This window comes from Strongylocentrotus purpuratus, unplaced genomic scaffold (assembly GCF_000002235.5).
Source record: "Strongylocentrotus purpuratus isolate Spur 01 unplaced genomic scaffold, Spur_5.0 spur5_scaffold_5, whole genome shotgun sequence".
NCBI classification, from domain to species: Eukaryota; Metazoa; Echinodermata; class Echinoidea; order Camarodonta; family Strongylocentrotidae; genus Strongylocentrotus; species Strongylocentrotus purpuratus.
In genome coordinates, this window is record NW_022145611.1 from 30,992,959 (window position 1) to 31,065,047 (window position 72,089).

Sequence of the window (72,089 nt, forward strand, 5' to 3'; positions counted from 1 at the left end):
CATTGAAAGAAATCAAAGTGCAAATCATATAATTATAGTTTATTCTATAAAATGATAATATCTGGTAAATCATTTAGTGACCCCCCCCCCCCCCCCAAAAAAAAAAAAAAAAAAAAAAAAAAAAAAAAGTAATACAAACTCTGTAACTTCTCATGTTTAGTTTAATCTTCCCACACTTTATAAACTTAAATGAATAGAATCTGATATTCTTGATTTTAAAAATCAAAAGTGCCAATTATATTTTAATAATATTTGTCGTACTGTAAAATCCATTCATTCGCATAATACCCCCAAAAATAAACACCTCCGTCGTCCATACTTTAAAAAAAAAAGGTATGCTATCTTCAAGTTCAATCATAGCCGTTGAACAATACACGATCCTACTTGAAGAATTCATCTTCTCTGAACATTGTGACAAAAGTTACAATCATTATTTGCAAGTTCACGATCTTGTAATGCTTGGATTTCAGGATATATGTACATGTATGTGCAGGCGCGTACACAGGGGGGTTTAACCTCCCCCTTTGGAATTTGTTTGTGTGTAAACCCCCCCCCTAACCCCCCCCTTTGGATTCCCCCCCCCAAAGCTGACCTTAAAAAGCTGACCTTACCCCCCCCCCCCCCCAACGGAGCAAAATGTCAAATTTTCAAATTTCGAGACCAAAAAAAAAAAAAAGTGTCCTCTTACCCCCCCCCCTCCCCCCCTCCCCCCCCCCCCCCCATCCCACTCGCTTATTCAGTGGTCGGCTGAGTCGTTGCGATTTTTTTTGGGACCAAAAAAAAAAAAAAAAAAAAGTGACCTCTTACCCCCCCCCCCCCCCCCCCCCCGCTTATTCAGCGGCTGGCTGAGTCGTTGCGAAATTTTCGGACGGATTTATAAATGTTAACCCCCCCCCCCCCCCCCTTGAAAAAATCCTGCGTACGCGCCTGTGTATGTGTCCGTGTTGGGTTCGTTTGGGTATTTTAAAGAAAATGCTTTGAAATTAACTCTTGCTTGTTATCTTGAAGCCAACGTCTTTTCTTTTATCTCCTTTGTCTTAGTTTCTCTCATTATTTATTTTGATCTACACTCCTCTCCCTTTTTTCTTCTCTTTCTCTCTCTTTTTTCTTTACTTATTCAACTGACTTTTCCTGTTTTCTTACCTTATAAATGTTCCACTTTTTCTTTTTTCTGTATGTTAATGTTCCAACCTTAATTGTTTTCTTTTTTATTTACCATCATCTATTTTCTACATAGGCTACCTTGCCGACATGCATGTCTCTAGGCCTTTTTAGGTGTGCCTCGTAAACCATTTCTAATGTAAAACAATATTTCATTTACCCCCAATATCTATTTTACCAATATTTGTAGGTATTACTTTATTTTTTAGAGCATTCTCCCCCCCCCCCCCCCCTCCCCCGGGGTTCTCGTCTAATACGGTTTTCAGATCTTGGCCTTGAACTACCCCCCAGAAAATTATTCCCACCTCCCGAGGACAATAACCCACTAGGAAAATTACCCTACATGGACCATTACCCCCCCCCCCCCCCCCGTTCATTAAAGGGGAATTCCACCATGATAATAAGTTGGTTTTAATAAAAGCAATTTTTGGGGGGGTCGTAATTTGTCCTAGGGGGTAATTTTCTGGGGTTAATTGTCTTTGGGGGCTATTGTCTTAGAACCCTCTCAATTTATCTCCACCCATCTTCCTCTAACCGATTTTTCTCACCTCTCTACACCCAGCTTTCTCCCAAGATATATTCATCTCTCCATCTTCACCCCTCTCTCTCTCTCAGACATTATGTTTTATTCTATACTTTCAATTTAGATCCCCCTTTCTCCATGTACACAATAACAATCAATGTGTCTTAAAATAAATCAAAATATGTCTGAAATTAATATACATGTATCCTTAAACTCCAATTATCTCTCAGTGGAAGTCTGCTTCCTCTATCAATCTCACATGTATCTCTCTTTGGTCATCAATCATGTGTTCATTAATCATTGATCAGAAAAGTTGTATATTGTAAGAGATTAATCAAAAGACAGGAGAATGAAAGATGGATGGGGACAAGAGCAGATGAGAACGAGAGAGGGACAAAAAGTGAGAGAAAGATTCATTTACATTAATACCACACAATCGCATGTTTCTATCTTCTAGGCATTAGTTTTCTATTTTTCAACAGAAGGAAATTTTTGAAGAGAAGAGACTATGCCTGATCCCTAAGACACATTAAGACACAGTCACATTAACATGATGTAAACAATGACTTTAATACAAAATTACATATTTACAATGGTCATACACCCATGTGTTATCCTGCTAGACATGATACATGTATCTGACATACAAATGAAAATTTGTTATGCTTAAAGCATAGTGGAAAAACTGGAAATGGTCATTAATGCCACAATTCAATAAACTAATATTAGCAGAAATTTAAATATTCTGAAAATTGATAAATTGTAAAGTTCAGGAAAAAAACATGATCAGTTCCTACACCATGAAATAAAACAAACCTGGGCCTGTCTTACGGAGAGTGATGATCGATCCGAGTACATCGCAACTCTGTACTTATAGATACGAGTTAGACAAATTAATTTTTACAATTGATGGAAGGACTTGTGATACATTTCGATCAATCACTGCTCTTTAAAGGATAGGGCCCAGTTAAACATTTACATCGAGCATTTGAATGATTTTCTCGCAAAAAATTGATAAATTGCTGCTTGACTAATACCCTTCTTGTATGGGCATCAAACTAGGTGCAAAAAATTCATAAGAATACAAGTTGTGTATCTAAATTATCAATTTGTTGCAGATGTACATGTACCTCTATAGCCTTAAGCAATGCAGTTATGCTGTTTTATTTAACCAGCAAAGAGCATACCGGTACCAGAATGTACCCCAACGATTTAATCAACTAGAATTTCTGCAATACAAAATCAATTTTGATCTAAAAGACATTGTACACTCAGGGAGTAAAAATCAAATTTTGCACAGCCCAGAAGACCAAATGACAACGAAAATGAAGGTCTACTGCACCAATAAATTTGGTTTTGTAAGTAATCCAACTATATAGGTACACCCATCACATGGCTTGCAAAACTGGAGCTTTTTTTATACTCCTGACCAGCAGGAAAAGAAAATTTGGCATTCTCGTAGAATAAGCCACTGCTCATTCACTTTGTGCAGAGACATATCAAATAACACTATCCCTGCTTTGTAGTTTGTACGTAGCGCTTCATTGCGTTTAATGGCTATGTGTACACACGTGATGACCAGAGGCTTATTTCACGAGAAGGCTGAAGATATAATTTCAAAGGCACAAAGTTCACTCTCAAGAGTCTTGAGTAAATTGTTTCGATTACATTTTATCTGAACATTGAAATCCAATGTTTGCCTAAATTGCAAAATATTTTTGACATGGCATTTTGCTGGATATATGGATGTCTGTAGAAATAAAAAAAATTGGAAGATCTACCAATCATTTTTTGCTCATCTGATTTGTATCGAGTTTTATTTTCCCTGTCCGAGTCAAATAATTCATGTATTAACCCAGCACCTTTAATTTTTGTAGAGATATTCTATATCACATTGTGTTAACAGTATTACTATCTTCAGAACTTACAAGCAATGTTGCCTGTCAGCCTCACGTCTGGAAACATGCCTGTTCACCTTTCCTTACCAGCGTGATCTGAGAATCTACAGACTGAAAGCCAGAAAGGACCCAGTATAAACAAAGAAGAGCCTAAATCCATGAAAACAGGATTTGTGTTATTAACACCAAAGATTCAGAGAAAGTTTAAGAGATATGTTTTCAGTGGCAGGGAAGTTTAATACATGAACATGCATTTTTCAAAGCATGAAGACAAAATCTTTCTGCTCTTAACTGATCTTAAAATTGACATTTTGTAAATGCTTTGGATGGAGTTGGGCCCTTCTTCCTCTCATATTTCCATTTGTATGACAAACAATGAGTGTAGGCCATGACTTCACACTTATTTACACACAATTTTCATTACATTAAGATCTCCTGTCCACTGGCTAGTCGACCTTCAGAGTTGGCTGCTGGGGCCGTTTTCTTAGTCTTGATATCTTTACTCATGATCTCATAGCAGTAATCCTCGTCATTCATCGGGTCATACATGCTAGGAGATGTCTCATCTATCTCGTATCTAGTAATGTAACGGGAGAGAAGATGATAGTGAGTTCATAATTATCATTTAAAATCAGTATCAGTATTATAATCAATGTATTATTTTACTTTATGGTATCATTTCTATATTATCTTTTGTTCTAGAGTGCTCTAAAATACACAAAATATGTGAAAAAGTGGTTTGCAGAGCACAACGGGCTTGCAAATGAGCAAATCTTAAATGAAGATAGCCTTCAAAATCTTATACTGGGAAACATGTAGGGTTGAAAAATCTCTTTCCATTGGGCAAACTTTTTGTTGCATAATGGGTATTGTATTTCTATATTGTGTAAACATGAATCATATTTTGTTATAAAAATGTAGAAGTGACATGAAAACTAGGAATTTAGAGGCAGACATTTGTGTCAAATTTAATGAAAATGCATACATTACTATAACATGTGAAACAAAAATTGTAGAAGTACAATCTAATCATTAAAATACACAACACAACCGTATGTCAAATATGCATGTTCCCTATCAGAATCTTCACCCTTCAAATTATATGGTATTCTATTAACCACTTGTCTGCATACCACTTTCATGTACGTGCTCTCGCTCTTGCATGCCTGTGCGTACCACGTACATGTACATGCTTAGGGCATTGCACTTTCAAGACTGTAGCACTGCATAATGCCTAGCCCTACTGTGTAATTAGCACTGCAATCACTTATACAGGTTATACAGGTCTTGAACAGTAGCTGGCGCTCTTTCAAAAAAAAATCCGGCCTTTTTTAAGACTATGTGTACAGTTATGTAAGCTGTATTTGTGTACTGAGCAAAAAAAACTTTCAAAATGGCGGCCGTTCACTTTGAAGTTCTAACATAATGGATGATACATTTGATGACAAAAGTAAAAGTGATTTCAGTGATTGTTCAAATATTTCAGAAAGACTTTAAGGATCTAGGGAGTGATTTTGATGATGAAACTGAAAGATCTGGGGATGAAAGTGATGTTGTAGTCCCAATAGATGTTGGTGCGAGTAGCACAGTAGCACAGGGGTATGAACGCGTATTAAGCCAATAGCAGTCAAGTGGTTAAGAATAAAGCTCATGTTGACTTGTTTTAAAAGTCAATTTATCATAAACTAACGACTTACTTTAGGACTTTCGTGAAGAAATTTGTAGCAACCAGATTGTTCTTGAAAACTGTAACCATCACCTTTTTCATCTCAGTCCTGAGAGAGAGAGAGAGAGAGAGAGAGAGAGAGAGAGAGGGAAAGAAAAGGGGGGGGGGGGAGAAAACATGAACAAAGTGAAGTTACACATTATCAGTCTCTCATTGAAAGATTATGCGCATGAAGAAAAGAATTCTGGTAGAATCAAATATTAATCATTATATGAGTTATCTGAATTTGGATAATACATTTCCAGTGTGAAAAACTGGCAGAGATAGGTATTATACATTAAAAATGGGCACTTCAGACATATTTCAATATTTGTTGGTTTTTATTGGTTTGTTTGTTTTACCTCACCGCTAAGAAAGCATGTGTATGCTTGATAGTAAGCGACCAGAAGACCGATGGCTTTAAGTCCCCTCCAAGGGACTTGGTAATAAAGATTATTGAAGGTTTTGAACCTGGAGGGTTACGAGACCACTGCTCTACCACCGAGCCATCACAGTATCTACATTTCTCAAAAGTACAAAATGCAAGAATTGCAAGGCCTACAGTATATTCTTATAAAAGAAAATAACTCTATAAAAGCACAGTTTTTAAAGGTTACCTGAAAGCTAGGAGCTCTAGAATCTGCATGAGAAATTTTCCAAGGCCCTTTCTCCTCACGTCAGGTGTGAGCTGAATCTCATAGCTGTATGGCAAAATCATAGTCAAGTAAAGATGAATCATTAATCAAGAGAAGATAATACTTGTATTGTATTTATAAAAGTGATTAAAAACTATAAAACAAAGCATAGACAGGGCTCAATCATCTTTTTGAAAAGGATCCTAGGTTAGGTTAAAAACAAAGAGATAATGCTAAACAATATGATAAATGAGCTAAAAATGAATTACCATGTCAGTATTAAATGAATAAGATGAATGAGACTGCATCTCTAATACGTATGTTCATTAATCAATGAACTAATAACCTTTAGCATCTAACCTCACAAATCCAAATTCTTCTGTTTTATGCTTATACATGTACATACTTGAGCCAACACTAGTTCAAATTTGTGAAGTTATGAAAGTAAAAGGATATTTTCTGGGACTTTCAACACTTTTTTTACCCTGTGATCTTTCACCTTTGACCTCGTACATGTACGGTACACCCAAAATCTATTCAGGTCATCCTTGTACGCTCATACACAAACCGTCCAATGTTTGATTTGCTTCATTACTTGAATGCAAGTTATCACAGCAATAAGCTAGTCAAAATATTTTCTGGTATGTTTAAAGGGCCACTCTAACCCAACTAGCATAGCTTTTCAAAACATGAATACACCTCTACTTATTAATATTCCAGTCTCTGAGTTTTCAAAAAAATCTCTAAATTAACCAAAAAATGATAATAACCATACATTTTTCACAGTTCTCATGCTTGCTGGGCTACCCCCCCCCCCTCGAAAAAAGGTATTACGGTCACGTGGCCTTGATGACGCATTTTACTTCATTGCGGGCATGTCCGATTTGATCCACAACTAAGGATCTTACATTAGGAATGACAGAATTGCCAGAAACGTACTGGTATTATCAGATGCATTTTTCGGATAAACCTCTTTTTCCCCCAACTAATATCATAGTTTGCCTTTTTTTAAAGACATTTTAATGCCTAAATCACCCTCCTTTTCACTGGAGAGGCGCCTGCAGTGACGTCATAAACAGTTGCGCAATACAACTCCGAAACTGGGCTTCTTTCTGAGCGTTCTGAGTAGTCATTTTTAAAGCTAGATTCCAGAATTATGGATGATTTCTAAGAAAAATAAATTGTCATGTTAGGAATCTCCGTCAAAAATTATTCTACATGTCTTTTTTTCGGTTTTTAGTCCGTTTTGGTTAGAGTGGCCTTTCCACCCAAAATACAATCAGTTCATCATTTCATCATGCTTATACATACTTGGATCTAAGGTTGGTTAGAATCTGCTCAATGGTTCTTGAGTTACATGTATGTCCAAACGGACAACACCAAAACATAAAGACTCCGGCACCATCTTCAGAGGTAGAGGCATGCAAATTTCCCAAGTATCATTCTTATGCATGTTCCTGACTCTAGTGTTAAATATTAAAGTAAACTGAACTGAAGGAACTCAGTTTGCTTGAAATCATTTGCAACTACAAAGACAAGCCCCAGTAGTAAAATATTAACCTGTATTAAATAATTAAAATCATTAGAGACATAAATATTTCTTTAAAACTAGGCAAATGTGGATGTGGAGTGTAGGAATAACACACAAGACTTTGAGAAAGCCTTGAAAACAAAAGAAAAGGCATACAATATCAATTGATAATTTAACTTACCAGTAGATGACTGCATCACCAAAGTCTACATCAAATCTAAAATGACAGAATCCAACCAGCTGACCATCTGCAGTCCTAGCGATCACAAAACAGGCTTGTTCATGCATCAACTCTTCTTTCTTCTCTCGTCCCTTCCATCCCCAGTCACTGGATTCATATCTGATAAAAAAAACAATAAGTAATTACAGTTTTTGTAAACAGTTGTACGGCACAAATGGTGGAAAATAAAGATTTAATGAAACATATGTATAAAACGTATCATCATGTATCTGGCTTCTGGTCCAAGGATATCACATTTTGCGGGGATTATTTCAAAGATTAAAAAAAAAAAATATATATATATATATATATGTATATATACTTTAATACCATACATCCATATTTTGAATAATGGTTAAAGTGTTGCCCCTGGCCCTTGTCATGGGGTCGGTGTTACAGTTTTAAGGTTACTGCTACCAAGTACTGTACAGAGAGAAGGAGTATAGGAGCAGGATAAGAAAGAGAAGAACAAAAAGAGGAGAAGAGGAGAGGAGGAGGGAGGGAGAGGGAGAGGGAGGGAGAGAGGGAGGGAGGGGAGAGAGAGAGAGAGAGAGAGAGAGAGAAGAACTCACAGACTGCAAAGGGAAATGGTGATTTCAAAGAGAACACAATAGATTAGATGAACTTTCAGCATGGTATCTCATACTCACAATGACTGCATGTTGGTCTTGACGAGGTTAAAGATCCAGTCGGTGACATCCTTCTCCAGCTCAGTCACCTTCTTGCATTCAACGGTGAGGGAGAGACTAGAAGAAAATAAAACAATGACACCATAACATTGCCATAACAATTACAGATCAGCATGCTTAAGCCTAGGTCACAAATGCCATTACGAACTGCTACGAGCGGCGTACAAACGATTTCCAGACAATGGAAAAACAGGGAGATTTGTACCAAATTATTGTTCGTACAAACCTTTGTGACCGCAGCTTTAACTACAATACTTGTTTCATATGAAATGTAATCAACGACTTCCCCATAGATAATAGACCAGTTTGTAATTAGCTCATGGTTCAAATGATTCTGGATATTCACAGATACCAGGTAATGTCCACATGGAGAAGTCCCTCTTTGTGCATTTTATAATAATCACTGCCAACTTGCCAAGAGGAGGATAGTCCTGAGAACAATTGTTCTGGGTGGGGTGTGGTAGCTGTCCAGGAAATATTAATGTTTGTGAGTAACGTGAAACCGTATTACAGTATTACTGTGACAAACTAGTCCAATAATATAAAAGGAAAGCTACTTTGTGCTAGCGCCCTGTTTGTAAACAACAAAACAGTAAAGAAATTTATCAAGTTTGCCTAAAAGTATGACGATACATGTATTTCGTAATAATAACTTACTCATTTCTTTCAAATTTCTTGAAGGCTGTCAAGTTCTGCATCGGATCATCAATTTTGTTCGCTGCATCTACTATGATCTTGGCAGCTGCTATTTTGGCTTGTTCCTGAATTGAAAATTATAATAAATCATGAAGATACATTTATCCAGAAAAAATGGAAATGACTGAAAGCTGTTGAAAAAAGAAAGAAACTCTAATGGAAAGTAGCTTGCATATTAAATGCACAAGTACTAAATAATATTCATGTGGTAGATTATTCAAATTGATGTATCAACTGGAAGAAGAAAAAAAATCCTATGCATATAATTTGTAGATCTATAGAAAACAATCAGTGATTTCACAAGTAAAATGCTGTGCTCATTACTACTGTACATGTACATACCAAAAATACCTTTTCATTGTTGTTTAACGTAATATTTCAAGGAACAGAATGATGACTAATACGGTATGTAAAGCTAAGCCATGGGAATAAGATAATTTAGAAGTCAACAGGTAAGATAAACTCCTTAATGACTCGATCTTGGAGTCTTACATTCCACTTACCTCTTTCCTTTTCATCTTCTTTTCCTTTCCTTTTGTACTCTTACGCTGTTGGAAAATAAGAAATAAAAATAGACATAAGTATGCAAATCTGAAATTCTCCATTCTAATACTGAGCAATTATGATGAATAGTCTTTATCTACATGTAGATCTAACAAGTAATGTTAGATATTTAAATCCGATCTGCAGAACTGACAAGATCTAGATGAGTATGATGCATTGACTGAAGCTTCCAAGTTCCAAGGCATCATTGCCAGGTCATGTAAACAGAAGACTACATGTAGATCTAGATCTAACGAGTAACGTTACAGCTAGATCTGGAGATCTACTGTCAGAGACTGTTGTCATGTGACTGTTTTGTCCCCTCTGCATCCGGTCACTGTTCCAGTATCAGTAACAGTAATACTAATACTAATAGATCAGCATTTGGTAATTCTACAGATTCAGGCCAGATTTTATTTATAGTAGACTATAGCACCTTACCATTGTAATTGTATATCAAGAAGGTATTTTTAATCATTTTTTGGTATCCTTTTTAGGCTTATGACTATTTAGAATGTTCTAAAAGTTTTTACTAATCTGGCCAGAATCTGCAGAATTATACCCAGCATTTTTTTTATTTTTTATTTTATAGTAAAGACTCAGTCAAGGCATCCTTTAAAAAGTAAATAAACACGTAACGACATATATTCTACAGGCACAACGGTTTCTAAATTTTGATTCTTTCTTTCTTCTCCATCATCTCACATGCACATGTGCATGTCTCACAAGACTCACAACATCAGGGACGTGATAGAGAACGACTGGAATCAAGCCGCTCTCCTTTGACCCCATGTTAGCCACCAAAAAGTTATGCGCTAATTGCAACTGTTGACCAGGTGGTGAGATAAAAAAGCAGATGAATTTCAGGATTTAGAATTCCTACATTTGAAAATGGTAATAATCATCTCTTCTCTTCTTCTCTTCTTAGTTTATCCCTCCACTGTTTTGGAGATTCCTGGAGTCCAAATAAAGTAAATGTTTATAATCCGACCGGTTAGGAGCTTTGGAGAGACTTAGAACGAGAAGCATCAATTTTGTGTAGGAAAAAGAGCGATAGTAGAAGTAGGTTATTATGAATTTCGGAAGGCAGGCATGGATGCAGGGGTAACAGAGTAGCAGGAGTAAATTGCTGTGGGTCATCATCATCATATAGGTTTAAACAGATAGGATAATCCACGAGGCATTCCTTGACTTTGCTGATGAAATCCTGACGGAGATGAGCCAGGTATGAGCAGACTCCAACAAAGTGCTCCACTGTCTCATCGTTGGTTTTACAAAGGGGGCATGTAGAGATAGGCAATTTCTTAAGCGTGAAAAGACGGCATTGTGTCAAGTAAGTGGATGTGAGTAATTGGGCTCTCACTATAAGAGCTCGTTCGATGTCCCTTTCGATAATTTCTCATCCATTGTTGAATGCATAAAGAGTAGAACAAGCAAACACAAACTTTCTCTCACTGTAGGTCTAGATCTAGTCTTACTTAGCTTTGTCTTACAAGTTAGAGCTAGGTTATAGTCTAGATCTAGACTGAGAGTGAGACACGAGACTGAGCTGAGGAGTGAGAATGAGAGAGTTGAGTGACATAGATCTAACTTGTTAGACCTTATTGTGAATGCGATCGTCTTTTTTTCTGACTCACCCCCATTATGTATGTTGTGATGTAGACTCTAGGCCTATTTTGCTTTCAAATCTTCCAGCGAGATGTGACGAAAACACAGGTCTCCCAGCTCTGAGCTGACCAAGGCAAGAAGTTGAAGCTTGAAATGGAATTGGATATCAAACTTTCTGCTTCCTCTTTCTTTGTAGGGGTCTATGTAACGAGGCGACGCGATGCGATGAACAAATTGTGCAATCTGACTGACTTGACGTTTGAGTACAAAAATCTCTGATTTATTCTGAATAACTTCTCACTGTTAAAGACAAGTATAAATCATAGAAATTCCACTCTCCATGTAATCTACTGCAGTCTGTAGTCTGTGAGTAAAATCATTGAAAAGGTCGCAATGTAAATTGGTGTAGGATTCTACAGCTGTTTTTGGTTAATGTCTTTCCGTTCAATTCCGGTTTCCCGCAACTCTTTCAATGTGGCGCGAAATAATTATAAAGCTTGCAGAGCAAGAGGGCGGCAAACAATCATTAAGCATAATTATTATGGCCTGAAGATGTCGACCGTTCTGATGTATTTTCAGAAGCACCAAGATAAATTGGCGCTAATTTGGTAGATCGGTATAGTCCATAGAGATATATACTTGTGTTAGTAGTTATATATCTCTATGGTATAGTCTCAGTAGGCCTGTATGACTTCACAGATATTTTTGAAATTTGAGAGCGAACTCTCACGGTGTAACAATGATTTATATAATCTTGTACATTATGGTCGAGTCCACTAAGGTACCTGAGGAGGGGTGCCCCGAGAGTGCCCCCCCCCCCCCTGACGGCACCCAGGGAATCGAAAAAAGACAAAGGGGGGAAAGGCCGGGGAAAAAGGGGGAAAGGAAAAAAAGGGGGGGAAAAAATAAAGGAAAGAAAGAGAAGAAAAAAAAGGAAAAGGAAAGAAAAAATGAAGAAGAAGAGAACAGGAAGAAAAAGAGAAAAGAAAAGGAAGGAATAAAAAAATGGAGAAATTAAAAAAAAAAGACAGGGGGGGGGGGAGCAGTTGACCCCAGATATTTTGAAAACTTATAGTTTTTTTTTCCTGAAAATGTTTAACAAAGCTCACAAGTAGTGTAGGCTTTATTATACCAAATCCTTCATGCAAAAGTACCCTCGCTCAAACTCCCTTCACTCCTTTCGCTTTTGAGTTTCTTCGAAAACTTTTTACGCATCTTTCCCCCTCCCCCATCAGAAAAAAATTCCGCATACGGCCCTGAAAAAGACAAATGAAAATAGGAAAATATAAGTGATATAACAAATTCGCAACTCTTCGCTGGCGCGAGCTGCTTGCTAGCCTATTTTGTATCTGTTTTCACTTGCTCGTCCCCCTGAAAAAAGAAAAGGATTAGCATTTCCTAAAATACAATTGTGCCTGATCCGACGGGCCCCGACCTGCAACCATGGCAACAATAACACCTAATTTATGTACCAAATGTTACTAAAAGAGACTTATTCATTTTTTCTCGCTCGCTACACTCGCTCGCGAATATGGAATAGACATTTTCTTTGAAAACAGTTGTGCCCATCCTTACGCAGGGGAGGGGGGGGGGGGTTTGGGGGTTGAACCCCCCTCAAACTTTTTTAAGTGTGTGTTTTGAAGAAACCCCCCCCCCCTCCTCAATTAAAAAAAATTGTGGTAATGGGTGACCCCAAAAAGCTGACCTTACGCCCCCCCCCCCCCCCCACGAAATGAAATATCGATCGGCCAAATTTTCAATTTTGGGGACACACAAAAAATATGCTCTACCCCATCCCTCCACCCCCCCACGCTTATTCGGCGGCTGGCTGAGTCGTTGCAAAATTGTCTTACCCCCCCCCCCTCCCCCCTTCCCCCTCCCCCCTTCCCTCCCCCCTTCCCCCTCCCCCCTTCCCGCTTATTCAGCGGCTTGCTGAGTCGTTGCGAAAGTTTCGACGTGATTTTCAAATTTTAAATGCGTACGCGCCTGATGCCCACCCCCGACTTGCAACAATACCAGTTTATATACCAAACGCTCGCTCGCCAGAAGTGAAAATTAGCAGCGCCTTTTTGTTTTAGTTTCGGTTGCTTGCCCCCCCCCCCCCTGACGGAGTACCCAAAAAAGTATTTTAGCAACAAACAAGTAGACGATCTAGTTGTTAATTAATGTCAACCATCACGGATTTTGAATAATTTGAATACGAAATTTATTTTGGTTAATAGCGTAATTTATTTTCTATATATGATCTGTCAATTGTTTTCTTTAATTTTTGTTAACTCTGTATTCTCTGTAGCATAACTATATTTGCATAACAATAATGGCTTCAGTCGTTGCCACTACAAGCCCGTATTGGCGTTACACACCGGACTTAGGCTGGAAAAGGAGGGGGATGCTGGGAACACGCATATGCCTACCCTAAATAACACTGAGTGGGGGGGGGGGGGGGATCTATGCAAACGTAACTAAACTTAATGCATTTTTCACTACAACAATAATTACTCAAAACGATTGTAAAGCATTTCAAAAGCTTTTCCAACATAGCAAAAAATCATACATGTGCTCAGACGCGTACACAGGGGGGGGGGGGTTCGGGGGGTTAAACCCCCTCTCTTTGGTATTTTTATGTGTTTACCCCCCCCCCCCCATAACCCCCCTTCGGTTTAAAAAAAAAAAAATTAATTAAAAAAAAAAAAAAAAAAGTTATTCCCATGGCTGACCTAAAAAAAGATGACCTAACCCCCCCCCCCCCCAACGGAGCCAAATGTCAAATTTTCAAATTTCGAGACCAAAAAAAAAAAAAGTGTCGTCTTAGACGAGTTTCCCATTCTTTACCCCTTTCAGCAACACAATACATTTTGATGTGAAGAGCAATCTGTGTTCGGCCAATATGAATAGCATTCCAATACGGCTACACACTGATCGTGGCGCCGCCGCGCGTACGTTAAAGCCGGACGGGAGAAAGCCCAAGCCGCTGTACAAGTTGTGTTGAGAAAGGTAAATTGTGAGAGTTTTTGCTGTATTTTGATGCCAAATTTGTGACTGAGCGCCTTCAGAATGTATAAATTTGTAATAAACTGATTTCTAAATTAAGTTGTTTTCTCGTTACTTTCCAGAGAGCAGCGTATATTCGAGAATAGACCGAACGGACAGAAGTGGCAACCATCATAAATGGCGTTCAAAAGGAGGCGCCATATTGGCCCTGTACTGGGAGAAGGATCGATGCGTCCCGAGAGGTTATACATGTACCTGCGTTAACTGGATCAAAAACTTGACGGTAATGTTGACATCTTTTAAAAAATATATTCTCTGTATGTTTATACATTAGTTTGAATTGGTGAAACTGTTCAAAACTTCATAAGGTATTGATGAAAATGAAAGTCTGCTCATGTGCTCAAATTAAAATCAGCTGGTTGATACTACATAATGCTCAAGGTATGATAAAGTCATGAAATGTTACACTATTACGTATTTGGGCGTTATTCTCAAATTTATAACTTTAATGTGATGCTTATAAGTCTGACTTTTATGGATACCCTTAACCTAATATTGGTTCAAATATTGACAGCTAAATCATGCAAATGCGCCACGAATACACATACTGCACTATGTAATCTAGATGAAACATTTAAGATATCAACTTTCTAATTTGGTCTTGAATTATGAATTGGTAAAATCGCACAATATTGTATAAATAAATAATATTCTTGAAAATAGTTATTTTATTTTAGTTTCTGTCGTCAAGGTTTGAAAACATTCATTTTCGAATCACAAAATAACGTTGTACTCCAAAAAGTTTACTTTTTGTTTTGCTAAATGATCAAGACTCCAACTTTTTCTGTGTGTACTTTGGGTAGACTGACCAGAATACTCTTTCTCTTAGCTAAAAAGGTATGTAGTTTAAAGCTCGACAAATATATTTGTATATTAATTTTGTATTATGCTCCAGTTTCTCTTGATTGCTATTCTCTGATTAGGGCAACCCTCCTCTCTCTGTGACCATCATTTTGCCGAGTTTAAATCGAAGTTAAAAGGCTGTTTAGGTAAAGTTGTCAATGTTAGAACATTCTAACGAAAGGAATAAAAGCCCTGAAAAGAGATGAGCTCCGTCTATGTGGTTTGTCCTTTTCATCCAACATTGGCATTGCTAATTCAATAGATTTCTCAATAAATGGACACTCTTCCCAAAATAGTAGGCCCCAATCAACAAAACACCAGTTTTAAGTCCTCTCCCATTATTTTCAGTTTAGTGTTATAGACTTTAAAAACCCAAACAAATAAATTGTCTCAACCTTTTGATGTAGCCATGTGCTCAATTGCATCGGTGATATCCTAAGTATAACCTTTCTCATACCGATACTACCAATATTGTGTCATATTGCCTGTGCTAGACGTTTTAGATTTCCATATTATGGCTCTCATTTTAGATCAATGGTGTAACTATAGGTGACAAAGCAACAAAATTATTTAGTGTTTGTAATTCATAAACTCGTTATAAATGTCAAAATCACGAGGGAAATAGTAAAAGAGTTTAAAGTAGATATTCATTGATATTAAAATCTAACTTTATTTTCATTATTGCAAAATTGAAACTTTGATTCGACAAGGTTATCAAAATTTAATGCTTGGAAACATTAGAAGTAACGATTATCATAAATTACAAAACGCTTAAATACAGCCCCGGCATGGCACCTGAAGAGCTCTCCGAACGCTGCTGAGATGTGTGAGATCACAGGATGGACATGATTTGCACAAGCAGAAGATGTCCCATGACATCTCACATATTTTCAGTGCCTGTTTTTTCGAGTTCTTTCTCTTACTTCACTACCGTAAGGCTAAATGTATAATCTATTGCCTCACTCTAAACCCCGCACATTTTTTCATTCTTATGACAAATGCAGCGATACACAAATAAAGGAATCTGTCGCTTGTAAACAAAATAAGACGCCATTGTATATTCAGCTGCACACACCGCGGTATGTTCGGCGTTTCAAGACGTAAAAATGCCATCCTTAATATCATTCCGGGGGTTTTTCAATTTCAAAGTCTGGATTCTTTGATTGCTAATTAACCCCTATCCTGTGTATTTACAAACAAAATATTTTAGTTATCAGAATCGGTTTCATATCCCCTTTTGAATGGTTTGACATGCCATCACATTTATATACACTAAACTCATTATAATTTGAGAAATAATAGCTTTGCAATTATGTTCATTCTTTATGGGATGTCGTCTGCTTGGACAGTATTGGTCCATTATGTGACGTCATTAAAACATCGTTATTTTTCTGGCGAATCTCTCGTATATCCTAGATGCTATGGAGGTGGTTGTATTTGTATTTTTATAAATCACCCGATATGTAGTTGACCTAAAACTTTATGTGATTTGTTGGTCCAGAATGACATTGTTGCAGTACAGGAACACTTAATGATAGCAATGTATGTAAATGAGAAAATTTGTGTGATACCCATATAGTCTACAGTAAATGTAATGAAAATGTTCATAGCGAATTAACATCACGAAGAGTCTCTGGTGGTGTAGCCATCTTCTGCCACAAGGACTTAGAACCTTACATCAAACAGATCTCCACAGAATCTGACAGAATATTGGAGTCTCCCACTATGAATATGACTGACAAAGAAAGCGGACAAAATATACAGTTCCTCAGGTAGACAAAGGAACATCCCTTCACTGCTATTATGTAAAAAAGTGAATATGCATGTGACACCTGTTCTAAACATTTGTACATAATGGCAGTGAAGGGATGTTCCTTTGTCTACCTGAGGAACTGTATATTTTGTCCGCTTTCTTTGTCAGTCATATTCATAGTGTCCATAAAATTTGTCAATCCAGCCTTCGAGATAATCCTACTGAATGTGTACATGCCAACATGAAACACCACGGACTCCAGACACCTCTATCACGCTCTTCTAGATGAGGTCACACACCACATCTCGAAGACTTCCCCTACATCAAGCTTAAAATTGGACCAAAAATGCCGAAGAATGTATCAGATCATCTTCCCAAGCACAGCCTCCGAACAAGCAACTATGAGCAAGAACCAGCAGCAGTATGGTTCTAAACTAAGAAGATTCAAGGTCAAATGGACGGATCTCTCCAAGGAGGACATTAATAACAGGTACACAACTCCCCTTGAAGAAGCCTGCAAGTATCTATGGTACCAGTTACCTGCTGACCCACGTTGCCTTACTGCAAGACACGGATAACAGGTTCTCGAAGACCTCACAGACGTTATCCTGACCATCTCCAGAGACAACCTCCCACACTCCTACTCCTCAGCTCGCAAGCTTCAAAGACCGGAGTGGTCAAAGGAAGTAGACGTGGCGTACATGCAAATGAAACAGATGTGGAAAGTCTGCAAGGACAAAGGTCGCCCCAAAGACCGTAACAACAGCACTTGGAAGTCCTACAAGGAAGCCAAACGTATCTTTAGACGTAAGATGAGGCGGAGCAGGATTGTTATACACAACAATAACTTGATTGAGGAGATCGAAGCGTCTCAAACTGATGATCCGCAACAGATACTCTAAAAGGAGAATACCACAGCTAGCACATCGAATAGCTGATGAGAAGGAAACCATAGCTAAAGAGGTAAATATTGCATCTGACTCTGACAATGAGGATCCACCAATCACCTTCAATTTCATAGATCTTCACACAGCAATACAAGCCCTCAAATCCAAGAAGGCTGGAGGTCTTGATCAGGTCGCGCCGTCATGAACACCTTTTGCAGACATACCCATGTACCTCAGAGCTTTAAAGGAGGCATAGTTATTCCTATCCACAAGGGGAAAGGGAAACCGCTCACAGATCCAGAAAACTACCGGGGAATAACACTTACCTCTGTCTTCTGCAAGGTCTTCGAGTTGCTCCTCAAGCCTGGCCTAGAGCAGTCTCTACTCCAACAGGGTATCCCAGACACCCCCAATCTGGCTTTCAGAAAGAAACTCTTGCATCATGACAGCGCTTTCCCTCAACCTTGTCATACAGATTAACTCTTCAAAGCGGCTTGATACTCAAATCGCCTTCTTGGATGCAACCAAGGCTTTCGACACCGTCTGGCATAATGGTCTCTTTCACAAGCTCCTGAAGGCTGGTATCCAAGGAAACCTGTGGAAAATCCTGAGGAATCTGTACAGGGGACTTGAAAGCATGGTCTTATGGTAGGGGAGTCTCAGCCATCCCTTTCCTGTCTCCCAAGGGGTACGACAAGGTGGGAATCTCTCCCCATGCTTATACATTGACGGTCACATCAAAGCTTTGAGATCTGCAGGCACAGGATGCCACCTGCGCAGGGAATTCACAGGTATCTTAGTGCTAGCTGATGATGTAGCCCTTGTCAGCACAAATCACAAGGAACTGCAAAGCATGCTGAACATAACACACAGGTACTCTAAGAAGTGGAGATACACGATCAACCCCCTGAAGAGCGCCATTATCTCTAGCACCCGTACTGCACTCTCATGGCATTTTGGCTCAGACATCATCCAGCAAGTAGACACCCACCCCCCCCCCCCCCCTTAGGCATCACTCGCACTTTTTCACCATACGACCCCACTCCGGCAATGGCCTAACGAGGAAGGAAAAACCTCTTTGCCCTTACAGGAGTATTGGTGCCCATCGCTGTGGGCTTGCTCCAAGCACGGTATGTGCACTCTGGAAGCGCTACTGTTTACACAGAATGCTTTATGGAGTAGAAATACTACACCTGACCAAGAAGATGCTTCTTGATCTTGACAGAATCCAGTGTCATCTCTTTAAATCTCTTCTTGGTCTTCCACGCAGCACAGCCAACGAGGCAGTCTCCTTACTCGCCAATGTCCCCCAAGTATCAGACGAGGTAGACAAGCTCTTCCTCCGGCTCCTCGGTAAAGTCCTGCTGCTGCCTCATGACAGATTCGAAAGAAGACTTATTGTGAATGCTTTGTGCCAGATGCCATCCTGCCCTATCAAGAGTTTAGATGACAAGCTCACACAATACCAACTCCCTCCTCTTGAAGAGCTTATCAACTCTCCACCTCCTCCACACACCTGGAAGCTGATGAGAAATGCCGTAGAAGAGGTGAGAGCTGACCTCACAGAAGAAGCTGTAAACTCAAAGTCCTCTCTTCAGCTCCTATCCAACAACCTTGACCAAGCGCATAAACTTCTTCCATCAACCATTCATCCACCTAGACTGAGACAGGTAGTTCCCATCAAGGCGCAGCTACTGAGTGGCGTATATTCACCAACTCTCGTATACACACCATCAACCCAGAAAAATCCCCCTGCTGCGCCTGTGGAGAAACAATCATCCACGCGATGGGTGAGTGCCCTCTCTACACTACTCTCAGAGTCAACTTCATAGCTCACTGGCCAAGACGCTGGGAGAGCCATTATTCCAACACGAAAACGAAGGGTGAATGCTTCACAAAGCTCTCGCTACTTGGCTCCTGCTCTCGCACCTCTCTTTCTGACTGGATCAACCCCTCACTCTTTCACAATCTCTTTCTCTCAGTTTCATACTTGACCTCCACGTTAAACATTCCACTACATGTATGTGATGCCACTGTAAACCTACCTCCCTTTTTATATGTGTACTACCAACACCTGCACTAACTGCAGTTCTCCAAACTGGAGGAAGCCAAACAAAGAAGAAGAAGATGGCCATCTGTTAGCTTACCAGTTTCTAGTGATACATTAGTTGACATATTTGTGATTTTCTCTGAATTTCCACTTTAAACGTTTTTGGTCCGTAGCTAGGCTTACCTTGACCGATTTTTAAGGTTTTAAACCAGATTAAACCTGGGTTTAACAGAATACCAAAGTGACTTAAACTACACTTAGACCGAAGCGAAGTTTAAGTGTAGCTTTGTTAACCCATGGTTAACTTTAGTCGAGGGTTACAAATTAAAGCTGGTATCAGAATACGGGTCTTTTATTTACTTATTGTATGATGAGCAAAGTTTTTTTTAAATCCATTATTTTCAAGTCGAGACCTCATGTCAATGTCGGTGTGTGTGTGTGTGTGTGTGTTTATGATTTATTTCTTCAAATGGTTATGATAACCTTGAACATAATTGAAGCTTGGCCCACAACTAGTATGTCATATTCAATGCTTGTCAAACAGAGGAATTGATTATTAGCGGGAAACGAAATCAAATCATCTTTTTTCATGGACAATTGAATTACTACAGGGTACAAGCTGTAAAACCTTCTCTTAAACACTGCCCTGTCTCAGATTATCTCATGTATTGCTGAAAAGACACTGTAGACGATCGCAAAGGCTTTCAAAAAATCAACCTATTAAGGCAATTACAATAGCCTTGGCAATCACATTTAGATAGGTATGTGAGAACAAGACCCTGACGGATTTTGTAATCCCGATTTTTGTTGTTGTATTGTAATGAAATTTTCCTTTAATTGATATTCGAAAGTCTTTGCGATCTGGTAACTGTCTGTGTCTGTCTACACTGGGCCGATACATCCAGCCTATTATATTATGGTATCATCCTTAATGGTCTGGTATGGCGCATCTTTGGTGTTAGGGGTTGAACTATAGAACAGAGTATTCTGCTTCGCCTATTAAACATGCTAAATATTGAAGAACATTCGATAGTGGCCCCTCGAGTCTCGCGAGGAACTAATTGGATGAGCACGATATGAATCACAATACACCTAGCTGTTGGCCACACTGTGTGCAGATTCATCGGTTAAGAAGTGAACTTCATCTCAATTTGAACGATCCAAGGACAAACCGGTTAAGGAACTCTGCATGTCTTATCATCAGTTTTCCCCAGAAATTCTAAATATGGGTTTATTCAGTGAATGCGTTTTTTTTCTAATATCTTAAGTCAATTGTTTATTCATTCTTATTTTCTGGTGGTCTTGACGTTTAGCTTAGACAGTGCCTGTCTGGGAAATGGTGACCTGTGAATTAGCCTTAAACTATGGGTGAACGGCACGCCCAGTCAGGTGTAGTTTTTCTCATCTCTCTATATCTCTCCCTCTTCTTTTTCTTTTCTTTTTTTCCCTGGTATGGCTTAGCATAGGTATCCTTGATTCAATGACCACCAGAGATATCGTGTATCAACTATTTTTTATGTGTACATTATTTATTTCTAAAATACTTATTGTATGTCATGTTAGTATTTTGTATTTTGCACTTAATGATTATCTCTTTCTTCACAAAATGTTAAAAACTTTTGCTACCACTTTTCATGTCACTAATGGATGTATCAGGTTAGAGTGACTTAAAATAGCATTTATTTTATGCGTATATGGTGATAATTTTTTTGTGGATAGGGACATCCATATTTCAAAGGGTTTCAAAGACCGATAGCCCACGAGACCTATACCTTGTTACAAGGGTATAGAACTTGTTAGCGTTCCATGTGTATTTTTTTTTTTTTTTTTGGGGGGGGGGGGGGGTCGTAGGCTGTCGATCACATGGACCTCTTGGAAGTTTCGATTTGAGGGGCTGTCGGTCCATTCGGATGTGCTCACGTCGAACATCATATTATACTAGCAGAACATGATCGCAAAGACTTTCGAGACATCAACTCAAGTGCAATTTCAATACCCTATACTGTAATGCCCCCTATATGCGAATTAATCAATACGTAATTGTCATTTTCCTATATTCATGATAAACAAGGGTATAGAAATTGCCTTGGGTTGATTTTTCGAAAGTCTTTTGCTATCATGTGACATGTTATTCACACACACAGAGGATGATTTTGTTATATAGGATGGACATTTTTGGTATTGGGACTCGTTTTTACTTGAACTTGCTTCCATTGTATCTTTTTTATACTATGATGTTTAGGAGGATATTTTCATTTTTTGATGGTCTTGGCGTTCAGTTCCTGGCATGCAGACGGTCTTCTGTGAAACATTAGATTATTTACAAGACCTTGTTTGACATAATTATAATATGACATGGAGCAGAGGTTGCCTCGAGGCTCCTTGCATTTAGGCTCCTTGCATTCTATCCTTAGGACGTTGAAACCTACAATGTAAAATGCTACATCGTTTCGATGGCCTTCTGTTGACAGTTCACACACACGAAGGCCCGCGAGATCGACAGCTCACGAGACCTATCCTTTTAACACAATTGCAAGGACTTTCGAGAAATCAAATCAATTCTTAAGGGCAATTTCATTGTAAGAAAATCACGTCGGATTATGAAATTGTCATTGTACTGTTTGTACATTATTTTTTTAAAGGCGACGCATGAAGGTATTGAATTAGTCTAAGGTTGGTTTTTCGGAAATGTTTGTAATCGTGATATAGCCATCTAATTTCTTTCTTTCTTTTTTGTCTTTCGCGTGGACATTTGTAACCTTCAGCCACAGACGTCGAGACGGACAATGTGTTCTGACAGTTATCTCACAGTTCACGAGACTGCCAGTCTATGAGACCGAAATTATCGATCTAGTAGATAATTGTTACTCTCGTGAGCCGACGGTCTCGTTGGCTGTCAGTCTACTTGGGTGTCCCTGCCTTCCCATATTTTGTTTTCAAAATTGTTGGTTACATGTGTATTAGGCTTCTACCAATCTAACAATATAGTTGACATGATTTCTTCCATGTGGACTTTTTCAAGCCAAGTGATTCTTCACATAATTACTTGCGAATTTGAATTCTTTTTAGGCTTTTGTGTGAGTATATATTTATCATAGATTGTGTTTGTTATGTGTATTTTCATTTATAAATTCTGTTGGTATTTGTATTAAGTGTAGGTTATCGCCTGGCTGGGAGATGGTGACCTGTGAATGATGAGCCTACAGGGCCTTGGCCCTTAAACTGTGGGAGAACGGCACGCCCAGTCAGGTGTAGATTTTTCTTTCTTCTTTTCTTTCTTCTTTTCTTTTCTTCTCTTGTAGGGCCTAGCATAGGTTTTCCTTGATTCCATAACCACCAGGTATACATATATAATGTATTTGGATACTCATACCTAGCTTTAACCTTAAGATATATATATATTTTTTGTTGGTATTTGTATTTCGAGATTATCTGTTTCTTTGTTATTGAGCATTCTATATATAAGCTGCTTTTCATCTTACTGTATAGTTTCCATCACGCTTTTTATAGAATAACAGTAATACTACTACGAACAGTGATAGGGATAGGGGCACATCCCCCTCCCCCCATGAACAGAATGACGACTCAAAAATTGCGGGTCCATTTTTTCTTTGCGTTTACTAAATAATATCACGTCAAATAACGAAACTACAACCAAAAACGTATACAAACTATTATGTTGCTATTAAAACTTAATTTATTGGTGCGATGGGACGGAATTTCCGTCCTGATGCAGAAATCCTTGCTAGATAATTAAGTCATGTTGCCATAACAGCGTATAGGATTATTGAAATAATGTGTGATGTGGTGTTCTTCGATCTTTCATTTTATTTTTTTATATTTTATTTTGGATACATTTAGTTTTGGCTTTTACCAAAATTACAACATAGTAGACAAGATTTCTTCCATTTGGACTTTTTCAAACCAAGTGATTCTTCACATAATTTCTTGCGATGTGAAAAATCATTTGCATCGCTTGCCGTGAGAAAGTCACAGGAGTGGATGAAAGCTTGCATACTATACTTTTAAAATAGGTAGAAGCCTAAACTACATTTATGGTAGTACCGCCAAACCAATGACAGCATTCTGTATCATTTTGTTATGTTGTTTTCATTGTTATAATTAACATTAGTAGTAGGCCTAGAAGAAGTAGTAGAAGTAGTGGTGGTAGGAGCGATAATATTTAAGATGAATCATTTTGAAGATATTTGATTTCGCTTTCTACTTTTGTGTGGAATTTGTGTATATTTTTATAGTAGATTTATTTATTAAATTTATTTATTTATTTCTGATATTTAGACAGGGTGACTCATTATCACCAATAATGGTGGTCTTCCATGAGGCCCTGTTAAACCTAATGAGGTACATTATAGTTTAACAAATATCTTATAGTTTAATATTGTAGTTTTGTGTATATTTATTAATATAATCTGGTGGTATAAGTATTAAGTGTAGGTTATCGCCTGGCTGGGAGATGGTGACCTGTGAATGATGAGCCTACGGGGCCTTGGCCCTTAAACTGTGGGAGAACGGCACGCCCAGTCAGGTGTAGATTTTTCTTTCTTTTCTTTTGTTTTCTTCTCTTGTAGGGCCTAGCATATAACCACCAGGTATACATATATAATGTATTTGGGTATTCATACCTAGCTTTAACCTTAAGGTATGACAAATCCTTTTCATCGAGTGGATGAAAGCTTGCATTCTAAACTCTTAAAATAGGTAGAAGCCTAAACTACATTTATGATAATACTGCCAAACCAATGACAGCATTCAAATACATTTTTTTCAATGTTATAATTAGTAGTAGGCCTAGTAGTAGTAGTAGTAGTAGTAGTAGTAGTAGTAGTAGTAGTAGTAGTAGTAGTAGTAGTATAGTAATAGTAGTAATAGTGGTAGTAGCGATAGCATTTAAGATGAATCATTTTGAATATATTGAATTCGCTTTATGCTTTTGTGTGAGTATATATTTATCATAGATTGTATTTGTTATGTGTATACTAATTTATACATTCTGGTGGTATTAGTATTAAGTGTAGGTTATCGCCTGGCTGGGAGATGGTGACCTGTGAATGATGAGCCTACGGGGCCTCGGTCCTTAAACTGTGGGAGAACGGCACGCCCAGTCAGGTGTAGATTTTTCTTTCTTTTCTTTTCTTCTCTTGTAGGGCCTAGCATAGGTTTCCCTTGATTCCATAACCACCAGGTATACATAATTATATAATGTATTTGGGTATTCTTACCTAGCTTTAACTTTAAGATATTTTTTATTTTGGGGTATTTGTATTTCGAGATTATCTCTTTCGTTGTTATTGAACATTTTTTATAAGCTGTTTTTTATCTGTATAGTTTCCATCACGCTCATTTATAAAATAACATTACGAACAGTGGCTGGGATAGGGGCACACCCCCCCCCCCTTCCCTCTGAACAGAATGACGACTCCAAAATTGCCGGTCTATTTTTTCTTTGCGTGTACTAAATAATATCACGTCAAATAACGAGACCACAACCAAATAGATATAACAACTATTATGTTGCTATGACAACTTAAATTATTAACGGATGAGACAGAATTTCCGTCCTGATGCGGAAATCCTTGCTATATGATTAAGTCATGTTGCCAAAACAGCGTATAGGATTATTGAAATTATGTGTGATGTGGTGTTCTTCGATCTTTTATTTTATTTTTTAAAATTTATTTTGGTTACAAGTAGTTTCAGCTTTTACCAAGCTTACAATTTAGAAGCAGACAAGATATCTTCCATTTGGACTTTTCAAGCCAAGTGATCCTTCACATAATTTCTTGCGATGTGAAAAATCATTTGCATCGCTTGCCGTGAGAAAGTCACAGGAGTGGATGAAAGCTTGCATACTATACTTTTAAAATAGGTAGAAGCCTAAACTACATTTATGGTAGTACCGCCAAACCAATGACAGCATTCTGTATCATTTTGTTATGTTGTTTTCATTGTTATAATTAACATTAGTAGTAGGCCTAGAAGAAGTAGTAGAAGTAGTGGTGGTAGGAGCGATAATATTTAAGATGAATCATTTTGAAGATATTTGATTTCGCTTTCTACTTTTGTGTGGAATTTGTGTATATTTTTATAGTAGATTTATTTATTAAATTTATTTATTTATTTCTGATATTTAGACAGGGTGACTCATTATCACCAATAATGGTGGTCTTCCATGAGGCCCTGTTAAACCTAATGAGGTACATTATAGTTTAACAAATATCTTATAGTTTAATATTGTAGTTTTGTGTATATTTATTAATATAATCTGGTGGTATAAGTATTAAGTGTAGGTTATCGCCTGGCTGGGAGATGGTGACCTGTGAATGATGAGCCTACGGGGCCTTGGCCCTTAAACTGTAGGAGAACGGCACGCCCAGTCAGGTGTAGATTTTTCTTTCTTTTCTTTTGTTTTCTTCTCTTGTAGGGCCTAGCATATAACCACCAGGTATACATATATAATGTATTTGGGTATTCATACCTAGCTTTAACCTTAAGGTATGACAAATCCTTTTCATCGAGTGGATGAAAGCTTGCATTCTAAACTCTTAAAATAGGTAGAAGCCTAAACTACATTTATGATAATACTGCCAAACCAATGACAGCATTCAAATACATTTTTTTCAATGTTATAATTAGTAGTAGGCCTAGTAGTAGTAGTAGTAGTAGTAGTAGTAGTATAGTAAAAGTAGTAATAGTGGTAGTAGCGATAGCATTTAAGATGAATCATTTTGAATATATTGAATTCGCTTTATGCTTTTGTGTGAGTATATATTTATCATAGATTGTATTTGTTATGTGTATACTAATTTATACATTCTGGTGGTATTAGTATTAAGTGTAGGTTATCGCCTGGCTGGGAGATGGTGACCTGTGAATGATGAGCCTACGGGGCCTCGGTCCTTAAACTGTAGGAGAACGGCACGCCCAGTCAGGTGTAGATTTTTCTTTCTTTTCTTTTCTTCTCTTGTAGGGCCTAGCATAGGTTTCCCTTGATTCCATAACCACCAGGTATACATAATTATATAATGTATTTGGGTATTCTTACCTAGCTTTAACTTTAAGATATTTTTTATTTTGGGGTATTTGTATTTCGAGATTATCTCTTTCGTTGTTATTGAGCATTTTTTATAAGCTGATTTTCATCTGTATAGTTTCCATCACGCTCATTTATAAAATAACATTACGAACAGTGGCTGGGATAGGGGCACACCCCCCCCCCTTCCCTCTGAACAGAATGACGACTCCAAAATTGCCGGTCTATTTTTTCTTTGCGTGTACTAAATAATATCACGTCAAATAACGAGACCACAACCAAATAGATATAACAACTATTATGTTGCTATGACAACTTAAATTATAAATGCGATGAGACGGAATGTCCGTCCTGATGCGGAAATCCTTGCTATATGATTAAGTCATGTTGCCAAAACAGCGTATAGGATTATTGGAATTATGTGTGATGTGGTGTTCTTCGATCTTTTATTTCATTTTTTAAAATTTATTTTGGTTACAAGTAGTTTCAGCTTTTACCAAGCTTACAATTTAGAAGTAGACAAGATATCTTCCATTTGGACTTTTCAAGCCAAGTGATTCTTCACATAATTTCTTGCGATGTGAAAAATCATTTGCATCGCTTTAGAAAGTCACAGGAGTGGATGAAAGCTTGCATACTATACTTTTAAAATAGGTAGAAGCCTAAACTGCATTTATGATAGTACTGCCAAACCAATGACAGCATTCTGTATCATTTCGTTAAGTTGTTTTCATTGTTATATTTAACATTAGAAGTAGGCCTAGTAGAAGTAGTAGTAGTAGTGGTGGTGGTAGGCGCGATAGTATTTTAAGATGAATCATTTTGAAGATATTTGATTTCGCTTTCTGCTTTTGTGTGGCTTTTGTATATATTGATATCGTAGATTGCAGTTGTTTTGTGTATATTTATTAATATAATCTGGTGGTATAAGTATTAAGTGTAGGTTATCACCTGGCTGGGAGATGGTGACCTGTGAATGATGAGCCTACGGGGCCTTGGCCCTTAAACTGTGGGAGAACGGCACGCCCAGTCAAGTGTAGATTTTCTTTCTTCTTTTCTTTTCTTCTCTTGTAGGGCCTATCATAGGTTTCCCTTGATTCCATAACCACCAGGTATACATAATAAATGTATTTGGGTATTTGTATTTCGAGGTTATCTCTTTCGTTGTTATTGAGCATTCGTTATAAGCTGATTTTCATCTTACTGTATAGTTTCCATCACGCTCATTTATAGAATAACATTACGAACAGTGGTAGGGATAGGGGCACACCCCCCCCCCCGCCCCTTCCCTCAGATCAGAATGACGACTCCAAAGTTTCGAGTCTATTTTTTCCTTGCATGTACTTAATGATATCATGTCAAATAACGAGACCACAACCGAATAGGAAGAATAACAAATATGTTGCTATGACAACTTAATTTATTGGTGCGATAGGACGGAATTTCCGTCCTGATGCAGAAATCCTTGCTAGATAATTACGTCATGTTGCCATGACAGCGTATAGGCTAATTGAAATTGAGTGATGTGGTATTGTTCTGTGATTTTAAGTTTATTAAATAATACAGAGTCATGTTTAACCTTTTTTCTGCTGTTAGAAGAAATCATGTATAGCTTTTTTAGATTTGTATATATATTATTCATTTTATTTTAATTTAATTTGATTTGTTTATTTGTTTTGATATATATATATATATATATATATATATATGTGTGTGTGTGTGTGCGTGTGCGTGTGTGTGTGTATATATATATATATATATATATATATAGTAATCAAATTTTGATAATCCTCCGTCACGGTAATATAGAATTAATTATTAAAACAATTGAAATAAAATTCCTTGAGAGTTCACTTTTTCACTGTAATCAGTTTTAATTGAAACCGGTCATATATAGTGGAAAAGTGAATGATTTTCATTTCAATTGTTTAAAAAGAATCATTATACATTATATATAAATATATAATTATATGCATATCACACATGTATGCATTATGCGCTCGTGAGGGGTGTTTGGGTTTGTAAGACGTGTGAAACGGAGATAATTGTAATTTTGAAAATAGCCATCTTGAAAGTTATACCATTGAACTGAGACGGGGCCGCATGAATAGTTATGATTCATACTTCATAGGGACTTTTTGAAACTTGTGAAGTAGATATTACCTTGGTCTTTGAATGCATTAAAGTGGAGATTCAAAGAAAATCACAAATATGTCTACTAATGTATAACTAGAAACTAGTAAGCTAACAGATGGCCATCGTACAAGTTTTAAGTCAACTACATATCGGATGATTTATAAAAATACAAATACAACCACCTCCTTAGCAGCTGGGATATACGAGAGATTCGCGATATAACGATGTTTTAATGACGTCACAATATGGATCAATACTGCCCAAGCAGACGACATCCCATAAAGAATGAACATTGCAAAGCTGTTATTTCTCAAATTATAATGAGTTTAGTATATATAAATGTGATGGCATTTCAAACCATTTAAAAGGGGATATGAAACCGATTCTGATAACTAAAATCTTTTGTTTGTTAATTAATTCTTATCCTGTGCATTTACAATCAAAGAAACCAGATTTTCAAATTGAAAAACCCCCGGAATGATATTAAGGACGGCATTTGTTCCCTCTTGAAACGCCGAACATGGCGGTGTGTGCAGCTGAATATATACAATGGCGTCTTATTTTGTTTACAAGCAACAGATTCCTTTATTTTTGTATCGCTGCATTTGTCGTCAAAATAAAATCATGCGCGGGGTTTAGGGTGAGGCAATAGATTATACATTTAGCCCGACGGTGAAGTAAGAGAAAAAAACTCAAGAGAAGATCAAAATACAGGCACTGAAATGTGTAAGAAGTCATGGGACATCGACTGCTTGTGCAAATCATGTCCATACTGTGATGTCACACATCTCAACAGCGTTCGGAGAGCTCTTTAGGTGCTATGCCGGGGCTGTATTTAAGCATTTTGTAATTTATAATAATCATTACTTCGCATGTTTCCAAGCATTGAATTTTGATAACCTTGTCGAATCAAAGTTTCAACTTTGCAATAATGAAATAAAGTTAGTTTTTAAAATCAATGAATGGTAAACCGACTATTTCAATTTAAAAAAACATGATATACTTAATCCATCTCCAATTCTATTCTAATAGTAATACTGGTAATAATATTCATACATATTAGGCAGACATAATCTAGTGCTTGTGCGCTTTTGATTTTCATCAAATTGCACGTCCAAATAAGGATCTAATTTTGATCTTTTTTAAAGGCCCACTGCACTACTGGTAGCTACTTGCGCCCTCTATATAACAAACAATGCCTAATCGGTGACCATTGGTCCCCCATGATCCTCTTTTTCTTATGTTAACTGAGAGCTAAGTTGATGAGATAACCACCTGTCCAGTGACCTTGCAGAGCGGTCTAATCCCTCCTGTAAACTACGGCAGATAAGCTTTAATACACATTTTTGTTTTTTGTAGTTGAAGCATATTATATTTTGGTTATATATTGGCACTTCTCTGTCAATACTATACCAATTTTTTAGATTAATAATTGTGGATGAATATTTTCACAGAGAATGGACCAGAGAGTCTGAAATGAATATACCTTGCCAATGCTTGCTCAACAGAGCCTAGATACACTGCCAGTCTGTTCTAGGATGGCTTTGGTCATTTACCTGAAATTTATCTATTTGACACCTCATGGAATCACCCTCCTTAATCTTTTTGATGTAATTTGGTCATCATTTCTGTCTTTATACCCTGGTCGTTATTTAAACCCTTCACTATATATAAATTTAGCAGTCGATAGTATATACAAATAATATACTTTAGTGAGGGCGTGAGTAGGGATTATCAACAATTTTCTGTCCAGAACGATTTTCATTTCATTAATGTAGTTACAAAATTCATAACAGTAGGAGAAGAACATCTTAAAGTATGATTATAAAAGTATGTGTATTACAGTGTATATCATTAACAAAAAAATCAGTTGAATGTTCACAGTTTTCATTTATTTTATTTGTTATATAGATAAGTATTTCAAATCATGTACATTTCTCGAAGGACAGCCACGTCAGTCAGGTAATGTATGTTTTGTGTTCTTACACTTGGGTAAGTAGAACTTTTTATTTATTTAGCGGTTTATGTGAGAAGTGCATTTTGTTACAAAGCAAAATGATTTGTTGGATACTGGTCAATTACAATTCGACAATTATCAACATGTTGATAAAGTACGTTAAGATAATTGTAAGTATTGTTACAATATACTGTTTAAATATCTTCCTCTTCAGGTCATTCAGAGTAATGTCTGAAATGCATTGCGTTAAATAGTACATGAGCGTCTTATATCAATGATATCTCTAGATTAACTTGTAATGTTTAAAAGTGAAATTAAAACAAGAATTCATATGATAAACAGTTTACTTTGCATTCCTGTGGGTCTGCAAAAAATATTTTGTTGCCTAATGTTCATGTAAAAATGACATTTCATGTGTTTTGTTGGTATTCTTTGTTCCTCACAGATAGACATCTTTCTTGCCAAGATAAAAAGTTCACTACCTCAGAGGGCAAAGGAGATCATTGGACGGCGCCACCAGGTGTACTGAGCCTACATGTACTGATTTGGATTGGTTAGGAGTAAAATAAATAGGGAATTAACCCTTCGTAGAAAAAATGGCCAAATAAAACAAGAAAATAAGGGAAATTCAAGAACAAAATCGTGCTTGCAATAAGGAAGGTGGGCATTCTAAAAGTTGAGAACATTAGAATCGAGGGGAATCTCCATTCTTATTTTTTCGTGATGTATGATGGGACATTTTTCAATTTTGAACTATTAATAAAGGTAACTAGATTAGTATAAGCAGCTGTAATATAAATTTATCATAATACTATCGTCATTCTTTAAACAAAATTGAATGCAAAAGGTTCTATCTAAAAAAGGAAGAATGTTTTGTTTACATAATATATTATGAGCCTATATCGTATCGATGATGATTGGTTAAATCAATGGCAGTTATTTTGATATAGTGTGGACAAATTTGACAAAGCAAATCATAGACGGCATCTATTTATAAGAATTGGTGATCATCAGGTACAGCATTATAATACCAAATTTTTTGCAACGCTGTCGATTCCTCGTTCTCTAGAGAAACCATGACTGTTTCTAATTATAAAGGGTATAGAGCTCCCTTGTATTCACACTTTTTATCAAAATGAACAGTAATCTTGAATGTATAGGCTTGAATGCTAGTCTGGATCATTATACACACAACAGATTATTACTGAAATAATTTATGAACTACTGAGTTGTCCGATGCCCTCGTAGTCTCACGACAGAGATGTAGGCCTAACTTCATTTACTTATGTTTCTTTACAGTTGTTTTATTAATCAGCTCTGTGTCCATTACAATTTAATTTAAATGGTAAATTCCTTGAAATATTTGGAACATAATTGTATTTTTATGTTAGTATAGTATCCGAGGTGTCGTAGAATAGTGGTTCATTAATTTGACTCTCAGTTCAAGGTTTGAGAATTCGAATCTCAGCCCGGCACTAATGTCCTTTGGCAAGAAGTTAATATCCACTTTGTCACTCTCCACCCAGGTTTAAATGGGTACCTGGCAATCGCTTCGGTAATACTAATTGCAGGCAAGGGCGTCAATCAGGGGGGGGGGGGGGACAGGGGGACACGTCCCCCATGATTTTTCTTAGGGGGGGGGCATCATATCAAATATCCCCCATGTTTTGTCAGAAAAGAAAGGGGGACCACCAGGAACAACGATTTTGTATCCATTGCCAAAGAGTTTTTAGTTGTGATCTAACTTTGGACGATAGGGTGAACTGCGTCGAGACGGGTTGAGCATTAGAATATTGGTATACTGCGCTGTGCATTCCTGCATGGTAGTCTGGCCGCGCCCAAATAAAAAGGGCCGGTCGAAAAAGAGGGAGAGAGGGAGAGAGAGAGAGAAATTAAAGGGACGTAGGAAGAAAAGGAGCAGACAAAGAAACATTTTTTTTAAAATTCATACAAGGATTAAGAGTCGAGAACGGTACAACGAATCGTTTTCTTTGTGCTAATAATTTAATGAAACGTCAAAGTTTCCGCGCTTTGCGCGATAGGAGGGGTACTGAATTTAGACGAGGATTAAGAGTCGAGAACGATACAACGAATCGTCTTCTTTCTCCAATAATGTATTGAAACGTCAAAGTTTCCCCCCCCCCCGTTACTCCTGACATTCAATCGACAGCGAGTAGTGAATAACTTCAATGAATGTCCCGGGGGTCTCACTTTCTCAGTCATAGTAATACTGTAAGCATGCGTATCCATAGGTTTTCCAGACACCCCTTAAAACGAGGATTTCTTCCGAAGCCAAAATATACCCTAAATGAGGATTTTGCGTGGTTTTTTCCCGAATTCACACCCTAAACTGGTATTTCGATAAAGTGTTAGGTCTACTCCTAAACAAGTATTGTAAAATTGTATCACCTGGAACATTTTGAAGTGCGATAGGAATGACCATTAATTTTTAGATGTTGGCAATGTAATACTTATCAAATTGCGCTTCTGATGTAAAGTTCACTATGTAAAAATCACAACTCCTTTCTTTGAAGAAAAAAAAAAAAAGTTTTAAATTTCATCTATTTCATTACATGTTACAGTAGTGTTTACAAAAAGTAGGCCTACACCAGGCGCGGATCCAGGATTTCTTAGGGGGGGGGGCCCAAATTTGAAATTATGCGAGCCAAATATTGGTACGTAATGGTGACCAGCAGTGACGAAATGCGGGGAGGGGGGTGGGTGCAGGGAGGGGCGAGTTCCCCCTCCCTCTTGACGTTTCATTGAATTATTACAGAAAGAAGACGTTTCGTTGTACCGTTTTCGAAAATAATCCTCGTCTAAATTCAGTTTTTCCCCGCCCGCGCAAAGCGCGGGAGCTTTTGCGATTCATTAAACCATTAGAGAAAAACGACGATTCGTCGTACAGTTCTCGACTCTAAATTCTCGTCTGAATTCAGGCCCCCCCCCCCCTCCCGCGCGAAGCGCTGAAGCTTTTAAGTTTCATTAAGAGCATTAAAGAAAGAAGACGATTCGTTGTACCGTTCTCGAAAATAATCCTCGTCTGAATTTAGTTTTCCCCCCCCCCCCCCCACTCCCGCGCGAAGCGCGGAAGCTTTTACATTTCATTAAATCATTAGAGAAACAAGACGATTCGTATTACCTTTCTCGACTCTGAATCCTAGTCTGAATTCAGTTCTTCCCCTACCGCGCCAAGCGCGGAATTTTTGACGTTTCATAAGATTATGAGAGAAAGAAGATGAGTCGCTGTACCGTTCTCGACTCATAATCCTTGTCTGAATTCAGTTCCCCCCTCCCCTCCTGCGCGAAGCGCGGAAGCTTTTAAGTGTCATTAAATCATTAGAGAAAGAAGGCGATTCGTTGTACCGCTCTCGACTCTTAATCCTTGTCTAAATTCGTTCCCCCCCCCCCTCCCGCGCGAAGCGCGGAAGCTTTAATTTTCATTTAAATCATTAGAGAAAGAAGACGATTCGTTGTACCGTTCTCGACTCATAATCCTTGTCTGAATTCAGTTCCCCCCTCCCCTCCTGCGCGAAGCGCGGAAGCTTTTAAGTGTCATTAAATCATTAGAGAAAGAAGGCGATTCGTTGTACCGCTCTCGACTCTTAATCTTTGTCTAAATTCGTTCCCCCCCTCCCCTCCTGCGCGAAGCGCGGAAGCTTTGACGTTTTATTAAATCATTAGAGAAAGAAGACGATGCGTTGTACCGTTCTCTACTCTTAATCCTCGTCTGAATTTCAAAGATGTTCTTTGTCTGCTCCTTTTTATTCATACGCCCTCTTTAGACATTAAATTACCGTCAGATGAGCATCTAAGGGCCCGCCTTAGGGCCCTAGGTGGAATCCAGGGGCCAGCAGAGCCTCCGGAAGCTTGGGGGCTTTAGGCATTTAATCACGGTCAGAAGAGCATATTTTGATGCCTCATTATTTTTTTGACACTGGCAGTTAACTCTTTTTTCTTTCTTGCTCTCTTTCTTTTTTATTTTTCTTTAATATACCTTTTCAAAAAAAGTGGGGGGGGGGGCTCGAGGCTCTCGATCCTCGCCGTTCCTCGGGCCCTGACATTTGTAGGAATCTCAAATTTTAGGAATTTGTCACATAAAAACGTATAATTTACTAAAAAGTGAGGAAAAATCTCTGAAATTATGTCATTTCAGCATTATTTGTAATCTACCGTTATGGAATTAGAAATAAACCACGTTTAAATTTGATTTCCCACAAGCCCCCTACCCCCTATCAGTTCGCCAGTATCTCCCCTTTTTCTCTTTTCTTTCCCTTTCCTTCCTTCTCTCTTATTTTTGTGATTAGGGGGGGGGGGGCAACAGCCTGGGAGGCAAGGCCCTTTCGGCCCCCCGATCTTTTTCTTCCCCCTTTTCTTTTCTTCTTCCTCTTCTCTCTTTCCCTTTCTCTCCTCTTTCCCTTTCCCTTCTTTTCCTTTCTTCTCTCTCTCTTTTTTTTTTTTTTTTTTTTTTTGCGGGGGGGGGGGGGGGGGGGGGGCAAGGCACGCTCGGCCCCCCCTGGATCCGCGCCTGGCCTACACAATGTTCAATGGACAGTTACTATTTTACTATTTTATTAACAGAGCAAAACAGAGCAAAACAAATTTGATTACCCGAGGTAAAAAAAAAGGGGCACTTATCGCACCTGAAAAGCCTTAGAATAAAACAGGGGCACTTATATAATAAAGGCGATGGAATTCAAAAACTTAATTTATTCTAATTTGATTTAGGAACTTTTCATTAATCTTGATCTAAGGAGACACGAACGAACGAACGTTCAGCTAGAGAGCAACCAAGTTAAACTGTGGTAGTGTATGCCTTTATAATGTCTTCACCACCAGCGCACTTTTACGAGTATTACAGCGAAACTGGCCAGGCTAGCGTGTAAAAAAAATATTCGTCCCCCCACCGCGCATTTATTTTGCTTCTTGATTTGTCTACTCGGTGTATATACATGTACTAAGTTTTTTACAAGTAAATGGTCCGTAACTTCAGGTCTTAGTTTAGGGGTGGGTGGCAGCAGAGCTGAGCAGACAACCCTTGGGTCAGATTGTCATTTAGAGGTGAGTAAACGACATTATTTCTTGATACATTGGTTTGATATTTTCCAGACTGAATATGCCCTGAATACTAGCATTTGCGGTGTTCATTGGGGATTTTACTTTTTTTAATCAATATAGTAGAAGCATTCACAAAAATTCTCCAAGCGACTGGTTGTTTACGTTTTATTGCCCCACATGCTAAGATTCATGTTTGTAGAACTGACGTCTTTGGTTTCGAGGCAAGAAAATATTGTAACTTCGGCGCTAGTTCAGAAGTCGGTCCAAAATTTGACTCTGGCGTGGAGATGCCCTACTTATACTGTTTTCACACTGGCAATATTTTGCTTAACCCCGTACTATAGGTGGGGTTAAGGGGGGGGGGGTCTTAGGCTTAGCCCCACCTAGATCTAGATCTATAGTATATGGGGTTAAGCCTATTCCACTTTCTGTTCAGACTGGCTTTTACCAAAGTGGGCTAAAGTTGGCTAACCCCACCTATAGTACGGGGTTAACTAACCCTGCAAAATAGCAGGGCTAACTCCGCAATTGTGGTGCTAACTCCTGCTAACCTCGCAATTGCGGTGCCAAGCAAATGAATGAGAACAGAAACAAAAAATAGTCCGGTACTACGCAATGGAGCGTATCGCAGCTGGCCAGATGTGAAATATGTCCAATCATAACATTCACGATATCCGGGGTTAACAAATTGCAGTAAGAAAAGCGTGAATTTTCTTATTCCGGAATAGGTGCTAGTACGGGACTAAAAACAACGTGTGTGAAAAGCCAAAAAAAATAGTCTGGGGTTAAGGATAGTACGGGGCTAAGCAAAACCAGTGTGAAAAAGAGTATAAACATACCCAGAATGAAGTAAATATTTATGAAATGTCCAAATAAAGATCATGATTTTAAAGGTGTTATGTTTCTTACCTGTTTCGTGTCAATTTTCTTGTTCCCCATTATCTTTGACCTGATGACCCTAAAATGTAATCAGTTCATTGGTTCTCTTGATAATGCGATCAAAAGCTATTTGTGCATACATAATGAGCCCTGTGACCTTTGACCTCGTGACCCAAAAATCTAATCAGTTAATGGGCTCTGCAAGATACATACCTGACCAAAGTTTGGCAGGTATCCATCAATTGGTTCTTGAGATAACCCGATCACAAGCTATTTTTGCATACATAATGAGCCCTTTGACCTTTGACCTTTGCCCTCGTGACCCCAAAATCTACTCAGTTCATAAGCTCTGCAAAATACATAGATGATCCAAGTTTGGAGGGAATCATGAGATAACGCGATATTGCTAATCACGAGAACGGGACGTACAGACGGACAACCAGAAAACATTATTTAAAAAATGGAAGAACACAAAACTTCCTGATTACAAATTACATTTCCGATGAGTTGGCTCGACATGTGACTAAGAAGTTTGCAGACGAATACAAAAACAGAAGTTTTATAAAATTGTCTTTAAGAGAGAAAGGGAGGTTATTACTGAAATGAAATGAAATGAAAGGGGCTATGTGACTTTCAAGGAGGAAATAACAATTTCTGTCGCTTGTGACGACTATTTGGAGCTTTCTAATCTTTAAATTCAAGAACTTCCAGGGGCTCAGATAGGAGTGTTTCTCAAGACAACCTTTTGTTGTATAAAATTGGAGAGAATGTGAGTTTTATGTAGTTAAAGCTTCTAACAACCACTCCCGTGGACCTTTTGTTATTTACACAATTTCTTCTCGAGATCACTGGAGCGAAGAAAAGTTTAGTAAGAATCCCTATTCAGTGAGGGATTTATTCTTATTATGCAGATGGATTCTTCTACCATTCTTTACCAAGTGCATTTCAAACTCAATGGTCGGAATTCACAAAGCAAGGTTTGAGCTCAAACCTCCTTTTGTTTCGCCAAACCTCCTTTTGTTCTTTACAAACCAGGTTTGTAAAAGGCGTAAAACGCGTCATATGACATACGAAAACCAAGGTTTGTCGACAAACCTCCTTTGTGAATTCGGGCCAATGATGTGGGTATCATCCCATTGAATGTTGTGTCCAGTATTAAAGGTAATACAAAGTTTTGGGAAATTTTGAAAAATGAGTGGATAGTGAATATTTACAATTTTGTTATATTTGGATGCCCCTGTGGATGTATCATAAGCACTAAAAAAATTAGCCCCTAAAACACTTCTATTTTCCAGAAAAATTGGATATACAAATTTACCGGTGCTCCCGGTAAATTTTGATAAATTTCAAATAGCGCCTATGGCCGTACAATGGTAGCTGCGACCATGAAAATCTCAGAATATGTAGTTGTGATATATAATTTCCAAACGGGAATAGCTAATCGGTCGATTTTGGTCAAGAAATACTGTTTCATAACTAAATTAATATCTTGACCATGAGAGGGAGCTATACAACGAAAAGAGTTTATTATTTATAATTTCATAACTTTAGACTCGATTTCAACCGCAACAACGATCACTGAATATTGTAGGAACGCATATGCTTCTGAAATTGTTAATTTGAACCAAATTCATGACCCCATACCAAAACTTTGTAATACCTTTAAGGGTGTGTTCTGCTGCCTAATCCGAGGGTTTGTTGTGCTCTTTAAAAAGAGCACACAATAGGGGTGGTGCAATTTAAATATCTAAATATTAGATGGATTAGAGTTTATTTCTATAAATAAATGAAAGGGTATTTGATTTTCATGAGCGATACAAACTCTAATCCATCCCTTGAAATTTAAATTGCACTACCCCCATTGTGTGCTCTTTTCAAAGACCACAAAAAGCCCTCAGATTGAATATTTCACTTTTAGAAATAACCTCTATTTCTCTCTTCAAGACAATTTTCTCTCTTGAAAGTCAAATGGCCCTTTCATTTCATTTTATAATAGTTACAGTGTCTGCAAAATTACAGTTTATAGTGCAATATTAAAAGTCATTCATACAGATTAAAAAAGTTGAAATAAAATGAATGAAGTTATACTTTTTAGGAAATGGGAATGCGCATACCCACATTATGAGTAATGCGTAAACTATCAAAATATCACACTAAACATTTAAACATACTGTATTTCAAAAAACAGGCTTTGGACACATATTGTGTGAACTTGAATATTGGTATCTTACTGACTGAAGAAGGTGAAAGCAGACAAGGGAGGACTCAAAAATGGAAGAAGGAAAGAAAAAGGCAAGGGAGAGGTAGAGGAAGAGAAAGAGAGAGGGGGAGGGGGACAAAGATAAGGAGGGAGAGACATTAGTGCGAATGAACCAGGTGGTTGTTGTGTGCAGGGTCTTAACTACATGAAATCTTGCGGGGGATTTTTAAGTGGTCGTTATAGACAGGTGGTTGCTAAGACAGGTTTGACTGTATTATGATAATGATGCTAACGGTGTCCTAGTACCAAGTTAGCCAGATGCCACTATACTTACAGACCATTATTTGCTTGTAAATACTTGTCTTTGCGACTTGTGTTTAAAAGCAGGAATTTTGGTTTGCTTGATATGGACCATACAGTACATACAAAGTTTCATAGAGGCTGTTCACACCGCAATGAGATAGCGCGGTCTATCGTAGCACCCCGTTTTTTCTAGCGCGCGCTAGACCGTGCTATCTCTCGTGGACCACCCCCAAGAGGTGCTCCATTGGCACGCGGTTTTGGCTCGCCGTGGCTCGCTGTTGGGTGGACCGAAACGACGTTGTACCTTCCAAACCGCAGAGATAGCGCGGTCTAGCGCGCGCTATCTCTGCCGGTGTGAATAGCCTCATAGATATCATGACAACAATTTAAAGTTTTGGCTGCAGCTGCAAAGAGCTAGCGTGTAACTGAATCTTTTAGAATTATCTATTTGTTGGGAGAGCGCCACTTACAATGATATTGGGTATTCAAGTGACAAAGAAGGCTTACATGTACTGGTATATGGGAATTACACACTTATTGGCCGATAGCTGTTTGGGCTGTTGGGCTATAATGAATATTCACTGTTTCACTGAACATGCATATACATGTACCGGTAAAATAAAAATAGAAACTATCAAATCAATTTACATCGTAAGTATGATTTAATCTAAGTACATTTTCTGCTGATTGGATTTAGGGTAACTATGCAATAAATTAGATGTGGGGTTTCCAATTCTAAAAATCAGGTATTTAAATTCTGAAATGCTTACTTTACCCTTTCTCATGTACAATGTGCATAGACCAATTGTCGATGTTCCCATATGCAAACAATACACCCGACTTTGGGCTCTACAGTACTTGGTTACATAAATTAAATGTATCTCAAATTACTTCATACAAGCGTAATTTATATGCATTTTCTGAAATCATTTTGTGTATATTCTGTTCTAACAGTGCATGAATGCGGGTCAGATTTCAAATTCTAGGGGTCCTTACGCCTTCTTGGAGTGCCAGAGTTTCACTTTACTATAACAACTGTTACAATGGTACTATGGTGTGTTTTCTTGCTGCAGCTAGAAGTCAAATTAGTGAATTATTGTCTTTCTTTAGAATATTTCACTGTAAGGGATGTCAGCTTAAAAATGTAAACCCATACAAGGTTATCAGTTATGGTTTCAAGTTTCTAGTTTATTTTCCAAATTCCATTAAAAAGGGATTACAAATAGCAGCAAAAAATACAAATTGTATTACAAGTACGGTTGAGTACATTAAAAAATAGTAACAAAAAAAATGAAAACAAATGAAAGAAAGAAAGAAAGAAACATGGTTGATACAAAATAATGAAGTGATACTAAATAAGAGTTTACAATCAATATGTTAAAATAAAGACCAGTGATAAAATTCATCATACAAGTAACAAAAAAAGTCAGTAATGTAAACCGTTTCTTGCCAGTGTAACAGATTTTGGTAAATTTTGTATTAATAAAATAGGCTTGTCAATAAAACTGAAAAGAGATTTCTATTTAAAAATTTGTTTAAATAGTAAATCGAGACAGGCTGCTGCATTTATGATATATGATTACAGATGCTACATTTCATTTCATTGAATAAATATTATATCTTGTGTATTTAGATTGATATGCTATTGAAAAGCATGTTTGATTGAAAGATACATGTAGGTTCGGTATTACGTTGTCTGTTTGGAAACAAAAAGGCGTCAATTGAGCTGCTTTAAGATAAAAATGAATGCCCTTTTGGCTCCAAACTTATGATATGATCTGCTGTAACACAATACAACTTATGTATTGTAATCTCATTATGTAACCACAAACATCTGCTCTAAAGGCCCACTCTTTCCTATTTTCAAGGCAACTACTTTCATTTTGCAGGTACATGAGCCATGGACAGGAATAGCCTAACCATTTAAATATTTCACATTAATAAATGTGTTTTTTTCGTTTTCAGAACAGACCAGCAGTGATGCAGGTGCAGCAGTGGACGTTACAATATTAGCTGAAGAGGGTGCTTAGATCTATTGGTGCCTTTGGTGGAGAAAGACTCAAAGAGAGAGAAGAGAGAGGGAGAGGAGAAGACATGGGGAAGTTAAAGCAGGCAGGACAGCAGATCACTGCAGGAGGCTCTGCAGGTTTGTCATGTATTTTATTTCATAAATGGGGAGATAAAGGTAGTTACTCAGAAGAAGAAGAAGAAAAAGAAGGAGGAGGAGATGGAGAGAGACTGACAGACAGACAGAATGGGATGTGTTTCAAAGAAATTTTCAAGCAATTCAGTGTAAAAAAGCAAGTGTAATGATGAAATCATTTAACATTTACATCTTAACCCTATCTAGCCGGGGGGGGGGGGGGGGGGGGGGCATTTTTCTGGATAATTTTTTTATTCAAAATAATCTTGCGCTGAAATTTTATGACTTTTTTCTTTTGAGTCTTGTGCATCTTTTGAAACAATTTTTTTCTCCAAAATCAGACTTACCGTTACAAAGTCACGTGACCTTTTGTCTTTGCTTGTCTACCCAGAAATCGTTCATTGTCGTGATTTGTGTTCAAAACATATGGAAATTTCAATAATAAAAAAAAAAGATAGAACATTGGTTATTTGGTCTTGTTTATAGATAAGTTAAGGTGTTTCTTGTTGGGGTCAAAATAGAATTATAGGTATAAATGAAAAAAAACAACAAAAACATTAAAATGCATAAGTTAAAAAAAAAAAGAAATACATAAGAAATTATCAAAACAATATATAACATAAGGAATAACCTGGTTCTTCCAAACCAAAAATTGGTATTACTATCCCATATAGTCTAAAGAATATATTTAGTGAAAACTAATGTTTAAATATGAAGAATATATGATTTATGGGTAAAAATGTGAATTGTATTACTTATTTGCATAAATTACCATAAATATGCAAATAAGTGAATTTTTCAAAAAAAAATTGAAATTACCATAGTATTCTATACACTTCACCTGACTTGCATGCAAACTGCCGAGATCATAGGGATGGGGGAGGGGGCCTTAGAACCCCCCCCCCCATGCTATGCAGTTTCAAAATAGTCCAGGCTAGAAACTAGCCATAGTATGTGTATTATTCTAAACTAGTGAAAGGTTATAATTGAAAATAGTACACATAAGTTTTTGTGTTAGTCAGCAAAAATGGTTCCTCAATGTTTCAATCTTTTCTTTATTACATGCATGTTTTGATTTTTTAAAAATTTGATTAAATGTCTGTCTAGGTCTTGTTGAGGTCAGCATTATGCACCCACTTGATGTCATCAAAACAAGGTATTTGAGTTTTAATATCTTTTTCATCTGTTCCTTAATGACATCAGGAAGATCCTGTTTGATTAAATACTGTCTGTGTACTTCATCGTAATATGAGTTCAATTGATTTGTAGAAGTTCACTGCTAGTAGGCATATGTATATCTTTAGTCTCTTCCTTTTTCATAGACTTCAAACAGAAAATTAAGCTAGTTGTATGAAGAAAAAAATATATGGTTTAATAGTGTATCATTTCTTCTTTGAACACATGCCATGTTATGATAGATATTAAACTCTGCAGAGTAATATATATAATGTATATATTGTTTTTCAAATTTTGTGATAAAAATTAGCCATTTTCCCCTTTTTTATGAATCTATTGGTTTATCTACTGAAAATTTCTCATTTTTGTTCAGAGTAATCTCAATCTGTTTTTTACATGGCTTTGCAGGTTTCAGATCCAAGGTGCACCTAACAGCACAATGAAGTACAATGGAATGTGGGATTGTGTCCGACAGATGACCAAAAAAGAAGGGTAAGCATTTTTTCTTTTCCCATTGATTTAATCAAAGTTTGTTCAGATACCCCATGCTTTATTGAATGGTTTAAACATGAAGTAAGATTTGATTAAAAACATACCCATTGGCCCGAATTCACAAAGCAAGGTTTGAGCTCAGACCGGGTTTGAGCTCAAACCTCCTTTTGTTTCGCCAAACCTCCTTTTGTTATTTACAAACCAGGTTTGTAAATAACAAAAGAAGGTTTGGCGAAACAAAAGGAGGTTTGACCTCAAACCTTGGTCTGAGCTCAAACCTTGCTTTGTGAATTCGGGCCAATAAGTCCCAATATATTTTGTATTGTAAAATCATGAGAAAGCAGACTTTATCTTGCTAAATGACACTTTGAAAAATGGTACAATATAAGTTGCTTCAACAGCTTTTAAAATGAATTTACGAGAGCTTCTTAAAATACACCCCTAAGTTGAATAAATGTTCAAGCTGTAAATGGACCATTTCCATTTTAGTAACTCAATTACACTAATTGTTTTCCAATCACTAATTCAAGTATACTGATTTGAGGTCTATGTGTGAATCTTTTCCTATCTATAGAACCATGTCTCTCTACAAAGGCATATTGCCTCCCATTATGGCAGAGACCCCCAAGAGGGCTACAAAGTTCTTCACTTTTGAGCAGTACAAGAACTTTTTCCTGTTTGGGAGTCCCACACCAACTGCACTGGTAAGTACTTGATGAGAGCAGATGTAATGGAAGAGTCATTTGGAAAAGTATAGACTCGGTTTAATGTTTGCCTTTACCAAAATATACATAGTATGCTAAACTTTGATCAATATGTGTTATGTGGTTGTAATTACATTTGTATTATTATAGATAGAAAATGCTAATATTTCTGTGCCCCTTTCCTCAACAAACTTTGATGATTGGAGAGAAAAGCTCATATAAATCATAAGGAAAATGTTAAAGCTTATCTGCCATAGTTTACAGGAGGGATTAGAGCGCTCTGCAAGGTCACTGGACAGGTGGTTATCTCATCAACTCAGCTCTCAGTTAACATAAGAAAAAGAGGATCATGGGGGACCAATGGTCACCGATTAGGCTTTGGTTGTTATATAGAGGGCACAAGTAGCTACAAGTAGTGCAGTGGGCCTTTAAGAAATAGCATAATTACAAAAAGACAATTAAAAAATAAAAGAATTTGCGAGTGGTTTCCCCCTAGTTTCTAGAAGTAAGTGGTATATACCGGTATACAGAATGTTTTTTCATAAACTGTTTGCCAAGTATGTATTTGTGTCTTATGCTGAAGGTGGGAATTATATGAGGCCATCGTCTTTTCTTACAGTTTCTTGACTTTATTTCATCTTTTATTTATTTATTTATTTATTTATTTTGTGATTATAATTATATGCACTATTATTATTACCATAAACAAATTTGGGGTGTAGAGTCCCTTAGTGGCCCTTTACATGCAGGTTTTAATTACAGATTCCCTGAATTATCTTGTAATTTTGGAATTTAATTTTGTCTTGTCTTGCCTTGTCTTGTCTGCAGACCTTCACACTTGCAGGGCTCTGTTCAGGTTTGACAGAGGGAGTACTTATCAACCCGTTTGAAGTGGTCAAAGTTAGATTACAGGCTGATCAAAACACATTTAAAAAGGTGAGTTGTTCCTTTATTATGTCAGTAACAAGCATGAACCTTTATAATCACAGCCAGGCAAGAGCAATGTGTATATCTTTAGTCAAAGCAATCCAGTATTAAAGATGTTTACTTCAAAGGCACAGTGTAAAACTTTGGCTGGAGCTGAACAAATGTTTGAAGAGTAAAAAATAATTTTTATCATGACCACTTTTCCATTCATAATTTACCTCTTTGTAGGAGAAGAAAAGACCCCTAAAAACTTTGGTCAGTCAAGTAGATCTTGACAAGATGTGTTTTATATGTTTATTGTTGTTTCCTCCGTTTGTTTTGTAGGGGATGCTTACTTCAACCTGCTCACCAATCTGTTAAAGGGAAAATGCATTCTCATACTTTCAAAGTAAATGGATTAAATTTGGTTTATTTTTATGCTGCCGAACTCTTTGCCAATGGCGAGATCGAGGACTTTGTATCAGTTTCTAAATGAATATTGACTCTGAATGTTGTTTTCATTATTTCTGCAGCAACCAAGTGCCTTTGGAATGGCCAGGCATGTGATAAGAACAGATGGCTATGGATCCGATGGTCTATTCAGAGGTCTTACTGCTACCCTGGGTAGACATGGTGTCTTTAATATGATCTACTTTAGCTTCTATCACAACATCAAGGATTTAATACCAGCCTCACAGGTGATTTACATTTTTTGTATCTGTTTAAAGCCTGTCTGTACTAGTTTGGCCAAGAGGGATTAGACCTCCCTGCATGGTCACTGACAGATGGTTATCTCATCAAATAAGCTCTCAATTAACATTAAAAAAGGGGACCATGGGGACCAACAGGCACCGATTAGGCATTTTTTGCTATATAGAGGGCACAAGTAGCTACAAGTAGTGCAGTAGGGCTTCAATAGTGTCACTCTTAATAAAAAAAGATAGTTGACCTGTTTAGTTTTCCCCTATGTTTGTAGCTTTTGATGCAGCAGACCGATACAGATATTGATAATAGATATAGATTTGGAGAAATTAGTCACACAAAAAAAGAGTGTATATGTGCTTGATCCTTTGAGGGCTTGTAATTGCACCTACAGTATTCATATATCAAGGCTTACCCTGATCATCAAACATGGGGAAAACTCTTTGGTCGTTGAGGATTAAGTTGCAATCCATACTCCCTCCACTCTCTTTAACTTCAGAACATCCAATTATTCTTCAGCCTTGAATTTGAATTGAAGATTCAGTTAGATACAGGGAGCTATGAACTATAGATTATTCTTCCAAAGTTTTCAAAGCTATTCACTCCTGATAGTCCATGTATTGTCTGTTGTGTTACAACATCAATGTGATAAAGAATCAGATTATTGAGCAAGGTGGCTTCTATTGTAAGTGGACTTTTAGTTTGGTGGAATCTATTTGAAACTGTTGATTGATTTGATTTGATTTATTTATTTCTGTTTGATTTTCTTTTTCTTTTGCATTTTTACAAATATATAACAAACAAATATTGCAAATTTACACATGACAAAAGAATATGTAGAATAAAGTAAGGCTGGCTGTAACTAATCGAAAACATCAAATAGGAGGGTTGACAAAGTAAGCAAAGCTTGATAGTATGACTAACCTCAAAGGATACATAATAATACAAATATGGAGGAACAAAATATTGGTAAAGGGGAAAAAGACAGAAAAAAAAGAAAGATGGGATGCACATCAATATTCACAGACTTATGTGGTAGTTGGATTTCAATTTGATATATAACGATTTAAAAAAAGAAAATGCAAATTTGAATAGTGAGTGGCCAACTTGGGATATAATAGAATGTGCAGACTCGAGAGATTCGGACGAATGTGAATGTAAGATCAGCCAGCTGGTTTTAAACCTGGGCCTGCGAGTCGGAGCCTTGAAATGTTTGTATACAAGATATTGTTCATTGTAAAATGTTTATTAAACACAATATTTTTCATCTGGTTGTAGGATCCACGACTAGAGTTCGGACGCAAGTTTGCGATCGGCTTGCTGGCAGGTTGTCTAGGGTCTACAGTCAATATACCATTTGATGTTGCAAAGAGTAGGATACAAGGACCACAGCCTGTGCCAGGAGAAGTCAAATATAAAGGATGCTTCAGAACGATATCTATGGTGTATCGGGAAGAAGGGTAAGGCAGCTTTAAAAACTCTATATGGTTAGAAGTGTCGTAGTCGAGTGGTTTAAGCACTTGACTTGTAATTTGAAGGTCGTGGTTCGATACCCGACATGGCACTTATGTCCTTGGGCAAGGCATTAATCTTCATTTGCCACACTCGACCCATGTGAAGTAAATGGGTACCTGGCAGGAATTAATTCCTTGAAATGCTGGAGCGCTGTAATTGCAGCTGGGCTAAAGCCGGGGTAATAATAAATGCGCCTTGGAATAGAATTTCTAGATAGACGGCGCTGTAGAAATGCCTATGATTATTATTATTATTATTATGAGGGATTAGTCCCCAATCCCTCTGTTCTTTCTTTTGTTCTTTTTCTCGTTGTTGGTCTGTTCATCTTTTTTCCCCTTCCCAATCTTCATATTATTCACATTCTTTGTTCTCATCATCCTTATTCTTTATGCATGGTAGTAACTTAAGTGTTTAGACAGTCTAAAATAGCATTACCAGTTGAATCAATGTACCACAATTTTCTGAAAGGTCCACATCTTTCATATCCTCTATGATATGATGATTAATAACATTTTCCCTGCAATCAGTCAATCAATCTTTTCAAACAAATTATGAAACTGTTGATGGCTAATTCCTTTATTGAGGATATGGGTTTCATTCAGTACCTCAATTTCAATTTTTAATCTGGATTTATATATTGCATAATAGTAAAGCATGTAAGCAGTTTACATTTCTTGTGACTCTAGTGATTGGATTGATTCATGCTGCCTGTGTACAATTCTACTTCATGGTGAATGCTAAGGAATATTGGACAATCTGGACTGAGCTCAAGTAGGCAACCAAATTATTTTGAGGGTGTATTTAACAGTTCTTTTCTTCTTTTGTTCTCTTGACCAGATTCCTTGCTCTTTATCGAGGCCTTCTGCCCAAGATCATGCGCCTTGGACCAGGCGGTGCTATCATGCTGCTGGTATATGACCATGTTTATACTTGGCTCCAGGAGCACACATAATTAACATGAGCATCAATGAAGGGTTTGTTAACACTCAGGCAAAGTCTTCACATGGCTTCCAGTAGTATAATGGTTGACAGAAAACTGTGATGATTTTTAATTCTGTAGCTGTATGCAAGAGTTTGTCTTTCTATGGCGATGTTTCGTGTCCGTTGATGTCTACCTCAATTTACTTAGTAGACGTTGATTATTTTACTCAACCGAAATATATGTGTGACTGCCTTTACAAATGGTACTGCCATTTCTTGATGGAACATGGTCATGCTGTAGTTGCCACCTACAATATTCTCCTCCTGTACAGTGCAGATCACATCATGATTTAAACATTTTACTGGCTTTGTTCGACCAATGGAACAAACGATGGACAAAACAACTTTTGTCACATGCACAGTGAACACGTACAGTTTACTATGTAACAATGTAGCAGTCTAGTGATTTTGATCAATGGCAAATAAATGATTGAATATCCCTATGTGCTTCCAAAAGAGCTCTAAAAATTGAGTCTGGCATTAACTAATTGTAATTCCAATCATAAATATCTTGATAATCAGACAGGTGATCGGCTTGTAAAATTCATGGGGTTCCTGACTGACCTAAAGGTTTATAATTATCATTGCAGCATGAGCTAAATTCAGAAATTTGTTTCAGAATTATTTGAGACAAAGTAACTGGATCCCTTTAATGAGTGTGTCAAAAGAAGATTAATATCTGACTTGGGTCAGGTCGATAAAAAGCATAATTGTCATTTTTAACTGTAATATCTACTAACTTAGTACCCTGTGGGACATTCTATTAGTGACAATCACTGTTTCTGTACATGAAGTGGCTCTTTAAATGTCTTCATGTATGTACAATATTTATCTGTAATAATTTTATGCTGGTTAAAAATGCATAAACTTGTCAACCCATTCAGCACTTTGTGATAAGATGCAATGCACAAAATGGATTGAATTTAGATACCTCATTCCACTTCCAATTGTCTTGTTTAAACGTGAATTATTTTGTGTGCAGTGAGTGTTAGATTTGAATTTGTCTGCCGTGTTTATGAAAAGTACAAGAAAATCATGTGAAATAAGCAGTTACTATGATTGTACTTGTCATCCTATGTATACTTATTAACAAGAACATATGTGTATTAAATATACAGATGCGAATATATATTCAAATGCTGCAACAGTCAAAATTGCGTATATTTGTATGTAAAAGACATATTTCTCTTTTATAGTAAGAGGTCGTTGTCTTGCAGCTAAAGAACGGTGTCACCGTCCAAAGAATGATATAACTCTTCTGCCAAGCTTGTTGGTAAATTCAAGAGTCCCCTATTATATAGGTCAGGTGTGATATTGAAAGAGATAAACTGACTTATAAATGCTGTACTTTATGTTCCAAGTTTCATAAGTAGATCAAGTTTACCTTGCCAACACGGATAAAGAATGAATTTGTAGTATTATACACTGCCAGTGATTGTCTCTTGTAAGTGTGTGCTAGGTCTACTGATTATTCCAGATATCACTTGTGATATAATTATATAGATGATAATTTATTGCATTTCTATTACATTTACACACTTTCAATCCCTAATTTTTTAGAAATATGTGTCTTTAAACTTTCAGAGCATTTATTTAGAAATCTGTGTCTTTAAAGACATATTTCTAAAGCTGTAATATGAGACACAAAGCATGAAAAATCATGTTACTCAATGAAAAAAGAAATCTTTTTCCTTTGTTAGGTAATTATTTTGTGCTTCATTCTTTTGTTGATGTTTATTACACAATGTTTGTACATGTATGTATAATTTCATATGTATATTTTTTCATTTTACCAAAGCATATATTTGTTTAGTAAATGTTAATTATATATATTTTTATGCCTCCGCCACCGAAGGTGGTGCCGGAGGCATCATGTTTTCGGGTTGTCCGTCCGTACGTCCGTCCGTCCGTCCGTCCGTACGTCCGTCCGTCCGTACGTCCGTCCGTACGTCCGTCCCGTTTGACCGTTATCACAATATCTCAAGAACCATTTAAGATTTAAACTTAAGACTCGGGAATAGTATTTATCACCATAGGAAGACGATCTGATTAGATTTTGGAGTACGTAGGTCAAAGGTCACAGGTCACAGAGGTCAACTTATGAAATTCCTTGTATTGAGTTTGTTAGCGCGATATCTCAAGAACCATTTGAGATTTAAACTTCAAACTTAAGGATAGTATGTATCACCATAGGAAGACGATCTGATTAGATTTTGGAGCACGTATGTCAAAGGTCAAGGGTCACAGAGGTCAACTTATGAAATTCCATACATTGAGATTGTTATCATGATATCTCAAGAACCACTGGAGATTTAAACTTCAAACTTAGTGATAGTGTGTATCACTATAGGAAAACAATCTGATTAGATTTTGGAGCACGTATGTCAAAGGTCAAGGGTCACAGAGGTCAACTTATGAAATTCCATACATTGAGATTGTTATCATGATGTCTCAAGAACCACTGGAGATTTAAACTTCAAACTTAGTGATAGTGTGTATCACTATAGGAAAACAATCTGATTAGATTTTGGAGCACGTAGGTCAAAGGTCAAGGGTCACAGAGGTCAACTTATGAAATTCCATACATTGAGATTGTTATCATGATATCTCAAGAACCACTGGAGATGTAAAAACTTCAAACTTAATGATAGTGTGTATCACCATAGGAAGACAATCTGATTAGATTTTGGAGCACGTAGGTCAAAGGTCAAAGGCCACAGCGCACATTAAGAATGCAAAAACAGCTTGTGATCGCGTTATCTCAAGAACCGATTGATGGATTCATGCCAAAATTAGGTCATGTTTGTTACTTGCAGAGCCAATGAACTGAGTAGATTCTTGGTTCATAAGGTCAAAGGTCAAAGGCCATGGGCCCATTATGTATGCAAAAATAGCTTGTGAACGCATTCTCATTAGAACTGACAGATGGATTACTATTTAACTCAGAACATCTTGCAGAGCCAATGAACTGAGTAGATTTTATGGTCATGAGGTCAAAGATCAAAGGGTCATATATGTATATGAGAAATTGCTTGTAATCACAATATTCTGAGAACCTGTCAATGGATTACCATTGAACGTGAATTCAATTTTTTTTTTCTGTTTTGGTTTGTAAAATTGCTCTATAACGGAGGCATCATTTTCGACTGTGCGCAGTCGAATTCCATCTAGTTTTAACCTTTATGTTCGTTTTTGTTTACAAACAAGATATAATTAGATTTAGCAATGAGTATAATAGGCTGATTAACTACCAGAAGTGGCAGATTCTGAAATTTTATGAGTGCATTGTCGAAAATATGAATTTATTAACCCTTTTAATACATTTTTAAACATAAACTGTATTCCATGGATGACTATTCTTTCAGTTGAACCATTTTTGAATGATATTTTCCTGTAATTTGTATTACACTATTTTATAGCACTATATTTGTTCTAATGTTGTGAAGCTGTATTATATCACTTCATTATTTGATGCATAAGGTAAAAGAAAATGAGTCAACAGCTCTTCATACCAAGTCCTGTGCTTTGACTTTCTGTCATATTCATGTTACAAATATGTTCTTTTATCTAATTTAGCAGAAATTCAAGCAAAACTGCTCAATGAAATCATCTGTTTGGGGCCAGTAGGATGTTAATTCTTTTTCTTTAACACAGAGAGGATATATCTTGAAAGTTAGTCTGAAATCTGGGGTCAGTTTCTCTAAAGCGTCATAAGTCTATGTTCGTCAGCATCCAGGGAAACGCATGTTTATTCCATAACACATGTCTCGTTGGGATGTCCAAGATGATACTGACTTTTGAATTACAGGGCTACTTATGGGTTTAAAGGGACTGTTATCCCTTGAAACCAACAGCCTTCAAGACTGACATGTCACTCTTGCAAGCATTCTGGCAACTTTATTGGTGTCATCAGTCTACTGGGATATCATGGAAATTGGAAATCTGCATGCAGTTTCTTATCTCTAGTGTTTAAGCATATTTTTTTAAGTAAAACTTCAGCCACTTCAAGTATATTATGTTTCCAATGTTGATTAGCTCTTTGCTCCTATTTTCCTTTGTAAATGCTGACAATATTTGATATAAATTTTGACATATCTTCATGTACTTGCACATAAAAAATACCAGGAATGTATTTGTCATATTGAAGTCATCATTATTGAACAACTTTCTATGATCATGTTTTGAACATTCCCATTTTATTTTATCAAACCAAATATAATGTACAGAGAAATTTATTGTGCCTTCTACACATATTTATCGTAACACACAATGCAGTTATTCAGTGTGCATTACATCAGTTATAATGTGTGATATTAAGAGAACAAGGTCAACAGTTGTAGAATTTAAGTCTAATTTACAGTATAGATAGTGGAAAGAAAATTTGAATAAAACCCAGTCAATATGGTCTCAAATAGACATGCTAGATTCTGTCCATGATTTTGGATGAATTTTAGTGGAAACAACAGTGAAGAACTTCAAATTAACGCTCTATTTTTATGTCTAGCCAAAATCACTGCAATCTCATAAAGGTTCACACAAAGCGGCCGTTGGCTTCATGCATGCATGTCACAAGTGGGAATTTAGATCCTGGCCCAGGATGTACATTATATTTAAACCTCTTTTTTATTCAATGTCAACCTAAAGGTGTACTGTTTTTGAAGTGTTAATTTTATTACAGTTCCTGCTGTAATTATTTGGTGTATTCTGCCCATTTTTCATTATTATTCATGATTGCTCATCTAATGAAAATGGATAGGAACTTCTTCCTGCAAAACACATTTTCAAAATTTGTCCTAAAATGGTAAAATGAGAGAAGAAGGACTGATGATCTACATAGCGTTTTTTCATGACAAAATATGAAAAGAGAGACTTGAATCATACTATGAAATAAACAAAATGACTTCTCTCTCTCTCAACTATCTTTCAACTGTTATCAATAATTGGATACTGCCATCTGTAGTTCCTTTTCAAGATTATTTCAAAGACTCCATCATTGGATTTGTAATGTACAGGTGTGTCTTTATCTTGTAATTTCATATCAGATTGGAAATATTTGTAGGAGTTGTGTCGTAGTCATTAGGTTGACTATATCTGCCATACAGGAATAATGCAACTGTCCCTTCAGGGAGGGTGTTTCACATAGATCCTAAGTTGGACTGAACAATTAAACAATTATGGAAAGCTGTTAGCATCTTATATTTTGTAAAAGTTATTTTAAAAGGCATAAAATGTTGATTCCAATAATTCATGATTTCTATTATCAAGGAGATTTCATGGTCTTGATGTGGAATTAATTAAGACTCTAAAATATTTCAATTTTCAAAATTGAATATATTTTATTTTAAGGCTACAAATGGCTCTCCTTAATTTTTAAGTCCAACTTAGAGTTAAGTTCGACTTAGGATCTTTGTGAAACACTCCCCTGATGTGGTAATGTTGTCATTAAGCATTTCTTAACTTACCATGACTTAAAGTATGCCATAATAACGCCGTCCTATCCATTATATTTTGCCATTTTAAGACCAAAACATGTGGAGACAATTGGTAAAAACACATTATTAATGTTATGTTATAATTCAGTCTGTGGGGTTCACGCTGATGTTGCAAGTTATGGTTAAGATATTTTGAAGATGTGTGTGTGAATTATACCAGTGCAATAATTCACAATTACATCGTAGATGATAATAATAACAAGAATATGCACTTGGATATGCATGTGTTGATAAGGTATGTATTTTTTTATGGAATGATCTGTGACCAATTTAAAATTGTTCTTCTTTTGTGGTCTGTTTTCATATTTGTGAAATAAATACTTTAAAACACAGTATTCTCATAAAGAATGTCTACCAATTGATTTTTATTGAGTGTTCATTTGGTAAATAATTCCTTCCTCAAAATAGATAATTGGCACTTATTTTGACTATATCTTGTGATTGTTAGGAGATCTTAAAAATAGATACACCTACATGTTTTCAAGAAATTCATAGTTCAGAAATCAATATTTCTTTAAATTTCTTAGATTGTTCATTTCTTTCTTTCTTTTGCTCATTAGAACAACTTAAGTCTCATTTGGAGGTTTGGCCTTGGTTAACACAATCTTTCTGGAGCATAACTGCTATAAGATTTAATGCTGTCTCGTTTATGGTGTATGCTTTCCTAGGTTTTTAAATCTGGTCAATGAAGATGCACAAGATGTTTTAACTGCACGATAGCAGTAAATCAGTCTGGTTAAATTCGATTTCTTTTTATTGGAGAGGAAACGGGTCGTATATTTGATTAATGAATTTCATTCTTGCAGCCAGACAGAAAAAAAGAAAGATGAATGCTCCTTACAGACCAACAATTTTAGGACAAGAAGCAGTATAGATAATTGGTGGCTCGGCAGTCTTGATTTTACTTGAGAAGCAGAGCATCCAATATACCTGAGATCAATAGATAGTGATACCCTGTTAGAATAAATAGATGAATATCTACATTTCGATAACGGATGCTCGTGTTTACAATATATAGCTTTGTGTAAATGATGAAGGAATTTGAATTGAAATACCCCCCCCCCCCCCCCAAAAAAAAAAAAAAAAAATGATTTGCTACCATATCCGCCATCAGCCAGGTATTTCAATAGACCGTGGCAATGATTGTCAGTCAAGGTCCTGTGATAACCTTCAATCGTCTCGTTGATTTCAGATCTCCATTCATCCTTGTAAGATTACATTGCGATAATCATCCTGGTTTCCTCTCAGATTTTACAGAAATGACTAGACAATATTTCAGAATCATCTTTGCAAAAAGAAATAGTATTAATCTACAATTAGTGGATGAAAAATGTTCACCTAGATATAAAACGAAAGTGGTGCATTTTGTTTTATAGTACATCAGAAACGTTTGTCGGGCGTTGATTCTTGAAGAAAACAAAAGCCGCTTGTATTGATGTTTTCGTTTTTTATACATCGACGTGTATGATTTTATTTATAAAAGACTTTAATTTTAACTTTTATAAATAATTGACCTAAATAACATGAATATGGGTATTTGGGTTACTTGAAAAAGTTTAAAAAATCAATAAGAGAACAGCTCATTTTAATTGCGACATCAATTTGAACGAGTCAGTATAAACAGATGAGCAGAATTAATTCAGATTATGTAAGTACTTCAGGTCTAACTTTTATAATCATCGTTTTCTAGAACACAACGCTTGTTCGACGTTTGCTGTCAAGAGTGTAACACTTTTAAGATGTAGCATTGTCAAACTGATAATTTGTCATACTCATTACAAAATTAAGTAAATTATTATAAATAATGTAATATTAAGAGATAAAATACGAGTCTGATCGATTAAGTATTTGAATACATAAAATAGGCCCACACTCTTGAAGTCTATTCCAACGAGCAATACAGTTCTTTGCTCTTTGATTAATACTCATGTGAGATAAAAATTGAAATTATCTTTTAGGCCGCTGAATATTAATCAATCCGTTATCAATATACCATCAACAAATTTAAACTTAAATCATAACCAAAATGCACAAGGCCCGGGACTTAAGTTTGCTCACTAATTTCGAGCTCTTCTGATTGAGCGCTTCTAACTAGGGAGTGGTCAGTGGTCCTGATTTTACAATTAAGAAAGACATGCCGTGGACATGTTTGTTGGCTTCTATTTGCTTCCTCCTCAAACGATAGGTGCTGCGCTATAAATCATAACGACTTTGGACCTTATTTTCATTATTTTCAGTTTTTCAGTATTTATCTTTCACAATTTTGATCATGAAAACCTGTCAGAAATCTTAGATCCGCATATTAATGAGAATGAACATTGGTCTACTCGGTTTCCGTATCTCACTTTTAGAGGATGGTGAAACATGTTAGGCGGTATATAGTAAGGTGTTCGACCGGGACAAGACCGTGTCATTTAGTTGGTAGGGATACAAAATTGGATACACCACTGGCTTCTACCCCTCCCCCTCCTCCTCTTAATTCATACACCATGGATATTTATTACAAGCGAGTAAAGTAGAGATCGAGGAGAAAGTCATGGTCAAAGCCATCGCCACGTACGGCTGGGTGTCTGTAATGCATCCCAGCGCTGTCCCATACGGCACGCCACCAAATCATGCGTGAAACACGGGCGGCTTATCTTCAAACGCGCCCCGTCCGCGTATACCTTCCATGCGATTGACGAAGGCAGAGCGCGCGCAAATGGTGTTGATTATTGCTTTGTAAGAAGGGTATTAGGGAGTGTACAAAATGGTATCATGTTTCATCACGTCTTCATTGTGCACGATTATGCAACAGCCTTGATGTCATATTTCAATTATTGATGACAGACGAGGAAGGGATTTCGTTCAAGGTATTAAAAATGATAGAAAATTTGATGTGGACATGACAAAAATACGATGTACGTTTTCATGAGGACAACATTGATCATTCACATGCCTTAATACTTTTCATTGACGTTCTGTCTTTTATCTTGGTCATTGTCAATGGAGTATTGCAGTTTACTTGATTGAAAATAATCAATCTCATGTTATTATGTATAGGCCTAATATGTAAGACACAGTTCTCATAGAATGCTGTGAAAAATATACCAATAATTATTGTTGGACACCATAATAATCCTCAAAATAATTATGCCAAAGAAATAAGGAACAATATTGTTACGAAAGTTCCTAATAAAGAACTTTCGTAACATTATTTCATCATATATGATCTTTGTGCATATATAGTTGGTAATGTTTTGTTAATGCATTTTTTGTAAACATTTTTTCTTTCTGCACTAACCAGCTCCATGATGCTCCATACCATGACGAATGTATAATGACTTTCATCCAAGGAATGAGTTGGGCAGAATGCGCATCCCGAAAGGGCAAAGAGATTGCTTCGTAGAATTGAATTAAAACCATATTCAGATTGTCTGAAATAATAATGGCTCATCTTGCAAAGCGGTAGTGTATATTCACAAATTATTGGTTTGTCCGCGTCGTGAAATTGTAATAAATATCTTTTACACGTTGTTTTGAAATGGATGGAAATTATTTCACCCGCTATCAAAATGACGTAATATAGGAGGCCTAACTTAGAACTTTTCACATTTTGATATCTCAAAATAATTTCATCTAGATTATTTGCCTCCTTTGATCAATGATTATATGGGTCATCTGGGCACAGGTTCAACTCAACAACAACTTTGCAAGAAAGATCATATACAAGTTAAACTCGTGATTATTAAGACATCACTGGCAAAGTTCTAAATTTACTCAGCTCCGAGTCCTCGATCAAAAGGAACAACATTGCACGCTACTTTGAATGCCTTGCTTTGGCACAGTTCAGAATTAATCTAGAGTTCCTTGGTTTGGGTTCTGGTTGGCAGGTTTTTGGAAGGATTTGACTGTTTTTCGGTTTCCATGTTTTCGGAAGTCGACGTAACCAGGCAGAAAACCTGGCGGGTCGTGGCCTGGAGGAGCTTGAACTATAAGATTGGACATAAAGAGGAGGTTTAGGTGGAGGAGGATGAGGAGAAGGAGGAGGAGGAGAAGAAAGTTAGGGCGCCGGTAGTACGTGCGTTGTGCGGTTTAGAACTATTCCGACCATGCATGCATTTTCAAAATGAATGTCAAAAATACGACATGCAGTTTTCAGACAAACAGGTTGAACTTTCTCTTTTTTATTCATGTCTTGCCCTTTTTTCGCTCCCTCTTTTTTCTTCATCACCAGACCTCATTCCATAACCCCTCTTTCGCCTCCTCTTTCTTTTTCCCCTTCTTCCTCTCATGTTCCTCCTATATTTCGTTTTCTTCTTCGCTCCTCCTTCCCTCCTCCTACTCCCCCTTCCCCTCTTTCTCCCTCTTCTCTTTCTCCTATATACCTTATTTTATTTTTCCTTTTTTTCTTTTTTTACATCGTGCCACCTCACGTTCTCTAAGATGTATGACACGGATTCTGTCAAAATGGTTGTCTTTCTTGGCCTTCTTGTATTTAGTGACCTAGCTTTTTTTCGATGGTAATTAATAAGAAGATTGTGTTCAAATTATCATAGGATTGTTAGTTCATATAGTTGTTAGTCATTAAACTTGCTTATCATTTATTCTTGTTTGAAAGAGATTAATGGTGATTTTGTTTTTCCTCCAGTCATAATTATCATCATCTTCGAAATGGAAAAGACAGGCATCATCAAGTTCTAAATTCATGTTATTGTTTTCTTTGGGCGAGGGAGAGAGAGAAAGAGAAAAAGAGAAAGGAGGGTTGATGGGATGGAGGCAAATTGAAAAAGAGAAAGTGGGAGTTTTGCATGTGGTCATATTCGATTTTGATTTAAATCTAGTTTGTACATTTTCCTCGCAGGATTGGACATTGAACATCATAATTAATACTTTTAAAAATGTGATCATCAATAACGGCACATAGCAACCATTATAATAGTAGATAATGATGTTCTTTGGCTCCTTATGTGGTTTAAAAAATTACACACTCTTATCGTATTTAAAGAAAATATACTTTTTAATAATCCCTTTTTTCTTTTCTGTGTATTCAGTGACCCGAATCCAAAACATAAGATTATAGTTGTTTAAGATGGCTATGAAAATACATTGAAACTGTTGCCTAATTAAAGGGTATTACTCATGTAAATATGATATATATTTTATAATTAGTTTAATTTGTACATAGACTGAAATGCATGCTCAGTTCGAGTTAGATATTTTCAAATACACACTATTTGAATCAATGACTCTGTAATTACTATACATTTTCCAAGAATGTTTAATGTGTTTTCAAGTTAAAAAGAAGATGACTAATGTATGGTTTAGCTAAAATTATGGAATAGCAGATAATTCCCCTCGACCAATAAATAAATAACATTAAAGAAAAAAAAAAGTTTTGTTCTTGATCTTGTTTTTATTCAATTCCTTGCCTTCAATACATTTGCCTTCTTAGAATATATTTACACACTTAACAATTAATATGAATTGATAATTATGAACTCTGAAAATGAACATTTATGCTGATAATTATAATATTTTTCAAAACGGATAGCCAATGCCCCCGGAAGACTCGAAGAAGGCCTTTTCCAGCAATTTTGAAGAAAAAAAAACACATCGAATTCATCAGACAGATCGTTAATTAGGCTACATTTTAGTCAAAGTTTTATTTTGATAAAGCCATCAAATACTGTCAGAAACGTTACGCTACGAGCTACAACCGTCCCGCCATCGACCGCGAGTTCATTCTCAACTCGCCCGACTCTCTCCGCCCGTCTACTTCTTGTCGTCGCTTCACGCCCGACCATGAAGGCCGCCCCTGCCCGCCTGGGGTTCATCGCCCCAGTCCCACCATCTATCGGGGTTACGCCCCGCTGCAAACATTTCCGAAAACATTGAAACTAAGCCCCATTACCTCATTTAACAGCACCTATCTGGGCAACTTGGTGATGGCGTCACCAGAAAGGTCATAAGACTAAATTTAGTGATTGCATTCGATTTGGTGGATGCAAGTGAAGAGAGAGGTGATTTTCACATTTGCAAATCCTTATTCTCGCTCTTTCTCTCTCCCTCATTTCGGTTTGTCAAGTCCCCAAGACTTGAAGGCATCTTTTTGACCGAGGATAACCTTTATTTCTTAATGAATTCCATTAACTCCATCATTCTACGTTTTCAATTTGTAGGAGGCATACATAATTATAACAAAATATAATTATGACAAGACATAAAATGACAAGAATCATAGGGGTTCTGGTTATCTATACCGGAATATTATAGTCATCGTCAATGTCCTGCAAAAATAATTAGCGTATGGCTGGTTGAATTTTGACAACGTCAGTCTCATTGCGGTCGCCCTAGATAGAAAGTAATTTACAATTTAACGGTTTTTAAGCATTATAGAATCGAATTAAAATATGAACAGACATGTTTGCAAAGCAAATTGCTTGCGCACACTTGAAGAAGTATATCGCTAGCCGCTAATTGGCGTTTAATAGTTGATCAGCGTCCAAGGCGAGAAGTGTAGGCACTCGAAGACACCTCCGAAGGGCTGCCTGCGGCCATGTATAGCACCACGCCTCTCTAATTATAGAGGCTGCGGTTAAAGATTTTTTTGGTATGGTGTGCCGTAGATGAAGTCAGATGGATATTAAAACTGTAATGGTTTGAAAGAAATGATGGATGAAGAGGGGAAGGTGAAATAACAAAAGAAGGTCAGATCAGAGAAAGAGACAGAGAAGGAGAAAGATGAGTATGTGCACGTGTTTGTTAACATACATTGGATGCAGCCCAATGGATGGCCATAATGCTTCGAAAACAGTAGCCTTTGATAAAGATGGAGAGAAGGGATGATGAAACAACAAGAGAGAGTCCAAAAATAAAAGAGAAAGAGAGAAAGAGAGATAGAAAGAAAGGAGAACAGGGGAAGAGAGAAGAGAGGCATCTAATATGCATGTGTGTCTGTGTGATAGAGATATAGATATTTAAAGGAGAAAGGGAGAGTGAGAGAGAGAGAGAGAGAGAGGGAAAGAGAGAGAGAGAGAGAGAGAGAGAGAGAGAATAACCAAACATAATTTGAAAAGCAGAAAATGTTTCTGAATGTAAGCGTTTGACTGAGAACTTCATTCATTAAATTTATTGATGGCGGCAACCTGACTGCGTTCTGATAAAGTTAGCCTTTTACTGTGAGCTGGTCCTATACGCTTCGCCACGGTATGCTCATGATCAGGCGCGTACGCAGGGGGGGGGGGGGGTTTGGGGGGTTAAACCCCCCCCCCCTTTGGAAATTTTTTGTGTGTAAACCCCCCTAAAAAAAACCTAAAACCCCCCCTTTTGGATTTTTTTTTTTTTTTTTTTAATTATTAAAAAAAAAAAAATAAATAAAAATATTCCCATGGCCGACCTAAAAAGGTGACCTTACCCCCCCCCCAACGGAGCAAATGTCAAATTTCCAAATTTCGAGACCAAAAAAAAAAAAAAAAGTGTCCTCTTACCCCCCCCCCCCCCCCCCCCCCCCCCTTATTCAGCGGTCGGCTGAGTCGTTGCGATTTTTTTGGGACCAAAAAAAAAAAATGTGTCCTCTTACCCCCCCCCCCCCCCCCCCCCCCCCCCGCTTATTCAGCGGCTGGCTGAGTCGTTGCGAAATTTTCGGACCGATTTATAAATGTTAAAACCCCCCCCTTGAAAAAATCCTGCGTACGCGCCTGCTCATGATAATAGTTTTCTCGTGCATTTTTTAAACGTCCTCCCCTGGTTTACTGGCTACCTTCTAACTTCTGTCTTCATGGTTCTTCATGGTAGCATTCAAGCGGGTCAAGTGAGAGGAACAACTAGGGCTGGTCGAGTGACCGAGACCGTAAACCCGCTCAAGGTCGTGAGGAAAGCTGGAAGGAAACCTCGTCCAATATGCCTCCCAGATAGCAGCCGATGAACACTCTCATCGAGTCTGACACTCTTACAGGGTGAGGGGTATGGTCATTGAGAACTAGTTTGAGGGGGGAGGGGGTGTGGGTCAGGAAGAATGTATAACATTAAGCTTTGAACTTATCCAGATAGAAAAAGTGGGGATTATGGTGGATTTTTTCGTTGTTGGAGGGGAGGGGTGGGTCCCATCTGGCGAACAATATGATACACATATTTTAATTCAAGATTTTGCCTATTTACTTTTTTCTTTTCTTACCTAGGCCTGGCATACTTTGTGGCTCTTGCCTTTCTCGTTCTGACAATAGTTTTACATTTCGTATTTATCTGGATTCAAGGGTTCAGTTCACATCAGCTTTAGATTTTAACAAAAATGTTGAAAAGAAATTTTACGCAGCATTGATAATTATGTAAGACATTACTGTTCCTTTTCGTTGTGATAGTGAAAATAGTGATTCTTCCATGCAAATACGACTTAATGAAAAATCATTGATAACATTATGAGCTGATAACTTGTTTTGGGCTGTGTAACATAAAATCGACTTACAATCAATCGTAAAAATGTAACATGCGTCCAATCTAGCTTCAATTAATCTCATCTTACCCTGTATTCTATCAATGTGTAACATTAATTAATACATTTTCGTTAATTTAATTTATTGTTAATTTACAATTGAAGGAGATGCGACTAATTTTTGATGGAAATACGATTACTAGTAATTGGAAATCTTTATCTTATACAGGACCCGGGTCATTAAGTTCAGTTAGTTTGGAAATGTCATAGCTTAGCGTTATTTTCTAGAGGGGTGAGGGGGTTAGGGGGTAAAGTTTTCCTTACGCCCCGGACCCTTGGATACAACACACCACCGAAATGGTTAGTTAGATTGTAAGAGGACCGTATCGGGTGGAATATGTCATCGTATGCAGGTTCATGGGTCGATTAACTCTGATAGAGGATTAATTAGGAAGTTGTGTTACGGGAGGTTCCGTGACTAAGATGTAGGACTGCCATCGACCTCTAAAGACCAAGGTCGTTGTCCTCTCTGAACTTTGTCACTCGTAAGTCATGATGTATTGTCTTGTTTGTTTGTTTTTATCACATTCTATGTTATCTTTCATTGTAATATCTTTTGATATGTTCACCATAAGTATCACACATGCAGTATATATATTCATATGATATTAATTTAACGCAAGGGACTTTCAGTATACACAACAAGAGTCAAAGTGCATGGGCTAGAATCGTATTGCACGAGTTGCGTACGAGTGCAAGATTGTCGAAAGTATATTCACTCATTTTATTGAATGATACGTTATTAAAAAGTTTCATTTCAAGTTTAAACTTATCGTAAAGGAAGGTGCACAGTATGTTACGCCATTATTCTAAATGTTGTTCTAAACCTTGCATAAATTTAAAAAAATGTTTCCAGTCCTGCAACAAAAAATATATAAAAACCTATAATTATGTTGCCACTCATACTTATTGAATGCCTGACAAGCATGGGATGAAAAATATTTTTGTTGTTGAGCATCTTTCGGAATCCGTTTTGCAAAAGGCGTATACAGTTTATAATATTGTTACTATGCTTTGTTCCTTATATCTGACCACAATCATAAAAATTGACAGTTTTTTTTTCTTCTAAATGTAACATTCTGAAAGATGAATTAGTCTGTAAATTAACGCAAATTATAATGGTTATCATCGAAAGAAGCTAGGATATAAAACGGTTTCTGAATGGCTGCTATTTTCAAAAACTTTTTTATAAACTAAGAATGTATTTTCGTTTTTGTTCTGGTAGTTTCTTTTGTCTGGTAACCAGCCACGCTTGAAAAAGTGAACCCTTTCTTTTCTTCTCTCCGATTGATTCTTTCTGTCTATCTCTTCCCCTCTCTAATGGCCCTATACTTCAGTTGTATCTATTCCCGGATTGGATGCGGAAGAACGCTCTTGCACGTCTTCATCCATTACGACTTCAAGACCGTGATCGACCTTGAAGCGGCAAGCTAGCCGAACTTGAAAGAACTCGGAACACCTCACCACTCTTCACCAATGGCTCGTGACCAACGGGCTAACATCTTTGTATATGTTTTCAATTTCTGAAATTCAAGTCGATTGAAGTAAACAAATTGCATGTTTGATCCCTTCAAATCTTTCCCTTTCCTGCTCATCTCGGCAGGTTCGGGTTCTAATTATCGGAACGGTAGCCCAGTGATGACAGGGGAACAGCGCTACCACTGATCAGCCGCACGTTTTTATTGTTCGCAACCACTTCGTCTGAAAAGGGAAGGAGGAGAAAAAAATGGCGCGCATGAGCCTGCCAATAAATCTGTCCAATCATATTTTTACAGTAAATCCCACCTGATAGGCGGGTTTGAATCCCTACTCGACCCCCTACAATAGGCACCAGTTATCATCACCTCGTCATTACACCATTAAGGGGGAGTTTAGCTGCGGGCATACCAAGCTAGCCAGCCTAGTAGCTGGCTACAGCTAGTGCTCTGAGCTGCATCCAAGTTCCTTTTCTCCTCTCTTGATTCGATGCATGTGTGAGTGTCTATCGAGAGGTGACCAAGGGTTAGGCACAAGATTCTTGTCGCTTACTTCAGCTTTGTCCCATCCATCATCTCCACATCAAGCGCCGTAATCATTACAAACTGAATTACGCGACAACTTTTAATCACATGTTTCTATCTTCTTCCCTTTCGCATCACTCCCATGATGCTTCACCAAGGTGACTGCCACGGTCCCTGGGTGAATACCTCAAAATATGTAGACAAATAAACTCGAGGAGGAGAAAGGAAAAGAAAACTTCTCGGTCATCGACCCTCTTAAAAAGCAGAATTCTAGCCCGGCCTTCAACCCCTGTAGTCCTACATCCATGACACTCTCTGCGTGGGGCGATCCTATATCCGAAGAGATACAGAAACAAAAGATCTTACAAATCATCATGACCGGTAATAACCTTCAGAAACAATGACATGCATAACAACAAGTTTGAATCGTCTTATATCATCGAGCAGTAGGACCGATCTACACTGACATGATGAATAATAGCATGCCTTGCTCAATCTGAAACCATGTCATGCGCTGAGCGAACAGCACTCATTTATATCACCACTGACATTTTTACTACCACTTTGAATTATTCGATCGATAAAGTTGCGATCCCCTTAGCATTAATCAGTCACTAAATGGTATACATCTTTCCCATGTGACAAGCGCAGACATAACATTTTAAGAGCACAATATAATAATGCTAAACGTAAATGATTTACATGTTTTTTATGTTGTCGAGTTGGCATTAAAAACAAACACACAGCATGGCATTTATATCATTATTATTTCACGCCCAATTCATCAATGAATAAAGCGGGAAAATAAGAAAAACGAATATATACGACACCCGTCATTTCGCATTTGAGAAATTAAAATAAAAGCATTAGTCTTCATGTCTTTTAATCTAATTATGCTTGAATTAAAGTGTGAAAACATTTGGGAATATATATGGCTTCCACGATGACTATCGAACAAGTTGTGTGTGGCACATAAATAAGCGTTAAAAGAGACACTGTTTCATTCAATGTTCATATGAAATATCTTCAATGACATAACAAAAAGTACGATTTAATTTTATACTTTTTACTTTTTTGGCATTTTGCATCTGTTCTGTACTGTAAAAAACATAACGACCATTACATCCATAGTTATCACCAATAATAACAATAGGTCCAAACACCACCAAATGCTGCTCCTCCTCATCATCATTATCATCGTCGACCCATCGTCGTCGTCATCAACATCATCATCATCAATTCATCATCATCAAAATAATCACTTCCATTAATAAATTCTACTAATCATGCCAATATGCCTTTCCAATGCCCATCGTTAATTATTAAATCCTGCCTTTCAAAGTTCCGTCAAACAAAAGAGAATTAGAAGAGGAAGCCCAATTAAGGGTGACGAAGAAAGCAACTTGTGTGACTTCAAATAAATGTGCACTCATTATGTTACAACCTAACTGAATATAATTGCAGCCATTTCTGACTGATCTAATAATGACCTCAATACCTGATAAACCAGTTTTAAAAATAATCCAGCAGCTTAAATTTACATTTATTACTAAGTTTCGATACTTCCTCAGCTATCTCCATTTCACGTAGTTGTGATTGAACGGTTAATTACAACCCTCGAGTGAATCGCCCCCACGCTAATCACTTCCCTGACAATGCAAGTCAAAATGAAACAATATTGTGATAGAAATTGAATATAGTCAAATTATGAAGGCGTTGAAAAATTAGCCCCTTGGCAAGCGATGAATCTCTTTCCTCCACGCTAAACTTGGCCAGAACTGCGACCATCTTTTGTTACTACACGCCCAATGACCTAGCACGCCCTCAGGCGGGGGATAATTTCGAGTCAAGATAATCGAGAGGCGTTTCGAATGAGAGGTTTCTTTTCTTTGACGATTATTTTGAATCGCACACCTGATTTTTTTTCTTCTCTCCTTTGATAAAACCCGATGAGAGATTGAAGGAGGGGGAACAGGTATATGGGAGGGGATGTATTACAGTGAGATCACCCCGTAACTACTGGTCAGTGGGTCCGGTTACAGGTCCGGTCACTTCTGGTCATTTCACGAGGACATCAGAGCCTATACGAACAGGTTGTTACAAGTGAAATTTTCTAAATAACCAGAAATCATGATCGATGAATTCATGAATTTATGATTGCAAAGGGATTTTTCAGTATTTTAAGATGGCAGGATTATCATAGTTATACATGTTAAAATGAGTGAGGAGATAATTTTGTGAATTTCAGCCCATTTTAATATAATGATGAATATTGTATGATGATCATTTTCAACTTATTCATGAAGTGCCCTACTTCTGTTTCACATCATATTTTATTTTCTTATAAAGTATCTAGCTGTGTTTTGTTTGATTATTTATACCAAGTCTTTATGAAATTAGATGAAATACAAATTCATTTGACCTTTATTGTTTATATACCGATGGAAAACAAAATATCGGACACTCATTTATCTTAACACTATACATGTAGGCATATTAAAAAGAAATGCATGTTAAGCACAATGTGTGTTGATCGAAATGTTGTCTTTTCTTCGTTAGGTAAGAAATTAATGGAAATTGTGTTTCTGAGTTAAAGTGTTGATATCATTAAATAGAGCATTATATAAAATACACGGGACTTGTTTTTAAATATAGGGAAGGAGCGTATGCCCTCTTTAATTCTAATTTCTTAGACGAAGAGTTCAAGATAGATAAAACTATTCATTTCATATACATATTGATAAGTAAAACAGAAGTCTTTGATAGTTTATCAGTAAGGAAATTGCACAAAACAGGTTCAATACCAGGAAAAGAACAAAAGAGACTCATGAATTTCATGAACATCGCTTTTACCATTTATAATCCACTGAAGCTGCATACGGTCACCACGTGGTTGTCAGAATTTGATCATTGATAACAATCAGAAATACGAAAAAATATACATAGGCAATAAAAACAATATCAACTTAAAATGTAATATTTACAATTGTCTTGCTTCGTTTGAAATAATACGTTATTTGAATTTTAACATGAATCCTTTTTAATGTATTATTGGTTTTGTCGTGTTTTTGTGTTTAAAAAACAAACTTAAACTGTAAGATAATCCATAGTTAAACACAAGAATTCACAATTTTTTCTTTGTTTGTTCGTTCGTTTTGGAGAGGGTTTGCCGATATACAGATTCTTAGATTTTTAAATAAGTTTAGAAGTAGAACTATATTATTTTGGTGACCTAATTGGATGGCCAATATTATAAACTTAATTTGATAATGTTTTTGAAGATAAATGTCTTTCCATAATTTAATTGATATTTTTAAAGATTTTATATTTCGTATGATTGCAAAAGTGTAATGAAAACAAATGCAAATACCTCTCATTTCATAGATTTTATGTAAAATACGTGTCAGTACAGTGTAATTAGATTATTTTATAGCTGATTTCTAAAATGAGAAAGATTAAAATTGGAGATCGTCTCGAGACTTAGAAGTATGAGTGAAAATATCGAAATGAAAAATTTAAAAAAATTAGTGAAGGAGAACAAAGTAACGAAATGTCACAATTTTCATTTTGATTTTGGTGATATGATATAAATTAAAAATAGATTATTGGCAAAATTTGGTAATGACTCTTTATTTTTTTTTGCTGTAATGTAATACCGATACTTCACATTATATATAACCACATGACGGTATTCATTAATATTACATGTATTATGTTTAATTAGACGGTGTCTCAAAAGATGAATGAACGGAGTTAAGAAAGTCATTATTTCATTCATTTACAGTCAAGGACACGCCTCTCTCTTTTTCAGGAATGAAAACATCACAATTTCCTTTTCATTCCAATTGAAAATGTCGATGTCCTTCTTTTACCCCCGAGCTGGGTAGCGAGATGAAGTCATTTCCAGACAAGAAGTCATCGAACTCAATGGAAAAAGAGATTCTTAACTCAAACAGAACCATGTACGATTCCTGAAAATAGTTTCTCGGCCCGGCGTACACGTTCAAAAAAGCAGTAGAGTTGTAAATCAAGAACGCGTCGGTGAGCTAGCGCTCGCAGCCCCGGAATATCAGGCGTAGCGTACCTTGCATGTAGGCATAGAGCCATGACTCCTAACGGCCATGGGCAGAGAAATCCACAAAGGAGGCCTATCCAAAAAATCATGAAAGAAATAAAGAGAGAAGAAGATTGAAACACAGTCAACATTGAAAAACAGTCCCCGCCCATAGTGTAACCTTAGTAACCGTAGAACAGGTATAGGGATGGTGAAATACGACTCTTAGAAGTGGTAGCTAACACCTCTTTCTGTGATGCAGATGGTCTCTATGTTGGCTTACCGTAACGCCACCAAAACACTCAATTGGCGGGAAGGTTTCTTTGGATGGACGCTGGGTCGAGTTTTCTTAGAGCCACATAAAGACCGGAACGAAATCCTCTGTTGACATCTTTATCTACATACTCAATAGGAATTACTCAAGATTAGTAACATTACTTTCGTATTGTTATAAGACAGTATCCTCGTTGCGACATCTCTTGAACATTTTTCTTTATCTTTAAAAGGGATCATCTGCTGGGAGTAGGCCTATACAGGTGATTATTAACATTCATTTTTTAAATGTATTCTTTAATTTAAGTCAATAATTTTACGTTTAGTTGTAACTTTTAACTCTGATAACATCGTATGAAATGAAATATACTGGCATCTGTATGATTTGCCATTTCTTAGTACGTGCACTTTAATAGTTAATCATGTTATCTCGGCCACTTTTTTTATCTATTAATATTAAGTCAATAATGCATGTTTACAATTTTTGAATTAGTCAGTTACATCAGGAATAACTAACTTGAGAATAGGAAAGGAATTTTAATCAAATAGAGAAGACAATAATGCCTTTCTGATTGAGAAAATGTTGGTATAGGCTTAACTAACTAATATCTGAAGTTACATTAATGAATACATTTTCTTCTTTAACTGTGAACATCAATCGACTTTTGGTTCGCTGTTATTTCTCTCACTGTTTTGATGTCCTTTCGCATGTATCACTTTTCAAATATAGACGCAAACCATTAAAAAAAAATAGGTTTCAAACATAGCTCGTTAATATTTTAAATATATCAACTTTGATCAATATGTTTTCATAATATTGGAATTAAGACGAGTTATAACTTATACTGTATCAAATTTAGTCGCAAAATGCAACTTTCCCGGCACCATATTTCTGAAAATACATTCACTTACTAAATACGAATCTGATTGAAAGCAGCGAATTAGCTTTGTTTTTAATATATGCCCGTTCAATTAACTTTAAAAGGTAATAACACCCTTTTATGTATCATGATAATTAACACTTCTGTAAATATTTTTACGTATTATGATATTGTTCTCTCTGATAGTTGTATCTGTTCAAATATTCTTTCACAAGATATGATGAATCATGCAAAGTTATGTTTTAAAGGTATTACGAATTTAACTTAAGAAAAACCAACAGGCAAATGCTATTTACAATGAAAGGTTTATTTAAAATGTAGTATTCTTCTTTAGATAAAGATTGTTGTTGTAAGTTTGTCATTAACATTAATAATATTCATATCTAAAACCATAATGCAAGTTAAAAACCATTATTTCGCCATCTAAAAAGAAAATCAACATCAATCTGCAGTACTAGGGTACATTTACAAAATATAAAATAGTGATTGACCCTATGAGGTAAAGCTTAACTTTTAACATCTATCACAATCATAGATCAGATCAAGATGAGTTATAACACACCCATACACACCCAAGACGGTTCGGATGCGGCCCAGCGGTGTCAGAGAGAATACATGCAAGCCGTCCGGCGGAGTTTCATCTCAGAAACAGCCTATGGATCCACGCAGCAGTACTACAGAGGTATGATGATATCAATAAAACATTAAAAAAAACATGTATGGATTACAACAACGCATTGTTTTATGTCAGATTATCTCCTGTGAATTGTTATAAGACACGAAGACTAGCTTGGTCGCGAATTTCTTCGTTTTTTTAAAACCAAAATTTGTTTTTTTAACGACTAGGCATATAAATGTGATGACTTCTTAATATACATTCATGAACACGGTTATAGTTTGGGAATATGTCGTGTATTTGTTTGTTGTAACAAGGGATATGTAAATATTTTTCAGTTTCATATTTTTTACAAGAGAGAAGATTTATCAGCTAACCGATATGATTAAAAAGCGCTGGTCTGTTGAAGAGAATTAAGAATTATAAAATGACGTCGTACGTTAATGATAACTGAAAATAATAATTTCATGAAAATAAAGCAATTGATATCTACCAAATTAAGCAATTTATGATTCACATGGATGCGTTTAATCTGGTCTTTTATAGAAAAATAAAACCATTCTAAAAGAATTAAAAGAACAAAATAAATTTATATAGGCCTAGATTTAAATAAAAAATAAAAAATGATTAAATTTCTGTTGAATAATGATACTTTTAGTTTAGTGTGCCGTCCACAATGAATAATCTAGTCAAGCTTTCAAGCGTAACTCTGATTTGAATTCGTAAACAACACATGTGACTATGAAACGCAAATAACCTTTTGTCAACTTTGTAGATGATTTCTGTCTTCAAAGTATGAACGAACTGACAGTGTTATATGCCATTTATGATGGATATTGTAACTAGCATTCATTATTTGATTTGTATCTCCAACCTCTTCATTAGAAGTACTCTGCAAATTACATTGCGTATATATTAACACTTTTTTGTGTACTCTGAAAGTGTTATGCGTTGAACGGAGTTCATTCTCCCCTCATTTTTTTTTTTTGGGGGGGGGGGAGGGGGGGTCTGTTTTGTTGTATTAATTACAACGGTGTGTCAATTAGTTGAAATAGACACATGTTTTTTGTGAGTATTATTTTTGGTATCATTTTGGCCTTCAAACAGGGGGGGGGGGCGCGGGGACGTACCCCGGTTCCATCCCATGCTGGATACGCCACTGAGCTTTAATATACAGCTATAATGTAGAACCACACAAGGAATAAACTTGAAGTGAAGATTACAAGAAATATTTGCCGTTATTCTGGTGTCTTAATAATAGCTAGTTTTTATTTAGCGCTTTTCAGACTCTCAAGGCGCTTTACAGATATATATATATATATATTATTACCCCGGTCATCTGATTCAGGCTTACCCGCAGCACAATGTATGCACATTCTCCACTCCCTGGGAAGCATTCCAGCCAGGTGTCATTTTTTTACAAGCGCACACTTGCTAATCTAAGCACATTAGCTTTCGCTTTCGCTAATATCTTGCCAAATGACATTAGTGCCGCGGTAGGACTTGAACCACGGACCTTGTGATCCATAGTCCGGTGACATATCCACTCGTCCACGACACCTCTAAATCAAAACTAAAAGCACATATTTTCATTTAACTGTATACATTGTAGTTTCAAGCACATCAGGAGCTCGTGTAGCGCAGTAGAATACGTTTTCATAATTTCTACGATTGAAAAGTGCATAATTCATTATTATTATTGTAATCAAATTTGTTGATACTACAGTGACTCGATCTTCTTCAGCCGACAATAAACGGGGGCGCTTGCAATGGCCAAACGCTATGAGGAATACAAAATATATATTATTAAATTAATATATTCATAATCAATAGAGGAGCATGACGGAGAGGGTGGGAATGCAGAAAATAGAAACATATACATATTTAGTGAGAGAGAGAGAGAGAGAGAGAGAGAGAGAGAGAGACAGAGAGACAGACAGAGAGAGAGAGAGAGAGACAGAGACAGAGAGACAGAGACAGAGGCAGAAACACAGAGAGGGGAGAGACACACAGAGGGGAGAGACATAAGAGGGAGGGGGTGGGGGGGGGGCGAAGGGCAAACAGATGACACAAATAAGCTTATTGACAAGCAAACTAATTTACACCTTGTGGTGTTGTCTATTTTGGGGAGTGGAAACACCCGTCACTACTTTTGTCACTGATCATAAACAGTGTCCATTTTTTTCCAACCACTATTGCTAATATATTTTATTGTTTCTGTCTGAAGCTCTTACCATAACCGGTACTCCACGGATTCTGGTTTGTTACTGATACCTTTTTCTTTACTGCATGTTTGGTCAATTTGTT

The 72,089-nt window shown here is 36.8% G+C and overlaps 2 protein-coding genes and 1 long non-coding RNA gene across 4 annotated transcripts; 2 read left to right on the plus strand and 1 right to left on the minus strand.

Moving 5' to 3' along the window:
• Nucleotides 1-2,235: 2,235 nt before the first annotated feature.
• Nucleotides 2,236-11,690, minus strand: LOC577667 (N-alpha-acetyltransferase 40). Its single transcript, XM_011683334.2, has 8 exons — nt 11,239-11,690; nt 9,562-9,606; nt 9,020-9,123; nt 8,324-8,419; nt 7,635-7,793; nt 5,905-5,988; nt 5,280-5,357; nt 2,236-4,159 (listed from the first exon to the last, which is right to left on the minus strand). Exons 1-8 carry the CDS (start codon nt 11,242-11,244, stop codon nt 4,003-4,005), a joined length of 729 nt encoding a protein of 242 aa, XP_011681636.2. The 5' UTR covers nt 11,245-11,690; the 3' UTR covers nt 2,236-4,002.
• Nucleotides 11,691-14,093: 2,403 nt separating this feature from the next.
• LOC115929579 lies at nt 14,094-18,463 on the plus strand. Its single transcript, XR_004066565.1, has 3 exons — nt 14,094-14,203; nt 14,323-14,483; nt 17,061-18,463. It is a non-coding gene; the product is annotated as an uncharacterized LOC115929579 (long non-coding RNA).
• A 12,919-nt stretch (nt 18,464-31,382) lies between these two features.
• LOC577791 (mitochondrial 2-oxodicarboxylate carrier) lies at nt 31,383-49,675 on the plus strand. Of its 2 annotated transcripts, none has more exons than XM_030999045.1 (9): nt 31,383-31,490; nt 41,343-41,523; nt 42,628-42,676; nt 43,105-43,188; nt 43,763-43,892; nt 44,721-44,828; nt 45,332-45,496; nt 46,779-46,960; nt 47,853-49,675. In XM_030999045.1, exons 2-9 carry the CDS (start codon nt 41,472-41,474, stop codon nt 47,965-47,967), a joined length of 885 nt encoding a protein of 294 aa, XP_030854905.1. In that variant the 5' UTR covers nt 31,383-31,490; nt 41,343-41,471; the 3' UTR covers nt 47,968-49,675. The 2 variants fall into 2 exon arrangements, with proteins under 2 accessions (XP_030854905.1, XP_030854904.1); XM_030999044.1 differs by lacking the exon at nt 31,383-31,490 and adding an exon at nt 35,918-35,998.
• Nucleotides 49,676-72,089: the final 22,414 nt, after the last annotated feature.

Excerpts from the sequence above, each read along its gene's own strand:
- LOC577667 (XM_011683334.2), bottom strand. Across the intron at positions 9,124-9,561 it reads AGAAGATGAAAAGGAAAGAG|GAACAAGCCAAAATAGCAGC; the intron begins GTAAGTGGAATG and ends TTTTCAATTCAG. Across the intron at positions 7,794-8,323 it reads AAGACCAACATGCAGTCATT|ATATGAATCCAGTGACTGGG; the intron begins GTGAGTATGAGA and ends TTTTTTTATCAG.
- LOC577791 (XM_030999045.1), top strand. The coding sequence starts at position 41,472 with ATGGGGAAGTTAAAGCAGGCAGGACAGCAGATCACTGCAGGAGGCTCT. Across the intron at positions 41,524-42,627 it reads CACTGCAGGAGGCTCTGCAG|GTCTTGTTGAGGTCAGCATT; the intron begins GTTTGTCATGTA and ends ATGTCTGTCTAG. Across the intron at positions 44,829-45,331 it reads ATCAAAACACATTTAAAAAG|CAACCAAGTGCCTTTGGAAT; the intron begins GTGAGTTGTTCC and ends TTATTTCTGCAG.